This window comes from Mustelus asterias, chromosome 9 (assembly GCF_964213995.1).
Source record: "Mustelus asterias chromosome 9, sMusAst1.hap1.1, whole genome shotgun sequence".
Lineage (NCBI taxonomy): Eukaryota > Metazoa > Chordata > Chondrichthyes > Carcharhiniformes > Triakidae > Mustelus > Mustelus asterias.
The window spans coordinates 4,718,307-4,790,395 of NC_135809.1; the positions used below are offsets into that span (position 1 = coordinate 4,718,307).

Sequence of the window (72,089 nt, forward strand, 5' to 3'; positions counted from 1 at the left end):
GTCAAAATTCACAGATGGCACTAAGATGAGTGGCAGAGCAAAGTGTGCAGAGAACGCTGAAAGCCTGCAAAGGGATATAGATAGTCTAAGTGAGTGGGCGAGGGTCTGGCAGATGGAGTACAATGTTGGTAAATGTGAGGTCATCCATTCTGGTAGGAATAACAGCAAAATGGACTATTATTTAAATGGAAAAAAATTGCAGCATGCTGCTGTGCAGAGGGACCTGGGAGTCCTTGAATCACAAGGAGTTGGTTATGCAGGTGCAGCAGGTAATTAAGGCGGCAAATGGAATTTTGTCCTTCATTGCTAGAGGGATGGAGTTTTAAAAACAGCGAGAATATGTTGCAGCTGTATAAGGTGCTGGTGAGGCCACACTTGGAGTACCGTGTGCAGTTTTGGTCTCCTTACTTGAGAAAGGATATACTGGCACTGGAGGGGGTGGGCAGGAGTTTCACTAGGTTGATTCCGGAGTTGAGAGGGTTGGCTTATGAGGAGAGACTGAGTAGACTGGGGCTATACTCATTGGAATTCAGAAGAATGAGGGGAGATCTTATAGAAACACATAAGATAATGGAGGGAGTAGATAAGGTAGAAGCAGGGAAGTTGTTTCCACTGGCGGGTGAAACTAGAACTAGGGGGCATGGCCTCAAAATAAGGGGAAGCAGATTTAGGACTGAGTTGAGGAGGAACTTCTTCACACAAAGGGTTGTGAATCTGTGGAATTCCCTGCCCAGTGAAGCAGTTGAGGCTACCTCATTGAATGTTTTTAAGGCAAGGATAGATACATTTTTGAACAGTAAAGGAATTAAGGGTTATGGTGAGCGGGCGGGTAAGTGGAGCTGAGTCCATGAAAAGATCAGCCATTACTGAATGGCAGAGCAGGCTCGAGGAGCCAGATGGCCTACTCCTGCTCTGAGTTTTTATGTTCTTTTGTACTGGAGTCTGACTCAGAAAGGAGTGCGCTGCCCACTTAGTCACAGCTGGTACCTATTTGATTTATTGTTGTCACATGTATTAGTTTACAATGAAAAGTATTGTTTCTTGTGCGCTATACAGACAAAGTATACCATTCATAGAGAAGGAAAGGAGAGAGTGCAGAATGTAGCGTTACAGTCATAGCTAGGGTGTAGAGAAAGATTAACTTAATGCAAGGTAGGTCCATTCAAAAGTCTGACAGCAGCAGGGAAGAAGCTGTTCTTGAGTCGGTTGGTATGTGATCACAGACTTTTGTATCTTTTTCCTGGCGGAAGAAGGTGAAAGAATGTCCGGGGTGTGTGGGGCCCTTAATTATGCTGGCTGCTTTGCCGAGGCAGCGGGAAGTGTAGACAGAGTCAATGGAGGGGAGGCTGATATGTGTGATGGATTGGGCTACGTTCACAACCCTTGATCTTGGGCAGAGCAGGAGCCATACCAAGCTGTGATACAACCAGAAAGAATGCTTTCTATGGTGCATCTGTAAAAGTTGGTGTGAGTCGTAGCGGACATGCCAAATTTCCTTAGTCTTCTGAGAAAGTAGAGGTGTTGGTGGGCTTTCTTAACTATAGTGTCAGCATGGGGGGACCAGGACAGGTTGTTGGTGATCTGGACACCTAAAAACCTGAAGCCCTCGACCCTTTCTACTTCACCCCCGTTTATGTAGACAAGGGCATGTTCTCTTTTACGCTTCCTGAAGTCGATGACAATCTCTTTCATTTTGTTGGCACTGAGGGAGAGATTTTTGTTGCTGCACCAGTTCACCAGATTCTCTCTCTCTTTCCCTGTACTTAAACATTCACTTTGTTCTGATTTTATATTTTGTGCGTTTCACATCTTTCTCCTCCACAACCAGCAAGTAAATTAGTTTTGTTTTTGAAAGAGGAACTTAAACATTCCACTAGTTGCAGTTATTCATAGCAGGAATGAGTCACGTTTAGTGATGACTAGAATTTGCCTGTAATCCAACCACTCGCAAGCTACTCTGTGAAGAACAACCCAGTTTGGGGCACGAGCAAAAATAACAGCACACTTGTAATTATTGTCAAGGTGGCAGCCCTGTGACTCAGTGGGTAGATATTCCTCCCTCCCTCCCTCCCTCTCTCTCTCTCTGTCGCTCAAGTCATAGAATCCTACAGTGCAGAAGGAGGCCATTCAGCCCATCGAGTCTGCATTGACAACAATCCCACTCAGGCCCTATCCTTGTAACCCCACGTAATCCCCTGACACTCCCACTCATACCTGTTCCCTGTAACCCCAAGTATTTACCCTGCCAATCCTCCTAACCTACACATTTTGGGACACTAAGGGACTATTTAGCACAGCCAATGCACCAAACCCACACATCTTTGGAGTCAGAACGCTGTGGGAGTCCAGTCTTGCGTTCCCAATCCAGACCGGCGCTGCACTGGGATTGCTGCACTGTTGGAGGGACTGTCTTACTGAGAAGAGTGCATGTAAGAGATCCCATGGCACTGTTTCGAAGAAGAGTAGGGGAGTTCTCCTTGGCTCCTGGCTAATAGTTATCCTTCAATCAGTTTCTGTTACCTGGCCATTGTCCTGTTCTGTTTGGGAGACTTTGCTATGCAAGACTTTGCCTTCGATATTTTCTGTATTGCAGCAAGTGACTGGAGAAGTACTCCATTGGCTGTGGAATACTTTGGGACAACTCCCAGTACAATGTACACTGCTCTAGCAGCTGACAAATCAAAATGTCTTTCTGGGTGATTTCAGGATGAAATAGTTGATACCGTTATGGAAAGGCGCAGTCACAGAGATTTTGGCGTTGTTTTATTAAAGACAGAGCATGGCGGGATCGCTGCAATACTTTCTTCTGAATCTCTTTGAATCCTGAAATCTTATAATTTAAATCTATAGCCCGGTCGCATTCCAATCCTCCAGATGGCTTTTGTTGCCACCACAGTGATCTGCCTCTTGCTATTTGTGTCTATCTTTACTCTTGTTTTGATAGCCTGGTGTTCTTCTTTTAAAATATTCATTTTTGCTTTTTCGTCCCTGAAGGTAGCTTTCGTAGAATCCCTGCAGTGCCGAAGGAGGCCATTCAGCCCATCATATCTGCACCGACCACAATCCCACCCAGGCCCTATTCCCGTAACCCCACATATTTACCCTGCTACTCCCCCTGACACTAAGGTCAATTTAGCCTGGCCAAACAAACTAACCCGCACGTCTTTGGACTGTGGGAGGAAGCCGGAGCACCCGGAGGAAGCCCACACAGTTACCCGAGGCCGGAATTGAGCCTGGATCCCTGGCGCTGTGAGGCAGCAGTGCTAACCACTGTGCCACCGTGCTGCCTCCGAGTCTTTTGCACTTTTTGTTGAACAGTTTTGTTTGTAGGTGTGTGATGAGATATTCTGGGCTGCTATCAGTGACGCAGGGTTGTATCTGGGTTGTGTGCCACAGCTCAGTGGGTAGAACTCACACCTCTGACTCAGAAGATTGTGGGGTCAAGTCTCACTCCAGAGACTTGAACGCAGCGCAGGCTGACACTTCAGTGGGGCGCACCGAGGGAGTGGGGCGCGCCGAGGGAGTGGGGCGCGCCGAGGGAGTGGGGCGCTTTCAGATGAGGCCTTACTGAAACCACATCTGCCATAATGGCCAGCTTTTAAAGTGAGTGTTATAAAGATGAATCCATGGAATCTGTCCAATCGCACAATTATATTCAACTCCTGGTTTTAGATTAACGAAAAGTTAGCATTATTTATTGTTATATATATGAATTGAGATCACATTATCTTAAGTAGAAGGAAAAGACTATTTGGTCCATCAAGCCTGTTCCTACATTTGATAAGGCAACGGCTGTTCTGATTGTGGCTTCAGCTCCACTTTCCTGTTCGCCCTCCCTGCCACCCCCACCCCCCCCCCCCCCCCCCCCCCCGCCTCCCCCACTCATCTGTTCTTGTGTGGACACAGTTGCAAGACAACAGCTTATTTGTACACAGCAAGATCCCACAAACAGCAATGAGATAAAAGCAGATAGTAACCTAGAATGTACTGGGGAAATGATGGGGATTTGGTGGCATTCGCTATCATTCATGTAACTTGTGATGAGGAAGAGATTCCCTGTAAATTATGAGTTGCTGCAATTTGCTGATGATTTTGCTGTTGGCCTCCTGAAAATAGCAGCTCCCCCTGGACCACCATCAACTTAATGAAATTGCTACGTCATTACATTAATTACCCATTAAATTTGCTGCTATAATTTAAAGATGGTATGTCATAGAATCCCTACAGTGCAGAAGGAGGCCATTCAGCCCATTGGGTCTGCACTGACTCTTGTCAGAGGATCTTACCCAGGCCCTCTTCCCCCACCCTATCCCTACACATTTCCCCGGGCTAATCCCCCTAACCTACACAACTTTGGACACCAAGGGGCAATTTATCATGGCCAATCCACCTAGCCCATCTTTGGACTGTGGGAGGAAACCGGAGCACCCGGAGGAAACCCACGCAGACACGGGGAGAACGTGCAAACCCCAAGGTTGGAATTGAACCCGGGTCAATGAGGCAGCAGTGCTAACCACTGTGCCACCATGCCGTATCAGGAACCTTTTAATGGAAAGTTTCTTGTTCCTGCAATGCCACTCAACCTCCCCAGCTCGGGAAGGAAATGAGTGAAACTGTGGACTTTCATTCCTGCAGCTAGTGAAATTGTTTTTCAAGATGTTTCAACATTTTACGTTTTTCTATAACTTGCGCCAATGGGGAAAGTAAAATTGGTCGTCGACCCCATTGTTTGCTGAGTCCCCAGATGCCCCGTTGCCCTCACTGCTCTGTCATCACCTTGTAACTCCCAGCGAGTTAACATTTCAAACGGAAATGTGGATGAAGTAAATCTAACTGAAGGGGACGGCTGCGAGATGCTGAGAAAATCTAGGCCGATATCTCTGGTGTTTGTACAGAAAGTGCATATTAATGAGAAGCATCCTTCAAATTAATGAAATACGCCGGGCTATTGTTGCTGTTACTTTTTTTAAAATACTTTAAAAAATGTTATGATGATACATTGGAAACAGTTTGTATCACGTGTGAAACTTTCCCTGAATCTTGTTTTGTTACCCCGATGGCTATTTATTGCTACTTGTTGCTACAGATGCAGAACATGTTTGTGATGTCTGAACTTGGCATTTTATATCCGTGTATGAATAGCGCACTCTCAGCGATCAGTGTTGTCTTTGTCCCACTCTTGGCAATGGCTCCCCCCTTCAATTCTAGTGAGACTTTTGTTCGGTCGAGTGCGATGCCTGCTGTCCGTCTCACCCCCCCCCCCCCAACCCCAATTACTCTCCCAAACTGCGATTGCACGGATTCGTTCCCCTAGCGTGTGACACAAAGGCTTCACTTGTGCTTATTGAAGTAGCAAGGGGAGGTTTACTCCAGCGTCTGCTGTCCAGTAAGGAGACACCTCCAAGTCGGTGTGAGACCAAGCCCTTTGCTCCAGTTCACTCTTTCCAAAAGAGCAGTCTCCACTTCCTCTGCTCCCAGCCTGGAGACCAGTGGCATTCATACTCCTGCCCTGTTGATTTTGCATATTCAAATATATAGAGCAATATTGGGAGCAAGATTATCACGAGGGTGTGGACTGGCTGAAAATATTTCCTTCAGTGTGCCAGTGCAGGTGACGGTGTTTGGTTTAGCAAGTAGTTACAGAATCTGAAGCAACTTTATGTTGGTAAGTTCAGTGGTTGTTCTGTGTGTCTGTCTCTGTGATTAGTTGAACAGGGCTCTCCATTTGGGTGAAAACCCTAAAGATTAACACAGCTGCGTATCGCATTGTTTTCAACTTATTCTTTAAAGTTTAGCATTTTACAGCAAGGGAACATAAGAACTAGGAGCAGGAGTAGGCCATCCGGCCCCTCGAGCCTGCTCCGCCATTCAATAAGATCATGGCTGATCTTTTTGTGGACTCAGCTCCACTTACCCGCCCGCTCACCATAACCCTTAATTCCTTTACTGTTCAAAAATTTATCTATTCTTGCCTTTAAAAATTCAATGAGGTAGCCTCAACTGCTTCACTGGGCAGGGAATTCCACAGATTCACAACCCTTTGTGTGAAGAAGTTCCTCCTCAACTCAGTCCTAAATCTGCTTCCCCTTATTTTGAGGCCATGCCCCCTAGTTCTAGTTTCACCCGCCAGTGGAAACAACTTTCCTGCTTCTATCTTATCTATTCCCTTCAGAATCTTATATGTTTCTATAAGATCTCCCCTCATTCTTCTGAATTCCAATGAGTATAGCCCCAGTCTACTCTTTCTCTCCTCATAAGCCAACCCTCTCAACTCCGGAATCAACCTAGTGAATCTCCTCCGCACCCCCTCCAATGCCAGTATATCCTTTCTCAAGTAAGGAGACGAAAACTATACACAGTACTCCAGGTGTGGCCTCATCGGCACCTTATACAGCTGCAACATAATCTCGCTGTTTTTAAACTCCATCCCTCTAGCAATGAAGGACAAAATTCCATTTGCCTTCGTAATTACCTGCTGCACTTGCAAACCAACTCCTTGAGATTCCTGCACAAGGACACCCAGGTCCCTCTGCACAGCAGCATGTTGCAATTTTTTACCATTTAAATAATAGTCCATTTTGCTGCTATTCCTACCAAAATGGATGACCTCACATTTACCAACATTGTACTCCATCTGCCAGACCCTCGCCCACTCACTTAGATTATCTATATCCCTTTGCAGGCTTTCAGCATCCTCTGCACACTTGCCCTGCCACTCATCTTAGTGTCATCTGTGAATTTTGACACACTACACTTGGTCCCCAACTCCAAATCATCTATGTAAATCGTAAACAATTGCAGTCCCAACACTGATCCCTGAGACACACCACTAGTCACTGATCGCCAACCAGAAAAACACCCATTTACCCCCACTCTTTGCTTTCTGTTAGTTAACCAATCCTCTATCCATGCTAATACATTACCCGTAACACTGTGCGCCTTTATCTTATGTAGCAGTCTTTGATGCGGCACCTTGTCAAATGCCTTCTGGAAATCCAGATACACCACATCCACAGGTTCCCCATTGTCCACTGCACATGTAATGTTCTCAAGCATGACCTGCCCTTCATGAACCCATGCTGCGTCTTACCAATGGGACAATTTATATCCAGATGTCTCGCTATTTCTTCCTTGATCGATTCAAGCATTTTCCCTACTACAGAAGTTAAGCTAATCGGCCTATAGTTACCTGCCTTTTGTCTCCCTCCTTTTTTAAACAGTGGCGTCACATTTGCTGTTTTCCAATCTGCGGGAACCACCCCAGAGTCCAGTGAATTTTGGTAAATTACCATTAGTGCATTTGCTATTTCTCCCGCCATCTCTTTTAGTACCCTGGGATGCATTCCATCAGGACCAGGAGACTTGTCTACCTTTAGCCCCATTAACTTGCCCAACACTACCTCTTTCATGATAATAGTTTCTAGGTCCTCACCTGCCATAGCCTTCCTGTCATCAATTTTTAGCATGTTATTTGTCTTCCACTGTGAAGACCGACACAAAATACCTGTTCAATGCCTCAGCCATTTTCCCATTTCCAGTTATTACATCCCCCTTCTCATCCTCTAAAGGACCAATGTTTACTTTAGCCACTCTTTTTTGTTTTATATATTTGTAGAAACTTTTGCGATCTGTTTTTATATTCTGAGCTAGTTTACTCTCATAATCCATCTTATCTTTCTTTATAACTTTTTTCGTGGCTTTCTGCTGACCTTTAAAGATTTCCCAATCCTCTCGGTTCCCACTAATCTTTGCTACTTTGTATGCATTTTCTTTCAATTTGATACCCTCTATTTCCTTAGATATCCATGGCTGATTATCTCTCTCTCTCGAGGTGGATTGAAATCTAGCTGAATGTGGGCAGTTAAGGTAAAATCATCAAATCATTCAGTGCAGGGGAGGCCATTAGGCCCATTGTGCCTGTGCCAGCCCTTCGAAAGAACTATCCAATTGGACACGCGGTTTTTCTGAGTAGCTATGCAACTATTTCTCCATTACACATTAATCCCGTTCTGTTCCTGAAAGCTCCCAATAAATCCGGTTCAATTCTGGGCACCAGGATTCCAATCGTAACCTTGCTGCTTTTGTAGCAAAAACAACCCCCCTCCCATAAATCTGTGTCCCCTGGTTAGTCTGTGCTGGGGGGGGGGGGGGGGGTGGTGTATATTTTGGAGAAAGGAAATGTGCAATTTTACCTATCTTGTCGATGGAGGATAGCTGATCTGAATTAAATTGTTAATGTGCGTGCAGCATACATGTGGAATACCCTGAAATTAAAATCGATGGGAAGGATTGTCCGTGTTCTGTGGCACAGTGGTTAGCACCACTGCCTCAGCGCCAGGGACCTGGGTTCGATTCCCGGCTTGGGCCTCTGGTGTGGGGTTTGCACATTCTCCCCGTGTCTGCGTGGGTTTCCTTCGGGTGCTCTGATTTCCTCCCACAATTCAAATATTTGCAGGTTAGGCGGATTGGCCATGATAAATTGCCCCTTAGTGTCCAAAGATGTGTAGGTTAGGGGGATTAGTGCGGTAAGTGCATGGGGTTCTGGGGATAGGGTCTAACTGTGATGCTCTGTTGGAGAATCGTAGAATCCTTACAGTGCAGAAGGAGGCCATTCGGTCCATCAAGTCTGCACCAGCAACAGTCCAACCCAGACCCTATCCCCGTCACCTCACACATTTACCCCACTAATCCTCCTTAGCTACACATCCTGAGACACCAAAGGGCAATTTAGCATGGCCAATGAACCTAACCCGCGCATCTTTGTACTATGGGAGGGAAACTGGAGCACCCGGAGGAAACCCACGCAGACATGGGGAGAACATGGAGACTCCACACAGACAGTGACCCAAGCTGGGAATCGAACCCAGGTCCCTGGAGCTGTGAAGCAGCAGTGCTGACTGCAGTACCGCCCGTCAGTGCAGGCTTGATGGACCCAATGGCTTCCTTCTGCACTGTAGGGAGTCTGTGATTCTATAAATGAGAGGATTTTACAAGTTGATGAGAACATTAATTCTGTCAGTCATGCTTCCATGTGTTTAATTGGTGTGTCCTGTTTCAGGAGGAAATTTGGGATTCACTAAAGGTGAAGGATAAATGATGGCTTTGCAGAAAGGTCTTCAGGTAAAGTTATAATTTCAGTAGAATTGAATTCACTTCTGTTTTTTTTTTAACGAATTACATGCAAGATGTTCTGAGTGGAACCATTAATTTTTATTTTGATAAACCGAAAGCTTCAAGTTTCAAAGGGTTTTCGGGTGTAATTGTTGGACCCACATTTCACACTTTTAGACTGTGCCACGTCTGGTAAATTATCCTACACCGTCAATGTTAAACAGACAGCAGCTCAGCCACTTCCTATAAAGAGACGGGCTATGATATTTTTGATGGTAAGCTCTTTATTTCAACAGGTGAGTGGCTCACACCTGAAACAGAGCGGTCCAAAGGGGCACTTTGTTTCACACAGAGGGTGGTGAGTGTCTGGAACGAGCTGCCAGAGCAAGTAGTAGAGGCTGTACAATTTCATCTTTTAAAAAGCATTTAGATAGTTACATGGGTGAGGTAGGTATAGAGGGATATGGGCCAAATGCAGGCAATTGGGACTAACTTAGTGGCTAAAAAAAAAGGGTGGCATGGACAAGTTGGGCTGAAGGGCCTGTTTCCATGCTGTAAACTCTGACTATGATAGGATTCTTAGTTTCTCTGGTGAAACGCTGATGAGCTTTATATTTCTTGACGAGCTTGCATATTTCCAGCAACCTATCAGTTTTCAATCCTCGGGTTTAATTACCGTTCTCTTTCAGCCACCACACTCCAGGGAACACACTCACCTCTTCAATCAGAAGTTTTGAGTCCCAGGTCCCAGTCCATGGACCCAAACCCAATGGTTAGGCAGACCGTTCTGGAGCAGTGCTGTTGGCCATCCTTGAGGTTGGGTGGTGGGGGGGGGGGGGGGGGGGGAGAGTGGTTGAGGCATTAAACTGTGGACCTGTCTCCCCCTCAAGTGGATGCAAAAGATCTCCCGGCATCGTCAGGAGAACAGGGATGTCCATCCTGGTTTCCTGGGCAATAGTTATTCCCCAAACAGGTTACATGGGATATTTGGCACAGTAACAGGTCATCGGTCCAATTAGACCATGTTCTCCAAACCCCACCCCCCCCCCCTTGCCCAAAATGCCTCTCTGCCACTGGCTTCAACTCCCACATTCTCATCACTCTCTGGGGAAAGACGCTTCATCTGATTTCTATTCGGGTGAACTGTTAAACCGAGGCCTTTCTTTAGGCAGAAATTAAAGATTCCGTGGCACTTGTTACAATGCCTGTAGGGTCTGAAATTTAACAAAAATATTGATTTACCAATGACTGACATAAGGAAATCACATGACAAGAGTTCGTGTTTTGAGACTTTTATTGTAACAAACAAGCTAAAATCAACATCAACTAAACGTTACTTGGGGAGCTACTGCTCTAAACGACAGAACAGGTCGTCTTTATTAGTTACTGAATCCTGTGCCACACTTGCACATTATGCTCTGCTCTCCACAGCACTGTAGTCTTTATAAGAACCAGAATAAAGTTGCATCCAGTTTCCAGCAGCTTGCTTGTTTCACTGAGTCCCAAGTCGAACGTTGTCTCCCTTAGTCTTCTGAGAACATCCAAATCAGCAAATCCCACTCCATTGACTTCTCCTCTGACCTCTCCAGGGTGAATCTTCTGGTGTTCTTAAATGACCATTGGGTTCTGGCTCTCCAACCAGAGAACATGCTCCCAATTGCATTCTGCCTGGTAGTCCAGTTCTGGTCCAGTTCTGGTCGCCGCACTACCAGAAGGACGTGGAGGCGTTAGAGAGAGCGCAGAGAAGGTTTACCAGGATGTTGCCTGGTATGGAGGGTCTTAGCTATGAGGAGAGATTGGGTAGACTGGGGTTGTTCTCCTTGGAAAGACGGAGAATGAGGGGAGATCTGATAGAGGTATACAAGATTATGAAAGGGATAGATAGGGTGAACAGTGGGAAGCTTTTTCCCAGGTCGGAGGTGACGATCACGAGGGGTCACGGGCTCAAGCTGAGAGGGGCGAAGTATAACTCGGATATCAGAGGGACGTTTTTTACACAGAGGGTGGTGGGGGCCTGGAATGCGCTGCCAAGTAGGGTGGTGGAGGCAGGCACGCTGACATCGTTTAAGACTTACCTGGATAGTCACATGAGCAGCCTGGGAATGGAGGGATACAAACGATTGGTCTAGTTGGACCAAGGAGCGGCACAGACTTGGAGGGCCGAAGGGCCTGTTTCCTGTGCTGTACTGTTCTTTGTTCTTTGTTCTGGTAGCTAACAAAGAACAACCTTTTCCCCATGCTTCTCATTGCAGCTTTCTTGTCTTTCTCTGTTCTTGTCTAGGACTGAAGATCTTACGGCAAAGCCCGCTGCCCTGTCCATTGTGTTCAGGTGCTGGACATGCGGTGTGGATTTCAATAGCAGAATTAGGGCCCTGTCTCCATGGCAACCAGGCCACTCAGGGTCATTGTCAGGCAGGACTAGTAGCAGCTCACCTGTCCCTTTTTAATTGCTCCATTTTACTTTGAATTAAAGAGACAGTTTAAGACATAACCATCTAATATTTAGCAGTCCTAACACAGTGCTTTGCTGGGGAGCTATCACCGGTGCCCTAGCCAATGTAAAAACAGGTTGGCTGCCATGTTTCCTAAATTACCATAGTGACTAGACATCACCAGGGATCGTCTCCGATAAAAGAATTGGCTGCAAAGAATTTGAACTATCTTGAGATCCCAAAAGGCGCTATATAAATGCAAGTTTATTTGTTTCTGTAGATGTGGTTTGGTGATGCGCCTTCGTGCTCGAGGAGTCCGCTGCTTCCCAGACATGGACCGGGCCTTGCGGATGTTGGCCAGTACGATCAGTGGCTGGCAGTGCGACACGAGGCCAGCTTGGTGCCAATGCAGGAGGACCTGTCCATCTGGCTAAGCGGGATGCTTGGTGAGCAGGATACTGAACATAAGAAATAGGACCAGCAGTGGACACAGCTCCACAGAATCCCTACTGTGCAGAAGGAGGCCATTCAGCCCATTGAGCCTGCACCGACTCTCTGAAAGAGTATTTTACCCAAAACGTTAGGTGGATCGGCCATGGTAAATTCCCCCTCCTTGTACCCGAACAGGAGCCGGAGTGTGGCAACTCGGGGATTTTCACAGTAACTTAATTGCAGTGTTAATGTAAGCCTACTTGTGACGCTAATAAATAAATTATCCACTCCTGATGGGCCCCACGTATTAATCCTGCTAATCTACATAAACTGCATATCTTGGGACACTGAAGGAGCAATTTAATATCTCCAACCCACCTAACCCGCACATCTTTGGAGTGTGGGAGGAAACCGGAGCACCCGGAGGAAACCCACGCAGACACGGGGAGAACGTGCAAACTCCACGCAGACAGTGATCCAAACCGGGAATCGAACCCGGGTCCCTGGCGCTGTGAGGCAGCAATGCTAACCACTGTGTCGCCCTTCTAATCTGCTCCGCCATTCATGGCTGCTGCCACTTCCCTGCCTTATCCCCAGATCCTTTGGCTGCCACAGTGTCCAAGTGCCCCTCGATCTCAGTCTGGAGTTTACTGCTCTTTGGGTTAGAATTCCAAAGCTTCATTTCCCTTTGCGTGAGGATATTCCTTCTCCTCTCTGTCCTAAATAGCTGATCCCTTTATCCTGAGTCTATCTCACTTATTTCTAGACTCTCCAGCCAGTGGCAGTATCTCCTCAGTGTTGGCCTTTAGAGAAGGGAACGCTGACCCCAGGGCACTGAATGTGCACTCTCTCCCCCGCCCCCCCCTCCCCCCGTCACCTCAGATCTTGATCCCGCCTCTCCTATGCACTGCTCGTTCTCCACCCCTCCTCCCCATGCTGTTCTATTGATTGGTGTTAAATTTGGGGGAAATCCTCACTCTCGTAACGCAGACCTCCACAATGAGATTAGGAATTTCTGTTCTAGGGAAGGAGGTGCGAGCAGAGAACTTCATGACGGAGTTGGAGAATGGAGTCGTACTTTGTAAAGTGATCGCTATTCTTCAGCAGAAAGTGAAAGGGTGCGGGAATCCAGAGTATCAGCAGGTGAGTCCGAGTATTCTCTTTAATCTTCAAGTTACTAAACTACAAAGCCTGGCGGAGATAGTGCTACTGGGACAAGAGGCAATAAATGTTTGGTATTTTGGTAATGAGCATTGACACATATGTAAATTCTTTTATCGGTGATAAATAGATTCAGAAAGAATGTTCCCGATGTTCAGATGGCACAGTGGTTCGCACTGCTGCCTCACAGCGCCAGGGACCCGGGTTCAATTCCAGCCTCGGGTCACTGTCTGTGTGGAGTTTGTACATTCTCCCCGTGTCTGCGTGGGTTTCCTCCGGGTGCTCCGGTTTCCTCCTACAGTCCAAAGATGTGCAGGTTAGGTGGATTGGCCATGCTAAATTGCCCCTTAGTATCAGAGGGATTAACAGGGTAAATATGTGGGGTTATAGGGATGGGTGGGATTGTGGTCGGTGCAGACTCGATGGGCCGAATGGCTTCCTTCTGCACTGTAGGGATTCTATGATTGTATGGTGGGGGAGTCCAGGACTAAGGGTCATAGTCTGAGGATAAGGGGTAACTGAGGTGAGGAGAAATTTCTTCACCCAGAGGGTGGTGATTGTGTGGCATTCACTACCACAATATAGTTGAGGTCAAAACGTTGGGTGATTTCAAGAAGAAATTAGATATAGCTCTTGGGGCTAAAGAGCTGAAGGGATATGGAGAGAAGTGGGATCAGGATATTGAATTTGATGTTCAGCCATGATCATAATGAATGCCAGAGCAGACTCAAAGGGCAGAATGGCCTCTTCCTGCTTCTAGTTTCTATCCGGTTATGTCCAGGTGAGAAGCTTTAGGTCATCTGTCCAAGAATCTCCTGTGTGGCTTGGTGTCAGATTTTTGCGAGATAATTGCTCTTGCCAATAACCTTGACATGTTTGACTATCCTAAAAGGTGCTATATAAATGCTGGCTGTTGTTGTTATGTTGAAGCCACTGCGAGTGTCTCGCACAATGTCCAGGTTAGTGTGTTATCGCAGGTGGTGACTTTCCGCTGAGTTGGGCAAAGAACTTTCTATCCTGTTGGTGGTTCCACACCCACATGACTGACTCCCAGTAGCCAGCTGGTGCCATACTGTGCCAGCTTACAAAGAAGGGCCCACTGTCACTTTCTCTAGGGCAACAAGGTGTGAGACATAAAGATGAGAGAGAGAGAGCAAAGGGGGGGCGGAGAGGGACAGAGAGGCATTCTCTAACTCTGCTGGGAATACAGAACTCGCTCCCACAGGGAGTGGTTGAGGTGAATATTTGATTTATTATTGTCACTTATTGGCATACAGTGAAAAGTATTGTTTCTTGCGCGCTATACAGACAAAGCATACCGTTCATAGAGAAGGAAAGGAGAGAGTGCAGAATGTAGTGTTACTGTCATAGCTAGGGTGTAGAGAAAGATCAACTTAATGCGAGGTAAGTCCATTCAAAAGTCTGACAGCAGCAGGGAAGAAGCTGTTCTTGAGTCGGTTGGTACGTGACCTCAGACTTTTGTATCTTTTTCCCGATGGAAGAAGGTGGAAGAGAGAATGTCCGGGGTGCGTGGGGTCCTTAATTACGCTGGCTACTTTGCCGAGGCAGCGGGAAGCGTAGACAGAGTCAGTGGATGAGAGGCTGGTTTGCGTGATGGATTGGAATAGTATCGATGCGTTCAAGGGGAGGCTAGGTAAATCCAGGAGGAAGAAAGGAAGGGAGATTTACACTCTGAGTTCACCGAGGAAGGAGGCTCAATTGGAGCATAAACCCCTCTCAGTGCTGTAGGTTTTATTTTTAAAAATCCATGGCAATAATTTTAATTTGGCTTAAGTGGAGTTTAATAGAGAGTTAGAACAAACCATGGCTCGGGTAGTACAGTGGTTCGCACTGCTGCTTCACAGCTCCAGGGACTCAGCTTCGATTCCCGGCTTGGGTCACTGTCTGTGTGGAGTTTGCACGTTCTCACCGTGTCTGCGTGGGTTTCCTCCGGGTGCTCCGGTTTCCTCCTCCAGTCTAAAAGACGTGCTGGTTAGGGTGCATTAACCCGAACAGGTGCTGGAGTGTGGCGACTAGGGGATTTTCACAGTAACTTCATTGCAGTGTTAGTGTAAACCTACTTGTGACTAATAACTTTACTTGAATGTCCCTTCCAAATACACTGGACAGGTCTCCTTGGATGAGAATTCAGGTGAGGAAGTGAAATCATCCAGGGAAGAGAAAAATAAAATATTTTGTTAATGGTGACAGTCTAGGAGCTGTCGGGGCGCAGAGACCAGCTTGGGGTCCAGGTACATAAAACACTAAAAAGCACGGGTATGGGGTGTGACCAAAAAGGCTACTGGAATGTGACTCATTTCTTAAGGGGGCTGGAGTATAAAGGGGTGGGAGTGATCATTCAGAATCTTGGCCAGATCCCACCTGGAGGAGCTGTGTCCCGTTCTGGGAACCGCACCTCGGGAAGGATGTGTTAACCTTGGAGGGGGGAATGGTGCAGTTTCAGCTGGGTGATACCGGGGCTGAAAGGGTTAAATTCTGATGACTAAGGTTGCGATGACCAGGCTTGTGTTCCAATAGAGGATTGAGAGTGATTGCAGTGCGATGTTTTAGGTGATTAAGGGATTTGATGGGGCAAAGAGTGAGAACCCATTTCCTCTGGTGGGGAGTCCAGAACAAAGAGCCAAAGCCTTAAAATGATTTGGAAGGATTTCTTCACACAAAGGAAATCTGGAACACTCTCCTTCCATCTCACCATCTCTCCTTCCACCTCACCATGGAGCGGATGCTTCCGTTGTTGAGGCATTCTAGGACGAGAGGTCATACTCTTAGGATAAGGGATAGCAAATTTAAAACAGAGTTGAGGAGAAATTATTTCTCCCAAAGGGTTGTGAATCTGTGGAATTCACTACCCCAGAGTGCGGTGGATGTGAGACAGTGAGTAAATTTAAGGAGGAGTTAGACAGATTTTTAATTGGTAATGGGTTGAAGGGTTATGGGGAGAAGGCAGGAAAATGGGGATGAGGAGCATATCAGCCATGATCGAATGGCAGAGCGCACTCGATGGGCCGAATGGACTAATTCTGCTCCTATATCTTATGAACTTATAAGGCTACAAAGAACTCAGGCTTGGGATCTATAAATTTATGGAGATGTGATTGAAGGCAGGTAAATGGGAGCTGAAGTACAGCTCAGCTAATTGAATGGTAGAACATACTTGAGGGGCTGAATGGCCTTCTATTCCTATGTTCCCAATACCCTGCTCTCCCCTTTGACATGTTCAGGTTTCTTTTCTGCCCCTTTTAAGTTGGATTGTTATGAATCTTCCAGGGATTGGCAGAGAGGTGTGCCGAGCTCCCAATGCTGAGCAGTGAAGTCATAGTTTAATGTCCTCTTTGAAAAGCTGATGCTGCCACTCGCCCTTTCACTGAAACATCGGTTTATTAGCAAGGAGAGGAACATTAAACCCTCTTCACTGTAGGCTGGCTTTCCACAGAGAAGTCACTGTCAGGAATATAATGAGGCTTGATTGAAGGATGGGAGTAATTAGGATGTTGTGGCACTTGCCAGTGGAGTTTAATGAGTATTTTACATGGATATCACTAATGAAACTGTGCAACAGATGGTGATCAGGATCAGTCCCAGACTTGGCAAAAGCTGAGCTTTGCAGAGGGTGATAGAGAACATTGGGGTGATGGCGAATGGGGGTGAACAGGCGCACAGACCGGTAACTCCAGCAGACAGACCGGTAACTCCAGCAGACTGACCATCTGGGATCTCTATTGCGGGTGGGTGGAGTTGGAAATGAATTGGCTGCTGCAGAAATGAGACCTGGGCTAGTTTAACTGTTTCAAATTCTTTGCTTGGTTTTCTGCTCTTTTCCTCTTTCTGCCCACCCCATCCCTCCCTCCCTCCCGCCATCCTACCTGACCCAAATTAAAATTGGAACTTGAGTGAAAATTCACTCGATGCTATTGCTAACGTCCAGGTAGAAATGGTTGGGGAAAAAAGTGCAGTGACTGCTTTAGACCCAAGAGTAATACTGCACTTTAAGAAGAATTGGGAATGTGCTGGCAAGGCCCATCCCTAATTACCCTTCAGAAGGTGATGAGCCGCCTTCCTGAACCAAAGATGTGCAGGTTAGGTTGATTGGCCATGTTAAATTGACTGTTAGTGTCCCGGGATGTACGTGTTAGAGGGATTGGCAAGGTAAAAATGTGGGGTTTCGGGGATAGGGCCTGGGCGGGATTGTTGTTGGTGCAGACTCGATGGACCGAATGGCCGCCTTCTGCACTGTAGGGTTTCTATGAACTGCTGCACTCCTATGAGTTGTAGGTACACCCACAGTGCGGTTAGGGAGGGAGTTCCAGGATTTAGACCCAGCGACAGTGAAGGAACGGCCGATATATTTCCAAGTCAGGACGGTGAGTCCAAAGATGTGCGGGTTAGGTTGATTGGCCATGCTAAAATTGCCCTTAGTGTCCTGAGATGCTTAGGTTAGAGGGATTAGTGGAAAATATGTAGGGGTATGGGGGTAGGGCCTGGGTGGGATTGTGGTCGGTGCAGACTTGCTGGGCCGAATGGCCTCTTTCTGTACTGTAGGGATTCTATGGTTCTATGATTCTGTGAGTAACTTGGAGGGGAACCTCCAGGTGGTGCAGCTCTTGTCCTTCTAGATGGTTGAGATCGAAATGTATCGTCCGTTCCCAAGTATCTGCTGCTCTCGATGGTAACAGTCATGGGTTTGGAAGGTGCCATTGACGGAATCATGGTGAGATACTGCAGGGCATTGTGTAGATGGTACATGCTGTTGCCACTGTGCGTGGTGGTGGAGGGAGTGAATGTTTAGCCTTTGCTTTACAGCCCGGGGTCCATAAAGTGTAATCTGGTGTATTTTTGTGTTAATTTTGTGTGTGCTCATTTTTTCAGCATTTTACAATGAGGAAAGTTCCATGTAAATCTGATGCTCCAGCTGGTTCATTCTTCGCACGGGACAATACTGCCAACTTCCTGTCGTGGTGCAGAGCGGTGGGCGTCGATGAGACTTACCTGTTTGAGTCCGAGGGTTTAGGTAGGTTATCAGCTTTTCCTGCGTTCAGCCATGATGACCACACCTTTCCATAAATCCATCCGAGGCTCCAGTTACACGGTCTGGATCTTGATATTTTAATTAAAGTTCCAGTTCAATCCCTGTTCCTGAAGTTTTGGAAATGACATCCATTCCTAACCTGAGAGTCACTCGATTCAAACCTGGGAGAGCTTTGTAAAGGATTCGGCTGAGTATTTGTGGGACTGTGGGAAAGGGCAGGGCGGAGTGGGACTAATTGGATCTTTCAAAGAGCCCCCACAGGAACGATGGGCCAAATGGCCACCTCCTAGGCTAGTTTGAAGTTACATTACATAGTTTCAACACAGGCCATTCAGCCCAACCTCCTGTCTCGCCCCCTCGCCCTATCCAGAACAAAGAAAATTACAGCACAGGAACAGGCCCTTCGGCCCTCCAAGCCTGCACCAACCATGCTGCCCAACTGAACTAAAACCCCCTACCCTTCTGGGGACCATATCCCTCTATTCCCATCCTATTGGTGTATTTGTCAAGATGCCCCTTAAAAGTCATTATCATATCTGCTTCCACTACCTCCCCCGGCAGCGAGTTCCAGGCATCCACCACCCTCTGTTTAAAAAAAAAAAACTTGCCTCGTACATCTCCTTTAAACCTTGCCCCTCACACCTTAAACCTGTGCCCCCTAGTAATTGACTCTTCCACCATGAGAAAAATCTCTTGACTATCCAACATATCCAACTATATCTACATATCCTTCTGATCCTATTCCTCTCGTGTATTTACCTAGTTCCCTCTTAAATGCATCCAAATTATTGGATAATTACTTTTTTTTCGGGAATGGTGTCAGGATGCACTTCACACAGCAGGTTAGCGGAAAACTGGAACCTTCCCTTCCCCACCCACCCACGCGCCCATCCATCCCCACACCCACAAAGCTGTTAGGACTGGGGGGTGGGGGTTTCTAGTGGGGGCTCTTTCAAAGTTACTATTGATGTACATTTGTTCAGTGAGGGTGTTAAGGGTTAGGGAAAGTGTGGCTGATCAGTGGAATTGAGAAGTGGGTCAGTCACAATCTGACTGGCAAAATAAGCTCAAGGGGCTGAATGGCCTTCTCCTGTCCCTCTAATCCTCAGTTCACTCCATTGAAACAGATTCAATGATCTCATTGCAGTTTGTGGGATCTTGCTGTGTGCAGTTATATGGAATTGATGACATAGATCAGCATCCCAGGCTGCTTTGAGGAAAACTGCTCAGACAAACCGACGGTGGTCACCTAGGGAGAGGTGGGAGTATGTTAAATGGCTGAACTTTTGGCCCCATCCCTCCAGGCTTTGGAGAGGCGGTGGCTGTGGTGTAGTGGTAACGTCACTCAGGCTAATGCTCTGGGGGAACGGGTTCAAATCCCACCACGGCAGCTGATGGAATTTAAATTCAATTAATAAAATCTGGGATTGAAAAAACTAAGTCTCCGTATTGGTGACCATAAAACCATCATTAGTTGTTTAAAAAACCCATCTCATTCACTATTGCCCTTTTTAGGGAAGTAGAAACATAGAAACTAGAAGCAGGAGGAGGCCATTCAGCCCTTCGAACCTGCTCCACCATTCATTTTGATCATGGCTCATCATCGAATTCAATATCCTGATCCCTCCTTCCCCCCCATATCCTTTAATTCCCTTCACGCCAAGTGCTATATCTAACTGCTTCTTGAAAACATTCAATGTTTTGGCCTCAACTACTTCCTGTGATAGTGAATTCCACAGGCTCACCACTCTCTGGGTGAAGAAATTTCTCCTCATCTCTGTCCTCAAGGATCTACCCTGAATCTCAAACTGTGACCCCCTGGTTCTGGACTCTTTCCCCCCCCCCCCCCCCCCCCCCCCCCTCCCCAAACATCACCATCGGGAACATCCTCCTTGCATCTACCGTGTCTAATCCTGTCAAAATTTTATAGGTTTCTATGAGATCCCCCCATATTCTGAACTCCAGCGAATATAATCCTAACCGACTCAATCTCTCCTCAAAAGCCATTCCTGCCATCCCAGAAATCAGTCTGGAAATCTGCCGTCTTTTCCTGGTCTGGCCTACATGTGACTCCAGACCCACAGCAATGTTTGACTGTTAACTCGCTCTGAAATGGCCGAGCGAGACACTCAGTTCGAGGGCAATTAGAGATGGGCAACAAATACTGATCTTGTTGGTGATGTCCACGTTCCATGAATGTTCTGGTCGCCGCACTACCAGAAGGATGTGGAGGCTTTGGAGAGAGTGCAGAAAAGGTTTACCAGGATGTTGCCTGGTATGGAGGGTATTAGCCACGAGGAGAGATTGAGTAAACTAGGGTTGTTCTCCCTGGAAAGACGGAGGTTGAGGGGCGACCTAATAGAAGTTTATAAAATTATGAAGGGCATAGATAGGGTGAACAGTTGGAAGCTTTTTCCCAGGGCAGACACAAGGGGTCACGAGTTCAAGGTAAGGGGGAGCAAGGTTCAATACAGATATGCGGGGGACGTATTTTACACAGAGGGTGGTGGGGGCCTGGAATGCACTGCCAAGCAAGGTGGTTGAGGCGGACACGCTAGGATCATTTAAGACTTATCTAGATAGCCACATGAACAGACTGGGAATAGAGGGATACAAACGGATGGTCTAGTTAGGAACACATGATCGGTGCAGGCTTGGAGGGACGAAGGGCCTGTTCCTGTGCTGTACTGTTCTTTGTTCTTTGAATGAATTTTTAAAAAAAGACATCTCCTAATATCCATTTTCATCTGATCGCATCCCTGGGAAATGCCTTGGGATGTTGCTTGACTTTAAAGGTGCTATATAAATGCAAGTTGTTGCTTTATCCTTTGTGCGAAGAGAGAGCCCTTGTGTACCAAGCTGTTGATTGGTTCCTCATTACCCATCGGATCAGGGGGGTTCGCTGAATAATTCTATTCACATGCAGCTTATTCCGTGACCCGCAATTTCAGATAAAATTCTTTCCCAGGTCAATCCTCTGTTTTGTGATCTGAATGAAAGGCCTCGGATGCCGCAGTGGCAATGATGGATTTGCGGCCACCACAATGCCGCAATGTTCGTCGATTGTGGGGGCGGATCTCTGTCAATCTCTGAAAACAGTGGGGGGGGTCAGAGGGTTACACTTTGAAAGGGCAAAGTGAAACTGTCCTTTAGAGAAAGTGGAAGGTCAGCCTTTGCACCAGAGTCTTTATCAATGGAGCAGTGTGTCCCCTTTATTCAGAGCAACTTCTGCACTGCCTGAAATGCAGAACAAAGAACATCACTGAAATTCTGACCAGTGGGCGATTGTCAAAAATTTTAAATTAATAAAATATGCTTTTGGTGTGTTTGAGAGTAGCTGCTATGCTCCTGTGTGTGTGGGGGGGGAAAAGAAAAGGAATGTTAAACCATCCAGCCCCTCAAATCTGTTCCCTAACCCCAAATCTCTGAACCGATCAGTCTTGAAGATTCCTATTAAACTCTCACCTTTTAGGTCTGAGGAGAGGTTGGATAAATTCAGATTGTTTTCACTGGAAAGATGGAGGCTGAGGGGAGACCCGATAGAGGTCTACAAAATGATGAGGGGCACAGACAGGGTGGATAGTCGGAGGCTTTTTCCCAGCGTGGGAGGGTCGACTATAAGAGGGCATAGGTTTAAAGTCTATTAGTTTCGCAAGTAGGCTTACATTAACACTGCAATGAAGTTACTGTGAAAATCCCCTAGTCGCCACACTCCGGTGCCTGTTTGGGTACACTGAGGGAGAATTTAACATGGCCAATGCACCCTAACCAGCACGTCTTTCAGACTGTGGGAGGAAACGGGGGCACCCGGAGGAAACCCAGGTAGACACGGGGAGAATGTGCAGACTCCACACACAGTGACCCAAGCCGGGAATTGAACCTGGGTTCCTGGCGCTGAGAGGCAGCAGTGCTAACCACTGCGCCACCGTGCCGCCCCGGGTCCCTGGCGCTGTGAGGCAGCAGTGCTAACCACTGTGCCACCCCAGGTCCCTGGCGCTGAGAGGCAGCAGTGCTAACCACTGTGCCACCGTGCCGCCCCAGGTCCCTGGCACTGTGAGGCAGCAGTGCTAACCACTGCGCCACCGTGCCACCCGGACTAAGGATGCGACTTTCGAAAATAATTTGTTTCGAAAGCAAGAGGCTCGGAGGCTCCGGGCTTGGTGTTCTGTCGAAGAGTCGTACAGACTCCAATTGTTAACTCTGTTTCTCGCTCCACCAATGCTGCCAGACCTGCTGAGTTTATCCAACATTTTCTGTGTTTACTTCGGACTTGCAGCATCTGCAGCATTTTCTTTTGTTTCTGATGTTAGTGATTCCAGGCTGCACACCCCTTCCATCGGTCTTGAGATGCACAATCCCAGACTGAGCGTAGTTGCTCCGGATGCGGCCCAACCAAAGGCTTTTTAACAACAGAAAACATTACTTGCTCCACTTTGTAATCCGTTCCTTCTCTGATTAAGGCCAGCATTTCATTCTCTCTCTCTCTCTCTCTGGTTGCTCTCTGTAGCTGATGTGAATTCCCAACTGTTTAACAAGCTTGTGAAGGGATAGATATGTGGGGGTGGGGCTTTGTCTCCAGTTCCTGGTATTATCTTGCAAACAATAAATGGTGAAAAATACTTCCCCACATGAGAGAGATTATGCTGAGAGATTTCACTGTCGCTAGAACAGGCAAATTAGTCATTTCCATAATTTGTTGGGAGCAATTTTGAAAACCAAAGTATCCACTGAAGCGACAGGGGTGTGACTTATTTTTAGTGTATTCATGCTCGGAGTGTGGGCCAGCATTTATTGCCCCTCTACATTTGGGGAGACGAAATGCAGACTAGGTGACCACAGCACCTTCACGCGGTTCACAAGTGTGACCCCAACCTCCCTGTCATTTGCTATTTCAGTTCGCCATCTTGTTGTCGTGCTGGTATTTCCATCCTTGGCAAACAACACCTCATCTGCACTTTGCAGCCTTCTAGACTTAACATCGAGTTCCACAATTTCAGACCATGAACACTCTCCTCCATTTTGATGTAGTTTTTCCCATTTACTCCTCCCATCCATCACATTCTGGCCTCTCCTCGGGGCGGCACGGTGGTTAGCGCTGCTGCCTCACAGCGCCAGAGACCTGGGTTCGATTCCCGGCTTGGGTCACTGTCTGTGTGGAGTTTGCACATTTTCCCCGTGTCTGCAGTGGGTTTCCTCCAGGTGCTCCGGTTTCCTCCCACAGTCTGAAAGACGTGCTGGTTAGGGTGCATTGACCCGAACAGGTGCCGGACTGTGGTGACTAGGGGAATTTCGCAGTAACTTCATTGCAATGTTAATGTAAGCCTTTCTTGTGACTAATAAATAAACTTTAAATTTTAACTCCTCCGATCTGTAGAATTATAGAATCCCTACAGGCAGCTGGAATGCTGTGTGCAGTATTGGTCCCCTTATTTGCGGAAGGATATATTGGCCTTGGAGGGAGTGCAGAGAAGGTTAACCAGGTTAATACCAGAGATGAGGGGTGTTGATTATGAGGAGAGACTGAGCAGATTGGGTTTGTACTCGTTGGAATTTAGAAGGCTGAGGGGAGATCTTATAGAGACCTATAAGATAATGAAGGGGCTGGATAGGGTAGAGGTGGAGAGATTCTTTCCACTTAGAAAGGAAGCTAGAACTATAGGGCACAGCCTCAAAACAAAGGGGGGTCAGTTTAGGACAGAGTTGAGGAGGAACTTCTTCTCTGAGGGTGGTGAATCTCTGGAATTCTCTGCCCATTGAAGTGGTGGAGGCTACCTCGTTGAATATGTTTAAATCACGGATAGATGGATTCCTGATCGGTAAGGGAATTAGGGGTTATAGGGATCAGGCGGGTAAGTGGAACTGATCCACTTCAGATCAGCCATGATCTTATTGAATGGCGGGGCAGGCTCGAGGGACTAGATGGCCTATTCCTGCTCCTATTTCTTATGTTCTTATGTTCTTAGAAGAGGCCACTCGGCCCATCAAGTCTGCATCGGCTCTCTGACAGAGCATCTTACCCAGGCCCCCTGCCCTATCCCTGTTACCCCGCACACTTACCATGGCTAATCCCCCTAACCTATGCATCTTTGGACTCTTAGGGACAATTTAGCATGGCCAATCCACCTAACATACACATCTTTGGACTGTGGGAGGAAACCGGAGCACCCGGAGGAAACCCACGCAGACACGGGGAGAAATGCAAACTCCACACAGACAGTGACCCAAACCGGGAATTGAACCTGGGTCCCTGGCGCTGTGAGGCAACAGTGCTAACCACTGCGCCACCGTGCTGCCCATGTGGACTCGCAACACTAATCCCATTTCTCTCCCCAACAATGCTGCCAGACCTGCCGAGTTTTTCCAGCATTTTCTTTTTTATGGCACAGTAAGAAGTCTCACAACATCAGGTTAAAGTCCAACAGGTTTATTTGGTAGCACGAGCTTTCGGAGCACCGCTCCTTCATCAGGGTGGGTGCATGGGTCCTGCACTCACCTGATGAAGGAGCAGCACCCCGAAAGCTCGTGCTACCAAATAAACCTGTTGGACTTTAACCTGGTGTTGTGAGACTTCGTACTGTGCCCACCCCAGTCCAACGTCGACATTCCCACATCATTTCTTTTTTATCTTTTTAAATGCTGTTGCAGTTTCTAACTTGCCCAATCAGAATCAGTTCGCAAGGAGGCCGTATTCAGCACTTTTATACCCATGCCCAAATCCTTTAACAAATCAATGAATCTCACTCTGCTCTTTCCCCTTAGCCCTGTAAATGTTTTTCCCATTAAGTAGTTATCTCATTCCCTTCTGAAAGTTCCGATTGAGTCTGATTCCATCTCCCCTCGGGCACTGGATTCTGGATCACAAGAACTGACTGCGTCAAAACAAAGTTTCCTCGTGCGACCTCGGGTTATTTTGCTCTTTGCTGGTTGCTGAATTGAACCAGTTTGTGTGTGGATACTCTTGGAGTGAATCTTTACAAATGGACACGCATTCACTCACCTGTCAGCACACTCAGCTTCTGTTTGGTATAGTTAGATGTGTGTGGCACGGTGGCACGGTGGTTAGCACTGCTGCCTCGCAGCGCCAGGGACCCAGGTTCGATTCCCAGCTCGGGTCACTGTCTGTGTGGAGTTTGTCCGTTCTCCCCGTGTCTGCATGGGTTTCCTCCGGGTGCTCCGGTTTTCTCCCACAGTCCAAAGATGTGCGGGTTAGGTGGATTGGCCACGCTAAATTGCCCCTTAGTATCAGAGGGATTAGCAGAGTAGATATGAGGGGTTGCAGGAATAGGGCCTGGGTGGGATTGTGGTCAGTGCAGGCTCGATGGGCCAAATGGCCTCCTGCACTGTAGGGATTCTATGTAACAGACTCATTGCTCCCTCTTCAACCCCCCTCCCCCACTCCACCCATTCCCCGACCCCTTTCCCCACACTCCCACTTTTCTGGCTGGGTATGTTTCAGCCTATTTTTTTGTACTGTGTGGTGGACCCCTCCATCATCGAGGATGGGGATGTGTTTGACGTCTGCTCCTTACTGTTAGTTGTTTGATTGTCCACCACCGTTCCTGACTGGATCTGGCAATGCTTTGATTGGGGGTCCATTAGGTATGGACACAGCCCTGTCTGTAGCATGCAAACAAACTTAGCTTCACCCAATTGGCACCTCATTTTGCATCAAGATAATAATCTTGCCCCTTTGAATCTCAGCCTCCCCCCTGTGATGTTGGAGTGGAATTGCTCGTGGCTGTTTGCGTAGTCAGTCAAACCCATTTTACACATGATATTTTTAACAGTTCCTCTTTTTCCTTTTCGTTTCTCTCTTGCCAGTTTTCTGCTCAACTCCTACAACATTTCACCAAAAGTACAATCTACGTGTGGATTAATCTTGGCTTTACCTCATGCTCTCTCAATAAAATCTCTCGAATCACCAGTTTGATTCCGAACTCGGAACAATGCCAGTTTGCCAAAACTGCACAATCTGGGCACATGAGCCTCGAGTTATTGGGGTGCATCTTGTAGATGATAAATCTCCTCTGCAGCCTCTCAAAGACCTGCATGTGCTTGTATCATTGCTCCTTGCTGCACGGCCGTCCCAGTCAGGTGAACCCGAGACTTATTGATATATTTGGATGACCTGTTATGGGCGGCACAGTGGGTTAGCACTGCTGCCTCACGGTGCCAGGAACCTGGGTTCGATTCCCGGCTCGGGTCACTGTCTGTGTGGAGTTTGCACATTCTCCCCGTGTCTGCGTGGGTTTCGTCCGGGTGCTCCGGTTTCCTCCCTCAGTCCAAAGATGTGCGGGTTGGGTTGATTGGCCATGCTAAATTGACCCTAGTCTCGGGGGATTAGGGTAAATAGGTGGGGTTATGGGGATAGAGCCTGGGTGGGATTGTGGTCGGTGCAGACTCGATGGGCCGAATGGCCTCCTTCTGCCCTGGAGGGATTCTGTGATTTTTATGGATATCCATTTCTGCTTTTTCTTTTCTCTGCCAGTTTTGCATAAACAGCCCCGGCAGGTGTGTCTGTGTCTGCTTGAAATCGGTCGTATTGTGTCTCGGTAAGTGTAATCTGCTCACTTATTTATTAGCACAGATGTCTTTGGAACACAGGGAGTAGGAGAAACATCTTCCGCTGTTCGGTCATATCATGGCTGTATTTTACCTCCTGTTGTGATCCCTATAGAAACTGATAACTTGAAGTTCAAATTTATTTTTAAAAGTTGACAACTGAAAGAATGATGCATCAAAATGTCACGTTTTGAAACTTTTACCATAACAACTGACTAAAAGCACTGCTAACTAAACACTTTGTAGGCAATCTATAAATCTTTAAAATATGGAGCGCAATGTTCCCCTTTATACTTATCACTCACTGCGTACTCTGCAGAATTACCGTCTTTTATCAAACAGTCTACAGTTGCTTTCAGCTTCCAACAAGTTCCTGTATTTGAAAGTTTTTTAATTAAAGTTTATTTATTAGTGTCACAAGTAGGCTTACATTAACACTGCAATGAAGTTACTGTGAAATTCCCCTAGTCGCCACACTCCGGCGCCTGTTCAGGTGCACTGAGGGAAAGTTTAGCATGGCTGATGCGCTTAATCAGCATGTCTGTGGGAGGAAACTGGAGCACCCGGAGGAAACCCACGCAGACACGGGGAGAACGTGCAGACTCCACACAGACAGTGACACAAGTCGGGAAGCGAACCCAGGTCCCTGGCGCTGTGAGGCTGCAGTGCCGACATGCCGTCCCAACTTGCTTCATACAAACCAGGAGCAGGCATTGAGCCATTCAGCGTATTCTGGCATCTAATAAGGTCGTGGCTGATCTGAGAGTAACCTCAAATCCACATCCAGCCTGCCCCCGATGACCTATCACCCCCTTGTCTTCCAAGAATCTATCCACCTTCGCCTTAAAAATTTTTAAAGGCTCTGCTCCCCCCCCCCATCTTTTTCTGAGGGAGGTGATGGCCTAGTGGTATTATTGCTCGACTATTAATCCAGCAACTCAGCGAACGTCCTGGGGACCCAGGTTCAAATCCCACCACGGCAGATGGTGGAATTTGAATTCAATAAAAATATCTGGAATTAAGAATCTACTGATGACCATCAAACCATTGTCGATTGTGGGAAAAACCCATCTGGTTCACTAATGTCCTTTTAGGGAAAGAAATCTGCCGTCCTTACCTGGTCTGGACTACATGTGACTCCAGAGCGACAGCAATGTGGTTGACTCTCAACTGCCCTCGGGCATCTAGGGATGGGCAATAAATGCTGGCCAGCCAGCAATGCCCATGTCCCACGAATGAGTTTTTAAAAAAAAAATTTCAGCCATTTTATGGAGCGGTTACAATCCTTTAGCTGACGTTTAATATTCAGGAGAGCTGCTTTATATTGTCTTTACATTTACAGGTATGGTGTGGAGCCTCCAGTACTGATAAAACTGGAGAAGGAGATTGAACTGGAGGAGACTCTGTTAACCGCCTCTGAACAGCTGGTTCCTGTAGAAAGCACAAAACCATGTTCACACAACAAAGAACTGCACCAAGCTGTAAGTTGGTCTCAATCTCTACCTGCTGTTTATTTTCAGTGAAATCCGAATATTAAATGTGCCTGAAATCTGCGCACCACAATTGTTTATTTATTAGTGTCACAAGTAGGCTTACATTAACACTGCAGTGAAGTTACTGTGAAAATCCCCTCGTCGCCACACTCCGGTGCCTGTTCGGGTACACTGAGGGAGAATTTAGCACGGTCAACACACCTGACCAGCACGTCTTTGGACTGTGGGAGGAAACCGGAGCACCCGGAGGAAACCCACGCAGACACGGGGACAATGTGCAGACTCCACACAGACAGTGACCCAAGCCGGGAATTGAACCCGGGTCCCTGGCGCTGTGAGGCGGCAGTGCTAACCACTGTGCCACCCCAAGGAAGATGTGAAGGCATTAGCAAGAGAGTGCTGAATAGATTCATGAGGGTGTTTCCAGGAATGGGGAATTTGGCAGATCAAAAGAGTTAGGACCGTTCTCCTTGGGGAAGAGAAGGTTGGGAGGAGATTTGATTGAGATGTTCAAGATCATGATGGGACTGGACAGAGTAAACGAGAGGAAACCACTCCCCTTGGTGGACGGATTGAAAAAGAGAGGATACAGATTGAAGGTGATTGTCAAAAAAAGCATCTTTTTCACCCAGCGAGTGGTGAGGCACGGTGGCACAGTGGTTAGCGCTGCTGCCTCACAGCGCCAGGAACCTGGGTTCAATTCCCGGTTTGGGTCACTGTCTGTGTGGAGTTTGCACATTCTCCCCGTGTCTGTGTGGGTTTCCTCCGGGTGTTCTGGTTTTCTCCCAGTGTCTGAAAGACGTGCTGGTTAGGTGCATTGACCATGTTAAATTCTGGCTCACTGAATCTGAACAGGCGCCCAAGTGTGGGGATTTTCACAGTAACTTCATTGCAGTGTTAATGTAAGCCTACTTGTGATACTAATAAATAAACTTTAGGATCTAGAACGCACTAACTGAACTCCCATTTCCAGATCATTAACCTTAGCCCCAGTGACATAGAAACATAGGAGATAGGAGCAAGAGGAGGCCATTCGAGCCTGCTCCACCATTCATCACAATCATGGCTGATCGTCCAACTCAGTAGCCTAATCCTGCTTTCTCCCCATAACCTTTGATCCCATTCGCCCCAAGTGCTATATCCAGGCATTAACTACTTCCTGTGGTAATGAATTCCACAGGCTCACCACTCTTTGGGTGAAGAAATGTCTCCTCATCTCTGTCCTAAATGGTCTACCCTGTATCCTCAGACTGTAACCCCTGGTTCTGGACACCCCCACCATCGGGGGAACATCCTTCCTGCATCTACCCTGTCCAGTCCTGACACAATCACTATGATGCATACTCTATGCTGCAAACCTCTCGGCCCCCCTGTCATGTCCATTTCCTCAGCAGATTGTAGTAAATGTTTTGTTCACCACTCTTGAGCTCATTATTTTCTTTTTCCCAGGTGAAGACTATTGCTGATGACCCCCCTTGTAAATGTTCTCATCGATTCTCCATTGAGTTTTTATCGGAAGGCCGTTATCGACTGGGGGAGAAGATTCTTTTCATCAGGGTGAGGTTTTGATCCTGATTTGATTTGATTTATTATTGTCACATGTATTAACATACAGTGAAAAGTATTGTTTCTTGCGCACTATACAGACAAAACATACCGTTCATAGAGAAGGAAATGTGAGAGTGCAGAATGTAATGTTACAGTCATAGCTAGGGTGTGGAGAAAGATCAACTTAATGTGAGGTCGGTCCAATCAAATGTCTGACAGCAACAGGGAAAAAGCTGTTCTTGAGTCGGTTGGTACGTGACCTCAGACTTTTGTATCTTTTTCCTGACGGAAGAAGGTGGAAGAGAGAATGTCCGGGGTGCGTGGGGTCCTTAATTATGCTGGCTGCTTTTCCGAGGCAGCGGGAAGTGTAGACAGAGTCAATGGATGGGAGGCTGGTTTGTGTGATTGACTGGGTTACATTCACGACCTTTTGTAGCTGCTTGCGGTTCTGAGGAAATACGGAACTATCGAACCAAAATAAATGTGAATTAAATACCTCCGATCGTGGTGAAATGTAGGGTGAGGTATTCACACAATTCGAGACATTAGCCTTTGGTATGTTGGGATGGTGATGGGTACACTGGATGCCGGTTGAAAGACTTTTCATTTATATAGCACCTCACCGATCCTTCAGGATGCCTCCAAGCAGATTAAATGTTAATTGTACAATACTTTTATTCATTTTTTTCTTTATTCATGGGACATGGGCATTGATGGCTGGGCCAGAATTTATTGCCCATCCCTAGTTGCCCGAGTGCAGTTGAGAGTCAACCACATTGCTGTGGCTCTGGAGTCACATGTAGGCCAGACCGGGTAAGGACGGCAGATTTCCTTCCCTCAAGGACATTAGTGAACCAGATGGGTTTTTCCGACAATCGGCAATGGTTTCATGGTCATCAGTAGATTCTTAATTCCAGATATTTTTATTGAATTCAAATTCCACCACCTGCTGTGGCGGGATTCGAACCCGGGTCCCCAGAAGATTAGCTGAGTTTCTGGGTTGATTGTCTAGCAATAATACCACTAGGCCTACCCTATTTAGAATCATAGAATCCCTACAATACAGAAGGAGGCCATTTGGCCCATCGAGCCTGTACCGACTACAATCCCACCCAGGCCCTCCTTCCATTACTCTTATTTACCCTAGCTAATCCCTCTAAGAGGCAATTTAGCATGGCCAATCAACCTGACCCGTACATCTTTGGAGTGTGGAAGGAAACCAGAGCACCCAGAGGAAACCCACGCAGATACGGGGAGAATGTGCACTCCACACAGACAGTGACCTGAGGCCGGAATTGAACCCGTGTCCCTGGCGCTGTGAGGCAGCAGTGCTAGCAACTGTGCCACCGTGCCGCCCGGTTGTGATCAAGCAGTTTGCAATAACTAATTTCACCTGAACCCATGTAAAGAGACACTTGGTGAAACTGTGGTGCTGTTGTGTTAGGAGGTAGATGCTCGTAATGTTTCACTGGTCGATGGTAACCCCCCAGAGTGTTGATCGTGGGGGATTCAGCGATAGTAATGCCATTGAATGTCAAAGGTAGATGGTGAGATTCTCTTGTTGGAGATGGTCATTGCCTGGCACCTGTGTGGCACAGATATTACTGTTAGTTCCAATGCTGTCTGAGTAAATTCAATTTGCATGGATTTAATGAATGTCAGTTTCCCCTGCGTGTTGCTGGTAGCTGGAGTGATGGAATATCCGTACCCTGATCTCCTCAGACATTGGCTGTGTGCAATCTTTAATTAAAGCACCAACATCCCAGTCACATTTCCTGCATTTTTGTTTTCGTCCACAATTGCTTTTTTATGTCTGTTTTCCAACTGTCTACTGGGCAGCCCAGCAACAGCAGAGGACAATCCTACTCGGAGGCACCTAAGAGTAACGGGATGCTAGGAATGTACACACTATGCCACTAGCATTCGAGAGGGTGAATGTGGGCTAATGAGATCAGAACAGGGGAAGGCCATTCAGCCCATCAAAAGCTCTTCCACCATCAGTTTAGATCAAGGCTAACCGGGGTATGATCTTAAGATTAACACGAGATGCTCAGGTCTGGAATTGTGTTTCCCACGGCAATGGGAATCCGGAACACACTCTATAGGCTGGCGGGGGGGGCGGTTACAGATCAGCCATGATCTAACTGAACAGAGGTTTGATGGGCTGAATGGCCTCTTCTGATGCATATCTTGAATAGGGATCTTGTCCTTGGTTCCACCACTGTAAATCATTCCCTGTGTTCTACAAAGCAAGTGGACTTACCCTGAAGTCAACAACTGAATTTAAACCTTGTGCCTTGGGCCCAGATTTATACTTCCGCCTGGTACTCATGAGAGGATGAGAAAGTGATCGACTGTCCATATGATAGCTCGTTCCTTACCTATCTGCTCTTTCCTATCCCAATTTCCCATATCCCCTTTTATATTCTTCCTCCTTGAAATGCTTCACTGATTTCCTTTGGGCTGATGTTGCAGTCTCTGCCTCAGTGACCTGTAGAACATTCCATGTTCGAATTGTCCTCTTGTGTTTAAAAGCAGCCTGAGTTCCTCTTTGTTCCCTGTGTGGAACTGCCCCCTCATTACCAACTGACCAGTGAATGAAAACAGTCCCTCATTGTTCCACCTCTCAAAGACCTTGCACAGCATGAAACCCTTCTTGATTTGCTAAGATTCTTGGTTTTAAGAACCTCTCCTTTTTTTTCAGGCCTCCATTGATACCCAGTAACTCTCTCTGGAGGTGTTCAATGCAAGAATGCACTGCAGACTTTTGATATCTCTCCTAAAATGGAGTTCCCATTGCCAAATGTGTAAAATTAGATGTCTAATTTGGAAATATTATCTCTTTAAATGCAGATTATATTTGGAAGGATGAACAGAAATGACCATTGCTGAGTATTAACTTTGCTCTTGCCAATATTTACTTGCAGATGTTGCATGGTAAACACGTGATGGTGCGTGTGGGAGGCGGTTGGGACACGCTCCAGGGCTTTCTCCTGAAACACGACCCTTGTCGAGTGCTGCACTTCACCATGTTGGAGGAGAAGATCATGGCTTTCGAGAAGGGAGTGTCTCAGGATTGCACCGAGGCCTCTAACTTCCCGGCAAAACCTCCCAAACCTCTGACTGTGAACCTACCATCCTCTATCAAGACGGTACAACCGCTGGCGACATGCCATGGATCTCCTCACATGCCGCCGTGGTCTGCGCCCAGGATGACCCATGTCCACTGCAAGTGTCCCTCCTCTTCTGGGCAGCCATCGAAATCAGAGCCCCGCCCAGCAACCGCTGAGGGGAGGCATTTACCTCGCGTGGCACCAAGCTCTCCTTCCCGGGCACCAAAGTGTCCTGCCCCAAGATCGCAGCCAACCTCCAAACATCCACCATCCCCAGCAAAACAATCCTGCCTCCCTAAACGAGTGGCACAGCTCAGGACCGGGCAGGGGCAACCCTCTCCCAGACAGCACCCAACGCCTTCAAAGTCTCCATGCGGACTCCTTCAGCGACCTCCAGGAAAATGCCCGCCAAATGTGGACACCACATCCTCATTGACCCCTCAGTGCCCATCCGAGGCCATTCCCTTTTCTGCTACCCCGCTAGCGTCTGGCTCAACGCAGTCCCCAGGGAAACGCCTGCAGCTCTCAAGTCTGACATCTCCATCGGCACCCAAGAGACCCCTCACACCAGCCAGAGGTCTCCAGACCCCCCTCCCGAGCTCCACACTGGTGTCCCGCCGACTGATCTCCGCTCCAAAGAGCGTGCCTGCCACGGCCAAGAACTCGCCTCGTGCTGAGAAGGTCCCGAAAACATCCGCGAAGACTCCTTCATCGGGCAGTAAGAAGCCACCTCGGGGCCCCACGTCTGCGCCCAGGACTCCGTTAGCCGTGGTCAAACTGCCACAAACCGAGGCGACAACCCCGCAGTCTCCACGGATACAGCCCCCCGCGGTCAAATCCACTCCCAAGGCGAAAGGCCAGTCGCTACTGGTGAAACAGTCCCAGTCCAATAAGAAGAGTCCGTCTGTGGCCTCACCTTCTCCCTTGAGAAACCTGGCTGCAAAATGCTGAGTGAAGATGCTGACTTTATTATGAGTGAAATAGCAATAACAAAGCTGTTATCTGGGGTAGGGCGATGGGGCTGGTGCTGGGTTTGTAAGTATGGTTCTTTTTGTTGGACTGAGTGTAAAGAGGTTGTTGTGGCTCTTCTCCAACATTGTCCGCTCTGGAACATTAATCTATTGGTTTCTCAACTCTGGGATTACCCCCAATTATAGCCCCATTTATTTTAATTTCAGAATTTTCTCGTTCCGTTTTTGTGTTTCTGGAACAAAACCCAGTTTCAATTTTGTGTCGTTCTGGATTGGCATGTTTCCCCGGGGAGTGGATAGCTTTTCGCTTGGAGTCAGGATTCCAGTCTCTCCGTCCAATCCACCGCCCATTATACCGATTGTCCAATCTTGCTCATCACTGACTCCTGTGCCAGGATGTGTAACAGGCGGTCGATCCAGTACTGGCAGCTTTCTACCCCTTTCCATCTCTCCCCTCTCCATCGCCTCCCTTCCCTCCATCCCTACTGCTACCCCCTCCTCCAACCCCTCCATCCCCCTCATTCACCCTCATCCCCCTCCATCGCTCCCCCCACAACCTCTCCTATCCTCTCCACCCACCCGCTCTCCCATTTCCCCCTCAATCGTCTAAAGTCAATGAATTAACCATTTTGTCCTGGTTTGTTTTGAAGAGCTAAGCTTCCAGCCGGAATTCCGGAGCCGAGGGGAATGGCCCCCGTGCTAGCTCTTCACCTGGTGCCTTCCACCTCCATCCGTTTCCCAGCCCCTCCCCCCCCCACATTCCTCCTTTATTCAACTCCTCACCAATTCCCTTTCAAACAATGTTGTGGACTGACCTGTCACTGTCATTCATGGCGGGACAATCCTTGATGGAACTAACCTGCAGGACCTGACGGACTGAACAGTGATTCACGGCCAGTCCCATTGCACAATCGCCTTGTCCATGTTTAGCTGTGCAGAATATCTCGCAGCTCTAAATACATTTGTCAATCCCAGAATTGCTTACGAGCAAAGAGGACCTGGTTAGCGCAATCTTGGTTGACAATTCCGGTAATGTCCATTGGCTTTAGTCCACATTCCCTGGGTGGTTCGATATATTTTTCCTCTTTTGCTGGATTACACTTGAATTTTAAATGCAGCATTTGCCGCATCTCCAAGAAAACATACTCAATGTCTGAACTCGGGAGGTATTGGGGTGGGTGGATCCATTGTCTAGGGGTTCCTGCCCGCAATTTGTCTTCAATGCCCCACCCCAGTGGACACCCCCATGAGCAGATGTTGGGTTTATGGGCAGGATGCTTGCCACGCACGAGATGCCTACCAGGGCTCCACGCCCGAGTTAATGTGTGAGGAAGGGTCACCTGAACAAGATGGCAGAGGGCAGCGGAGATGCCAATCTCTCGGGAGTCGATGGCTTCAAGAGAGGAAGAGAGCGAGACGAATGAGAGGATAAAGCATGCTTCATAAATGTACGACGCTCGCTCATCATTCCCCTCCCAGCTTCTCTGGCGAGGGTTATTTTTATGTCACAGGCATGACGAGCAGTGGTGGTGAAATTGATACTAATTGTCAGATGCATTTCTGGGTGTGGCTATAATCGGACTCGATCCAAACGATTTCTTTCTGCTCCTGATTGTTGTCATTCCTTATCTTCCAGATCCTCGCAATCCCGGCAAACGTATAATTTAATTCCGTCTTATTTGCATACGTTCCCCTGACTGGTGCTCAATTATCTCCACTTTTGGGAAAACTGCGCTATTTTTATTATGTTTGATTTTGCAGATAGAGGAATTCTAATATTTTTAGCGAGCTTGGGCAGGTTAGTTTCTCTGAAGATGAGACATTCCTATTTAGTTTACAGTCAAACGTAAGTTGCAGATGGTCATGTAAGATTGCCAACTTGGTGTCATTGGGGGGGGGGGGGTGGGGGTTAGTTGTTTCAGTCCAGTGAGCGATGCCCTTTGCTCTTGGTCAGGGAGGAGGGTAAAGTCTCCCCTGGTGCCACTCTCCTTTAGGGTGCAGTCAAATTAATCTTTTCCTTCTCGCCTTGTGATTAATAATCTCGATCACCATCATTGGCACCAACTGCGAGCTTAGTTTTCTCGACTGTATTTCCCCAAATTGACTTTCCGCTTTGAGCCGCGTTTTGTGGGTCTGATGCCAGTGAAACTGTCCGTTTGTCATCATTACAGCTGCAAAAGTGACAGCAGCTCCCAGACTCCACATGTACACAAATTGTACACAAATGTACACAATTGAATGCTGAAATCCGGAAGTCGCTATCAGTAATTCCCTGAAGTCCCCGCAGACGGCAATCCTTAAACATAACTGAGCGGACAAAAAACTTCTCTTTTTAATACTGTAATATCACTGTTAACCCATTCCCCTCCCTCTCCTGAGAAAGTTATTCTCTGTTAATGAGGTGTAAATGGGTATTTTACTGACATGCTAAATCATTACTACTGAATAATCCCTCTGACCCAGAAAAAAAACTAATATATTTATATAATAAGTGTTTCCATTATAATTCTATAATTTTTAATCTTGAGTTTGCGATATTTCAGTTATTGCGTGTCCCAATTTTTATTTTGTTCCCTTTATCCTTAATTTTTTAATATTATAATCAGTGCATTTTACTTCCTGGTTTGCTGTCTATGCGAATACTTTAATGTCATTGGCTGCTTACCTTACTTGATAAAATCTCTGTTACCGGATGCCTGGAGGTCCCCTTGACTTGGCGCTAGATTCAAGTTAATGTTCGGAAAGGGGAGTTCCACACTACAGGGAGCCACTAGATTTTTGGGGGCATCAGCAAGCTTGGTGCTTCACTAACTGCAAAATCCAAGCCTTATCTTGGCAAAGAAAAAAGCAATGTTTTATCTGGAAACCTTTGCTCTTTAGTTTAAAAACAGAAAAGGGTGGAAAGTAATAAAGATTAATTGAAGATCGCGATTGGTATTTCTCAGACGCTGCCTTGCTTTCTGCCCACCAGCTAAAAATTAGTGCAAAACTGAGGCATCAATGTATCAAAAAAAAAGATTTACTGTTAAATTTACACTGTGCCAAGGAACCTGGGGATGTTGACCATCTATAGTGCAATATTTTCATCACCATTTTCATTGGTACTATTATTTAGTTTGGGTGGTGTAATCTCTGTTCAAATAACAATGACTTACCTGACAATCCTAAGGAATACTGCGTTCAAAATTCTCACGGTTAATTAACGGTCCTATTGCAGGTTTAATTATTCCAAAACTGTCAACGTTCTGATGTATTTACTGTTGACTTTTTCTTTGTTAAGTACCTGACACTACAACGAGTATTGGCATCCAGAATGCTCCATTCGGTGAAGCATCTATTCATACTGTTTGTTTTTTCAGCAATTTGCTTTATTGGATCTCGATGGATTGGGGAAACAAAATGGAGGAAGGCACTTTATAATCTGACGCTTGTATTTATATTATATATATGTGTGTATTTAAGTTTGTGATTAAAGTAGAATTCTATGGAAGATGTTATGATCCAATGATAGAGTTGGCTTAAGTGTCAAAGTGGTGGTGACCCTTGGTTGGTCTTATCGGAGAGTAGTTTGGGACGTAAGGAGTGGTCCAAGCTTTCTGCAGGGGGGGGCAGAATTTATTTAACAAAAGGGTTTCTAAGTAAAAGCACTAACTCCTGTAGTTTGTAAAGATGGCGGGGGGTGGGGGGGATTCACCTTGGGGCAGTAGCACAGGGCAAGAGGCAATTGGCTTGTTTTGTTTTGGATGCCAGTAGTGCAGTGCCAAGCTGCCCCGCCTTCAGCAATTTCTTGTGAAATCTACAAAATAGATTATCACCCCAGAACAATTTTAAACATTTACACAATAGGCAAGTGCTTAGAGTTCTAGCAGAATGGTTCTTGTTACTTGTTGGTGAACTGGAATATATAGATTATTTTACCAACCAGTTTGCTGATTTAGTGACACTTTGGTTTATTTTTTGGGGGTGTCAGGGTCGGGGGGGGGCAGGTTGACATCTCTCAGCATCCCCCCCCCAGCCCTCTGGTGGAGAAGATTCCAGATCTCTGCTGCCCCTTCCGTGAAGAAGTCCTTCCTGGTTTCTTTCCTGAATGGCCTAGCTGGAATTTTACCATTACGCCAGTGTTCTGGATTCCCTGAGTCCGATCGAAAGAGTTTCTCTGTATTAATCCATTCCCTTTTATTCTTTTAAAGGCCTCGATCACATCACCTCCTCGGCTTTCTAAACTCTTGAGTACGAGCCAAGTTCATGCAACCTACATTCATAGTTTTAGATTTCATTTCCTTAGTATCTGCTCGCTGCCTAGATTTTCCAAGTGGCTTTATAGCTAATTAATATTATAATTTAGCATGTGAAGAGCAGCCATTGCTATGTAGGAAAATGTACATTTTAAACTTGAATACCTAGGTACTCCCAACGCTGGAACCCAAGCGTTCGAGATCATTGTATCTCTTAGTGGTTGACCTTTAAATATTGTTGATTTATGTTATAGGTTTTGAGGGTGGGGGGTGGGGGTGGGGGGCGGGGCGGATGGGTAGTTGCTTTCTTTGTCAGTCATTTGCTGTGTGCAGCAAGTGTTTGATTTTCATCCCAGTTGAGAGATCCATTGATGTTTGGGAGGCCAATGGCGGTTTGAGTCGCTGCTTTCCTGGGGAGTAGTAACTGGAACTGAAAGGTCAGGGCCCTCGGGGCTACTGACCTTCCCCTTTATGGGTCAAAGCTACTCTAGAGAGCTAGCTACCTTGAAATACAAAGTAGGTCACGGAGATGAGTAATGGTACTGCTGTTAAAAGCTGGAGTTCCTTCATGCTTCTCATGTGGGGTGCGTAGCGCCAACTTCCTATTCTAATAACCTTTAAAACTGGAAAAGTGACTTTATGAAATGTACCTCAGTGTAAAGATATTTGATATCAAACTGATAAAAGCATCTTAAAGATGGTGAATGGACAATGTTAATGAAACAGATGTTCCTGATATTTGTACCTGTTATAAAACACACCTTTCGACCTTGTTTGTAAATCAGTTGCCTGGATACAGGTTGGGTTCAGTATCTTGCACTTAATCTCTGCTCGATACAATTCCTTTGAGTTTCTTGAGCAGCTCAAATGATATTTGGTATTAAATAGGAATTTGCTGCGTTGGTTTTCACCAGAGTGTGAGTTTAGCACACCTGGTCGGAAGAGAAAGGTTATGCCAGATGTCACCGTTTGCTTCGATTGCACTTTTCAGATGTTACACACTGTCCTGTGCCCGTTTTAATAAAACATACTGTGCTCTGAATCGTGGTCGCTTCAGTGATGTTCTTGGATTGTTCACTGTGTGGAGGTCATAGAGTCATAGAGGTTTACAGCATGGAAACAGGCCCTTCGGCCCAACTTGTCTATGCCGCCCTTTTTTTTTAAACCACTAAGCTAGTCCCAATTGCCCACATTTGGCTCATATCCCTCTATACCCATCGTACCCATGTAATTGATACCACTGCAGCAAACTTGTAACCAGGTGTCATCCTGGTAAAGCGTGCAGCGAAAGGAAGCTTAATGGGACAAAAATGTTTACAAAAAATACATGGTGGAGAAGAATGTCCCACTAAAACAACTCGTTTACAATGCTGTTAAGGTTCACCAACAATCAAATATAAAAAGTACCTGCTGAAGGGAAGTCCAAACTCCTGACTGTAGTCTTACTGACCTGACTCCCTATTGCCCCTTCTCCCAACTGCAGAGGGAGCCATCATTCCTGGGCACAGTTTATATCAGGCGTCACAGTGCAACTCTCTGATTTGAACTGGTCAATAGACAGTCAGTCCTGGGCGGCTCCCAGTTGAGCGACCATGTGCTAAAGGGATGGAGATTATGGAAAGAGTGGGGAGGGGGTGTGGGGTGATGTGGTTGATGTCAAAAGATTGGGGGTTGGTTCAGACAGAGAGGGGTTGGTGCCATTAGATAAAGTTTAAAGTTTATTTATTAGTCACAAGTAAGGCTTACATTAACACGGCAGTGAAGTCACTGTGAAATTCCCCTAGTCGCCACACTCCGGCACCTGTTCGAGTCAATGCACCCTGACCAGCACATCTTCCAGACTGGGAGGAAACTGGAGCACCCGGAGGAAACCCATGCAGACACGGGGAGAATGTGCAAACTCCACACAGACAGTGAATCAAGCTGGGAATCAAACCTGTGTCCCTGACGCTGAGAGGCAACAGTGCTAACCACTGTGCCACCCCGCGATTCGTTCATAGAAACTAGAAGCAGGAGGAGGCCATTCGGCCCTTTGAACCTGCTCCGCCATTCATTTTGACCATGGCTGATCATCAAATTCAATATCCTGATCTCCCCACCCGCCCCCCCCTTCCCCCATATCCCTTGATCCCTTTCGCCCCAAGAGCTATATCTAATTTCTTCTTGAAATCACACAATGTTTTGGCCTCAACTACTTTCCGTGGTAGTGAATTCCACACATTCACCATCCTCTGGGTGAAGAAATTTCTCCTCACCTCAGTTCTAAAAGGTTTACCCCTTATCCTCACTATGACCCCTAGTTCTGCATTCCCCCACCATCAGGAACATTCTTTCTGAATCTATCCTGTCTAACCCTGGTAGAATTTTATAAGTTTCTATGAGATCCCCTCTCACTCTTCTAAACTCCAGTGAATATAATCCTAACTGACAGTCTCTCCTCATAAAACAGACCTGCCACTCCATGAATCAGCCTGGTAAACCAACGCTGTGCTCCTTCTACAGCTAGGATATCCTTCGTCGGATAAACTGCGCACAGCCAGGAAGGGGATGGTGCTAATAGATTGCAATTGGTTCAGACAGGGAGAAGATGGTGCCAAGAATTGGGATTGGTTCAATTCCTGTTTGAGACGGAACTGATGACCCAAAGATTATTTTACCGAAGATTTGACTGCCTGTCTCGTGGTGAAAACGGGCGGCACGGTAGCACAGTGGTTAGCACAGCTGCTTCACAGCTCCAATGACCTGGGTTCGATTCCTGGCTTGGGTCACTGTCTGTGTGGAGTTTGCACATTCTCCTCGTGTCTGTGTGGGTTTCCTCCGGGTGCTCTGGTTTCTTCCCACAGTCCAAAGATGTGCGGGCTAGGTTGATTGGCCATGCTAAAAATTTCCCCTTAGTGTCCTGAGATGCGTAGGTTAGAGGGATTAGCAGGTAAATATGTAGGGATACGGGGGTAGGGCCTGGGTGGGATTGTGGTTGGTGCAGACTCGATGGGCCAAATGGCCTCTTTCTGCACTGTAGTGTTTCTATGGTTTTATGAAAAGGAGAGGATTCAGACCAGCGCATTGCCATTGCCAGATCTTCAAGTGTTTGGAAGGAATCTTCTTCCCAAAGATCTGTCTAACTCAGCCTTTAACATATTCAATGACTCCACCTTCACTAGTCACTGGGGAAGAGAACCTCAAAATCTATCAATCCTCTGAGCTAAGAAATTCCCCCTTATCTGTCTTAAACGATCACACTCGATGGCACAGTGGTTAGCATTGCTACCTCACAGCGCCAGGGACCCAGGTTCAATTCCTGCCTTGGGTCACTGTCTGTGCATGTTCTCCCCGTGTCTGCGTGGGTTTCCTCCGGGTGCTCCGGTTTCCTCCCACAGTCCGAAAGACGTGCTGGTTAGGGTGCATTGGCCGTGCTAAATTCTCCCTCAGTGTACCCGAACAGGTGCCGGAGTGTGGCGACTAGGAGATTTTCACAGTAACTTCATTGCACTGTTAATGTGACGCTTGTGACGCTAATAAAAATCTTTTGCTCTTAAATGGGAGAAACCTTGTTTGGAAACTGTGCCTCTTAGTTCTCGACTCCCCGTGAGGGGAAATATTCTCTCATTATCCACCCTCAGAATCTTGCATATTTTAATGAGGTCACCTCTCAATTTTTCTGAACTCTAATCAGTATAGCCGTACCTGCTCAACCTTTCCTCACAAGACAAGCCCCTCATTGCAGCAATCAGCTTCGCCAATCTTCTCTGGATTGCCTCCAATGCAACTATGTCCCTCCTTAAATAAGAACAGTGCACAGTCCTCTGGATGGAGTCTCACCAATGTTGCACACAGTTTTAGCAACACTTTCCACTGTTCACTTTCCATCCACCTTGTGATAAAAGCTACCATTCCATTTACCTTCCCAATTGCTTGCTCTACCTGTTTGCTAACTTTTCCTGATTCATGTACTAGGACACCCAGATCCCTCTGCACCTCCGAGTTCTGCAAACTCTCCATTGAAATAATTTGCTGTTTTTCTGATCTTCCTGCCCAAGTGGACAAGCTCACGTTTTCCCACATTCTACTGCAACTGGAAAACTTTTGCCTGCTCACTTATCCTGTCTGCAATCCCTTTGTAAACCTCCTCCCTATCTTCATCCGAAAGTAAAGTTTATTTATTAATGTCACAAGTAGGCTTACATTAACACTGCAATGAAGTTACTGTGAAAATCCCCTAGTGGCCACACTCCGGCGCCTGTTCGGGTACATTGAGGGAGAATTTAGCACGGCCAATGCACCCTAACCAGCACGTCTTTCAGACTGTGGGAGGAAACTGGAACACCAGGCGGAAACCCATGCAGACATGGGGTGAACGTGCAAACTCCGTGCAGACAGTGACACAAGCTGACCTGGGTCCCTGACATTGTGAGGTCACAGTGCCACCGTGCTGCCTCCTGCCACCCAGAGTGGAGAGGATATGTGACTGATTAAGCTGGCTCAAGCAATTCTCTTTACTTTTCATGGGGTGTGGGTGTCGGTGGCTGGAACAGCATTTGTTTCCCATCCCTAATTAACCCTTGATCTGAGGGACTTGCTCGGGCATTTCAGGATGACCGCTCCAGTGACATTATCCCTATGCCACTGCCTCCTTAATCCAAAGTGCTCGGAATAATGTTTACTTCCTCACTAGATTCCTGGGAAAGGCTGACCTCGCCGTGAGCACAGATACAATCTCAATCTCCACCTTCCAGCTCAGCGGCCTGCTTCTTCAATAGTGTGAGGGGCCTTAACTCAGAAATCCCCCTCCCGTCTGCTCTCTCTCACCAACCCCCCCCTCCCCCCCACCTCCTAGTGTGGGCCACCTTCTCGTGCATAAAGACAGATAGATGGATTGTCAGCATGTTTGATGAAAGTAGGTCGTAGGCGACAAATGACTGACCTCCTGACTCCCCAAAGCTTGCCCACCATCTATCTACAAGGCACAAGTCAGGAGTGTGATGGAATATTCCCCACTTGCCTGGATGGGTGCGGCTCCAACAACACTCAAGAAGCTCGACACCATCCAGGACAAAGCAGCCCACTTGATTGGTACCCCATTCACAAACATTCACGCCCTCCTCCACCGACGCTCAGTAGCAGCAGTGTGTACCATCTACAAGATGCACTGCAGCAACTCACCAAGGCTCCTTGGACAGCAACTTGTGTCATCAACACTGCGCCTGCAATCTCATCCTCATTGAACACTGATAGCTGTATTATTCAGCTTGTCAAGGTGTAACATCCAGGCTGCAACTTAAATCAGGGGTACTTTCAATTGCTATTTTTGTCCAGATTCTTTAACCTCCTCATCCAACAGGTTTTAACACCACTGCTTTATCTCTCTGTCCTACAAGGAGGGATTGGTTCGACAGGCCTGTATTCACTAGAATTTAGAAGGATGAGAGAAGATCTGATTAAACCGTATAAAATTCTAACAGGCCTGGACAGACTAGATGCATAGTGGACAGTGAAGAAGGTTATCTAGGATTGCAAAGGGATCTTGATCAATTGGGCCAGTGGGCTGACGAATGGCAGATGGAGTTTAATTTAGATAAATACGAGGTGATGCATTTTGGTAGATTGAACCAGGGCAGGACTTACTCAGTTAATGGTAGGGCGTTGGGGAGCATTACAGAACAAAGAGATCTACGGGTACAGGTTCATAGCTCCTCAAAAGTGGAGTCACAGGTGGACAGAGTGGTGAAGAAGGCATTCGGCATGCTTGGTTTCATCGGTCAGAACATTGAATACAGGAGTTGGGACGTCTTGTTGAAGTTGTACAAGACATTGGTAAGGGCACACTTGAGAATACTGTGTACAGTTCTGGTCACTCTATTACAGTAAGAAGTCTCACAACACCAAGTTAAACTCCAACAGGTTTATTTTTTGCAGAAGCCACAAGCTTTCAGAGCGCTGCTCCTTCATCAGGGGAGTGGGAGTTGTGTTCACAAACAGGGCATATAAAGAAGTGTCTTTATATGCCCTGTTTGTGAACACAACTCCCACTCCCCTGATGAAGGAGCAGCGCTCCGAAAGCTTGTGGCTTGTGCTACCGAATAAACCTGTTGGACTTTAACCTGGTGTTGTGAGACTTCTTGCTATGCTTGCCCCAGTCCAACACTGGCATCTCCACATCACCCTATTATAGAAAGGATATTATTAAACTAGAGAGAATGCAGAAAAGATTTACTAGGATGCTGCCGGGACTTGATGGTTTGAATTATGAGGAGAGGCTGGATAGACTGGGACTTTTTTCCCTGGAGCGTAGGAGGCTGAGAGGTGATCTTTTAGAGGTTTATAAAATAATGAGGGGCATAGATCAGCTAGATAGTCAACATCTTTTCCCAAAGGTAGGGGAGTCTAAAACTAGAGGGCATAGGTTTAAGGTGAGAGGGGAGAGATATAAAAGGGTCCAGAGGGGCAATTTTTTCTCACAGAGGGTGGTGAGTGTCTGGAACAAGCTGCCAGTGGCAGTAGTAGAGGCGGGTACAATTTTGTCTTTTAAAAAGCATTTAGATAGTGACATGGGTAAGATGGGTATAGAGGGATATGGGCCAAATGCGGGCAATTGGGACTAGCTTAATGGTAAAAACTGGGTGGCATGGACAAGTTGGGCCAAAGGGCCTGTTTCCATGCTGTAAACCTCTATGACTCTATGCTGGGCGGTTGTTTTGCCTGGTTGGGGAATCTAGAACCAGGGGCCACAGTCTCAGGATACGGGGTAGACTATTTAAGACTGAGATGAGGAGAAATGTCTTCACTCCGAGGGCAATGAACCTGTGGAATTCTTTACCACAGAAGACAGTGGAGGCCATTTCACAATGTATTCAAGAGGGTGGGATTTTATGGCCTCACTCGACCCGAGACCGGAAAATCCCGCCCGAGGTCAACAGACCTTCCCATTGCCCGCCCTCCCCCACTCTGATTCCCATGGCGGACATGGCGGTAGAATTGCGCAGCAGGGTGGCACAGTGGCTAGCACTGCTGCCTCACAGCGCCAGGGACCCGGGTTCAATTCCCGGCTTGGGTCACTGTCAGTGCGGAGTTTGCACGTTCTCCCCGTGTCTGCGTGGGTTTCCTCCGGGTGCTCCGGTTTCCTCCCACAGTCTGAAAGACATGCTGGTTAGGGTGCATTGGCCGTGCTAAATTCTCCCTCAGTGTGACCCGGTGACTGGGGGATTTTCACAGTAACTTCATTGCGGTGTTAATGTAAGCCTACTTGTGACACTAATAAATAAACTTTAACTTTACTTAATTCCAATGAGGGAATTTTTATATTTTGATGGCACTAAATTGTATGGGGAGAAAGCAGGAAAGTGGCATTGAGATAGAGGAGCAGCCATGATCATATTGCAGGGTGGAACAGGCTCGAAGGGCCGAGTGGCCTCCTCCTGCTGCTATGTTTCTCCATTTCTCTAAACTAGTCATTTGTGACTGGGATTATGTTGGCAACACGGCACACTGCCTTTGAGCGCCATCTCCTGGTTACACTGGTAAGCACAGTAGGAAGTCTCACAACACCAGGTTAAAGTCCAACAGGTTTATTTGGGAGCAAATACCATAAGCTTTCGGAGCACATCTCCTTCGTCAGATGGAGTGGTCTCTGTTCTCAAACAGTGCAAACAGACACAGAAATCAAATTACAGAATACTGATTAGAATGCAAATCTCTACAGCCAGCCAGGTCTTAAATGTACAGGCAATGTGGGTGGAGGGAGCATTCAACACTGGTAAGCACAGTAAGAAGTCTAACAACACCAGGTTAAAGTCCAACAGGTTTATTTGGTAGCAAATACCATAAGCTTTCGGAGTGCTGCCGCTTCATCAGATGGAGTGAAAATCTGTTCTCCAACAGTGCAAACAGAGACACAGAAATCAAGTTACAGAATACTAATTAGAATGCAAATCTCTACAGCCAGCCAGGTCTTAAAGGTACAGACAATGTGGGTGGAGGGAGCATTAAACACAGGTTAAAGAGATGTATATTGTCTCCAGACAGAACAGCTAGTAAGATTCTGCAAGATCAGGGGGAAAGCTGTGGGGGGTTACTGATAATGTGACATAAATCCAACATCCCGGTTTAGGCCGTCCTCATGTGTGCGGAACTTGGCTATCAGTTTCTGCTCAGCGACTCTGCGCTGTCGTGTGTCGTGAAGGCCGCCTTGGAGAACGCTTACCTGAAGATCCAAGGCTGAATGCCCGTGACCGCTGAAGTGCTCCCCCACAGGAAGAGAACAGTCTTGCCTGGTGATTGTCGAGCGGTGTTCATTCATCCGTTGTCGTAGCGTCTGCATGGTTTCCCCAATGTACCATGCCTCGGGACATCCTTTCCTGCAGCGTATCAGGTAGACAACGTTGGCCGAGTTGCAAGAGTATGTACCGTGTACCTGGTAGATGGCGTTCTCACGTGAGATGATGGCATCCGTGTCGATGATCCAGCACCTCTTGCAGAGGTTGCTGTGGCAGGGTTGTGTGGTGTCATGGTCACTGTTCTCCTGAAGGCTGGGTAGTTTGCTGCGGACAATGGTCTGTTTGAGGTTGTGCGGTTGTTTGAAGGCAAGAAGTGGGGGTGTGGGGATGGCCTTGGCGAGATGTTCGTCTTCATCAATGACATGTTGAAGGCTCCGGAGGAGATGCCGTAGCTTCTCCGCTCCGGGGAAGTACTGGACGACGAAGGGTACTCTGTCCACCGTGTCCCGTGTTTGTCTTCTGAGGAGGTCGGTGCGGTTACTAGCTGTTCTGTCTGGAGACAATACACATTTCTTTAACCTGTGTTTAATGTTCCCTCCACCCACATTATCTGTACCTTTAAGACCTGGCTGGCTGTAGAGATTTGCATTCTAATTAGCATTCTGTAACTTGATTTCTGTGTCTCTGTGCACTGTTGGAGAACAGATTTTCACTCCATCTGACGAAGGAGCATTGCTCCGAAAGCTTATGGTATTTGCTACCAAATAAACCTGTTGGACTTTAACCTGGTGTTGTGAGACTTCTTACTGTGTTTACCCCAGTCCAACGCCGGCATCTCCACAGCATGTCTACACTGGTAAGGGCAGCACAGCATTGAACATTCGCAATGGCTCAGGTTTACAAAACTCCAGGGGGGTAAATCGGAGAACCGATCCTAACATATTCCCATTGGTGCCACACCTGGCAGGCAAGGTAAACTTTGCAGACACTGGTCCAGCTCTCACATCACTGCATGCTTCTTTTGGTCAAAGAAAGATCTTGTTTCTACAGCACCTCAGCTTTGCGTTGTTCAGTGAAGTTTAAAGTTTATTTATTAGTATCGCAAGTAGGCTCACATTCACGCTGGGAGTGAGGTGGAGAGTTAACGACGGCTCTCAGAGGTTTGGGCCCTGCTTTGCAGAGTTAGTGGAGATATTCTACCAAGCGGTACTCTATAAAGCAGTACTCTAGGAAGCGGTATTCTACAAAGCGGTATTCTACAAAGCGGTATTCTGCAAAGCGGTATTCTACAAAGCGGTATTCTGCAAAGCGATATTCTACAAAGCGGTATTCTACAAAGCGGTATTCTACAAAGCAGTATTCTGCAAAGCGGTATTCTACAAAGCGGTATTCTGCAAAGCGGTATTCTGCAAAGCGGTATTCTGCAAAGCGATATTCTACAAAGCGGTATTCTGCAAAGCGGTATTCTACAAAGCGATATTCTACAAAGCGGTATTCTGCAAAGCGGTATTCTACAAAGCGGTATTCTGCAAAGCGGTATTCTGCAAAGCAGTATTCTACAAAGCGGTATTCTACAAAGCGGTATTCTACAAAGCAGTATTCTACAAAGCAGTCATTCCAGCTGCATTTGGCCTCCCCTGTGCTGAGAAGACCCATCGTATGATGGACTTTGTGGTAAATTACGATGTCAGGTTGAGCAAAGCCAGATTTCCCGAATCTTCCCCCATGAGCCTGGTGGAGTTCTTCGAAAATGTGGCTAAAAACATTGACGAAGGGAAGGCGGTAGATGTGGTTTATATGGATTTTAGCAAGGCGTTCAATAAGGTCCCCCATGCAAGGCTTCTAGAAAAAGTGAGAGGGCATGGGATCCAAGGGGCCGCTGCCCGGTGGATCCAGAACTGGCTTGCCCAAAGGAGGCAGAGAGTGTGTATAGATGGGTCTTTTTCTAAATGGAGGTCGGTCACCAGTGGTGTGCCCCAGGGATCTGTTCTGGGACCCTTGCTGTTTGTCATTTTCATAAATGACCTGGATGAGGAAGCGGAGGGATGGGTTGGTGAGTTTGCCAACGACACGAAGGTTGGTGGGGTTGTGGATAGTCTGGAGGGATGTCAGAAGTTACAGAGGGACATAGATAGGATGCAAGACTGGGCGGACAAGTGGCAGATGGACTTCAACCCAGATAAATGCGTAGTGGTCCATTTTGGCAGGTCAAATGGGATGAAGGAGTACAATATAAAGGGAAAGACTCTTAGTACTGTAGAGGATCAGAAGGACCTTGGGGTCTGGGTCCATAGGACTCTGAAATCGGCCCCGCAGGTGGAGGAGGTGGTTAAGAAGGCGTATGGTGTGCTGGCCTTTATCAATCGAGAGATTGAGTTTAGGAGTCCGGGGTTAATGATGCAGCTATATAAGACCCTCGTCCGACCCCACTTGGAGTACTGTGCTCAGTTCTGGTCGCCTCACTATAGGAAGGATGTGGAAAAGATTGAAAGGGTGCAGAGGAGATTCACAAGGATGTTGCCTGGATTGAGTGGCATGCCTTATGAGGATAGGCTGAGGGAGCTCGGTCTTTTCTCCTTGGAGAGACGAAGGATGAGAAGAGACCTAATAGAGGTGTATAAGATGTTGAGAGGCATAGATCGGGTGGACTCTCAGAGGCTTTTTCCCAGGGTGGAAATGTCTGCTACGAGAGGACACAGGTTTAGGGTGCTGGGGAGTAGGTACAGGGGAGATGTTAGGAGTAAGTTTTTCACACAGAGGGTGGTGGGCGAGTGGAATCGGCTGCCGTCAGTGGTGGTGGAGGCGAACTCAATAGGGTCTTTTAAGAGACTCCTGGATGAGTACATGGGACTTAATAGGATGGAGGGTTATAGATAGGTCTAGAAGGTAGGGATGTGTTCGGCACAACTTGTGGGCCGAAGGGCCTGTTTGTGCTGTAGTTTTTCTATGTTTCTATGATTAAATATTTCATCCATCACGAGTGCGAATGAGACAATTTCCCAGCGGAGCGGGGGATTTTGCTCAGTGAAGTTAGAGATATGTGACGGAATTGGATATATTCTCGGATACAGTGACCTGTGCTGATTCTAGTGAGCTACAGATCAGCTTACACAGGCGGAACATTACCCGTCTCACTGTCAGCAACTCTTCCTCCTCTTCCCACCTGCGAGGTCACACTGTCATACCCTCGAGTCACAGAAACAGGCCATTTGGCCCCTCTGTGCTATGCTGGTGTTTATGCTCTCCACGAGTCTCCGCCCTGCGTGTAACATTTCAAATATTAAAATGTAAATAATCTTTAAGTGTAGCAATCTTTTATTAACCCAACAAACCCTGGTGTTAGGGTTATTCATGTACAGTTGAGAATTGTTCCAATATCAAACAATTGATTGAATATTTAGAATCATAGAATCCCTAAAGTGCAGAAGGAGGCCACTCGGCCCATTGAGTCTGCACCAACCACAATCCCACCCAGGCCCTATCCCCACAACCTCACGTATTTCCCCTGCTACTCCTCCTGACACCGAGGGACAATTTAACGTGGCCAATCTACCTAACCCGCACATCTTTGAACACGGACATTTGGAATGACATGGTGGCACAGTGGTTAGCACTGCTGCCTCACAGCACCAGGGACCCGGGCTCGATTCCCGGCTTGGGTCACTGTCTGTGTGGAGTTTGCACGTTCCCCCTGTGTCTGCGTGGGTTTCCTCCGGGTGCTCCGGTTTCCTCCCACACTCCAAAGGTGTGCGGGTTAGGTGGATTGGCCATGCTAAATTGCCCCTTAGTGCCAGGGGGACCAGCTAGGGTAAATGCATAGGGTTATGGGGATAGGGCCTGGTTGGGATTGTGGTCAGTGCAGACTCGATGGGCTGAGTGGTCTCCTTCTGCACTGAGCATGAATAGGTCATCTGGCCCCTCAAGCCTGCTCCGCCATTCATAGAGTCATAGAGGTTTATACTGGTATTCACAAATCATGAAATTCAAATCGAAAACAATTATTGTGAAATATTTAAAATGAAACCGTTTTGGGGCTAACGAAGAATCACAGAATCCCTACAGTGCAGAAGGAGGCCATTAGGCCCATCGAGTCTGTACCGACCACAATTCCACCCAGGTCCTATCCCCATAACCCCATGCATTTATCCTAGCTTGTCTCCCTGACACTAAGGGTCAGTTTAGCATGGTCAATTCACCAAACCTGCACATCTTTGGACTGTGGGAGGAAACCAGAACACTCGGAGAAAATCCACGCAGACACGGGGAGACTCCACACAGACAGTGACCCCAGCCGGGAATCGAACCTGGGTCCCTGGCGCTGTGAGGCAGCAGTGCTAACCACTGTGCCACCATGCTGCTATACTGAGGTAACTTCAGTGACTAAGGAGGGTGTAGTTTAGTTGCTGCGGTGTCTCCTGCTGAATGTGACTCCACGCTCAATAACATGCTCTTGTGTTACAAATAACACGGCAGCCATTGTTTAACGTGCATGGTCGTTTGCAACCAATCTTCAGACATTTCAGAAGCACCACTGGAAGGAGGCTATTCAGCCCATTGTGCCTGTGTCAGTACTAGCCCCTCAACTTTAAACTGTTAACGTCCCCTTTTTCCTCAAATTCTTCCTTTTCAAATACTAGAGCTGATTCCTTTTGAATTATGTTCTGGTTTCTTCCTCAATAGATTCTTGTGGTAAAATGTTCTATGTTCAATAATATCTAATAGACAGGGTTGTCTATTTGTCCTCCAGAATAAACCAGTCCTGAGTGTTAGGAGCCACGTGTTCTTACAAGTGTAGTTATTGATACTAACTGTCCTTTGGTGCAGTGACTGATCCGTCATTGAAAGTGAATAGCCAGCAGCGAAACGCAAACTCAGACTGGGCCTGAGCTTTGAGGGGAAGAGGAGTGAGGGGAGGGAGAGGTAAAGGGTAAAATACAAGAGCAGGGATGGACTTCTGAGGCTGTATAAAGCTCTGGCCAGACCCCATTTGGAATATTGTGAGCAGTTTTGGGCCCCGTATCTAAGGAAGGATGTGCTGGCCTTGGAAAGGATCCAGAGGAGGTTCACAAGAATGATCCCTGGAATGAAGAGCTTGTCGTGTGAGGAACGGTTGAGGACTCCAGGTCTGTATTCATTGGAGTTTAGAAGGATGAGGGGGGATCTTATTGAAACTTACAGGATACTGCGAGGCATGGATAGAGTAAATGTGGAGAGGATGTTTCCAGTGGTAGGAAAAACTAGAACCAGAGGCACAACCTCAGGCTAAAGGGATGATCCTTTAAAACAGAGATGAGGAGGAATTTCTTCAGCCAGAGAGTGGTGAATCTGTGGAACTCCTGGCCGCAGAAGGCTGTGGAGGCCATGTCATTGAATGTCTTTAAGACAGAGATAGATAGGTTCTTAATTAATAAGGGGATCAGGGGTTATGGGGAAAAGGCAGGAGAATGGGGATGAGAAAAATATCAGCCATGATTGAATGGCAGAGCAGACTCGATGGGCCGAGTGGCCTAATTCTGCTCCTATATCTTATGGTCTTACGGTGAGGGGGACTGGAGCAGAGAGAGAAGGGAAAGGGAAGGGAGAGGGAAAGGAAGTGAGGATGTGAGGGAAGAGAGGGACGAGGAAAGGATGAGCAGAGAGGGGTTTGTCCGCCTGACAAACTGCAGTTTGGACATCCCCAAAACAAGAAGCTTGATAATCAGATCTCAGAGATTCCACTCAATGCAGGTAAACAGGCCTCTCAGAGTTAAACCTATTCTCTGATGTGCGCACACTGACTCGTGCCGTTTCCAATGACCTACAGATCTGCTTATGTCGATGGAAAGCTTCTGGTCTTGTCGTCAGCAACTCTTTCTTTCTGTGTGTCAATCGCTATCTTCTACCAGAAGGTCACTTTTCTTCATACATCTGTTCAATGCGTGGGTGTATCTGGACAAGACCTCCAAGTTTTTGCGACAATTCGGTTAGGGACCAGTAACTTTTTGTTTAAGGTAGACAAGGTTTGAGACTCAAGACACTCAGAGAATAAAGCTGCAAGATTCAATGGGTTTTGAACAAACAAGAGTAACCGTTACTAAATTGTAATGATTGTGGTGCCTGTCCCTTTAAGACAGCACAGCAGAAGTGGGTCACCTGGCTTGAGGGAGCAATGGGAACTGAGAGTGAGTGATCACCCCAAAGGGTGGAGGCCTCTCTTGGGCAGTATACACCTTAGAAAATTACAGCTCAGAAACAGGCCTTTTGGCCCTTCTTGTCTGTGCCGAACCATTTTATGCCTAGTCCCACTGACCTGCACTTGGACCATATCCCTCCACACCCCTCTCATCCATGAACCCGTCCAAGTTTTTCTTAAATGTTAAAAGCATTTACCACTTTATCCGGCAGTCCATTCCACACTCCCACCACTCTCTGCGTGAAGAAGCGCCCCCTAATATTCCCTTTAAACTTTTCTCCTTTCACCCTTAACCCATGCCCTCTGGTTTTTTTCTCCCCTAGCCTCAGCGGAAAAAGCCTGCTTGCATTCACTCTATCTATACCCATCAAAATCTTATACACCTCTATCAAATCTCCCCTCAATCTTCTACGCTCCAGGGAATAAAGTCCCAACCTATTCAATCTCTCCCTGTAACTCAGCTTCTCAAGTCCCGGCAACATCCTTGTGAACCTTCTCTGCACTCTTTCAATCTTATTTACATCCTTCCTGTAACTAGGTGACCAAAACTGTACACAATACTCCAAATTCGGCCTCACCAATGCCTTATATAACCTTACCATAACACTCCAACTTTTATACTCGATACTCCGATTTATAAAGGCCAATGTACCAAAGGCACTCTTTACGACCCTATCCACCTGTGACGTCACTTTTAGGGAATTCTGTACCTTGAAGCCATGTAGTAAGCATACAAGGACTGGAGCAGCTTGAAGTGTCTTGGTGTCGCCATAGGGGTGCGCTGCTATTACATATTGGCAATGAGGATAGGATAAATACGGGTGGCACAGTGGTTAGCACTGCTGCCTCACAGCGCCAGGGACCCGGGTTCAATTCCCAGCTTGGGTCACTGTCTGTGTGGAGTCTGCACATTCTCCCCATGTCTGTGTGGGTTCCCTCCGGGTGCTCCGGTTTCCTCCCACAGTCCAAAGAAAGACGTGCTGGTTAGGGTGCATTGGCCGTGCTAAATTCTCCCTCAGTGTACCCGAATAGGTGCCGGAGTGTGGCAACTAGGGGATTTTCACAGTAACTTCATTGCAGTGTTAATCTAAACCTACTTGTGGCTAATAAATAAACTTAAACTTAAATTTCGATGGTACAGCGTACCGTGTGTGTATCCGATTCGGTAGAAGTTTGGGGAGGAGGGATATTCACCCGAAATGCTGTTCTAGGGTGAATAGACTCAGAGAGTTGTCAAGATCATGCCAGACCCTAAAGAGTAGACAAAGTAACAAACCTGGTTTGGCCAGCGAGTCAAGAGGTTCGTAAAGACACAGAAAATTAAACTGAAGAGAGATTAGCTTTCAGGAGCAAGAAAAGTAAAACTGGAGAAAAAGAGAAAAGGTCAGGAGTGCATTGAACCCCTACAGTGCAGGAGGCCATTTGGCCCATCGAGTCTGCACCAACCACAATCCCACCCAGGCCTGATTCCCATAGCCCCACATCCTTGCTAATGCCCCTGACACTAGGGTCAATTTATCATAGCCAATCAACCTACCTCACACATCTTCGGACTGTGGGAGGAAACCGGAGCACCCAGAGGAAACCCACGCAGACACGGGGAGAATGTGCAAACTCCACGCAGACAGCGGCCCAAGCCGGGAATTGAACCCGGGTCCCTGGCGCTGTGAGGCAGCAGTGATAACCACTGTGCCACCCCAGAATGCGCTGATTATTTGTTCTGGAGGGGACGGAAACCAAATGACAGAACTGTGTTTCAGGTTTAAAAAGAAGGAATCAGGATAGAAGCTAGAGAATTGCTTCAGTTAAATAAGTTCAGAAGTTACAACGGGGAAGAAAGGCCATGGGGAGCTGCAGGATTTGACCCAGAGGCACGGGGGAGTGAGAAGCCGGGATTTGCAGGTCTCCCGATCTGGACAAGGCCTGCAGGGGGTCTGCGGAGCGACCCCTGCACTGAGGGACTGCGGGTGGTCAGGATTTGAAGTTGTGGAACTGAAGAGGTCTTGTGTCCGCCCCCCCCCCCCCCCCCCGCCCCAGGAACAGAGAAGAAAACAGGAAGTTTTTGGAGGAGGAGATTGATCCCAACTGGACAGCACGGCGGGGGCCACTCGCGAAATTGACAAAAAGATCGATATTGGAACGAGGAGAGAGAAATGGACTCTGCAGCCAACAAAAAAACCAATGGAAAACTGGAAATCTTCCACCAGCTAAAAAAAGTTAAACAGTTTAAAAAGGGTCCATGAAGGAGGAGCTGTAGCTCCCGCAAAAACTGCAAAGCACAGGAAAAGCACATAGAGAAACAGCAGCTGTGGCAGTTGACAGTCTTAAAGCGGTAATGCATTTAAAATTGTACAACAATTAATGCAACAACCATAAGAAGGAACAAAGGACAAGGGATAGAGAAATCAGAGAAGACCCCAGAAAAAGGGCAGCCCCAAAAAGAGGGTCTCCATAAGCAACGCAAAGCTTCAGCGGAGAAAGTAAAGTCCTCAAAGAAGAGGCAATGCTGGAGCTCAGAGTGGGCAGCAAAAGACCTTGGAGATGGTGGGGGGTGGGGGGGGGGGGGGCGCGGCTGCTGAGAAACCCTGGAGTGAGTGGAGCACTGGAAAACCCCGGAGAGAAGGGTTTGCACTGGAAGACTCTGGCGAAGGTGGCACAGAGGGAACTCAGCGTAAGGGCAGCAGAAGATCCTAAAGGGCTAAATGAAGATCTGAAGCAGCAAGAGTTAGTTGTGCCCCATCCTATTGTGCTGTAAGATCCTTGGAGGTTTTAGCAATAGACTGCAAACAAGTGATAAAACTGTTGTCAGTCAGAAAGTTCCTCCATGCTAAGACTATAGTTAAGAAATCCCACCAACGCCTCTACTTTCTCAGGAGACTCAGGAAATTTGGCATGTCAGCTACTACTCTCACCAACTTTTACAGATGCACCATAGAAAGCATCCTTTCTGGTTTTATCACAGCTTGGTATGGCTCCTGCTCTGTCCAAGACCGCAAGAAACTACAAAAGGTTGTGAATGTAGCCCAATCCATCACGCAAACCAGCCTCCCATCCATTGACTCTGTCTACACTTCCCGCTGCCTCGGCAAAGCAGCCAGCATAATTAAGGACCCCACGCACCCCGTACATTCTCTCTTCCACCTTCTTCCTTCGGGAAAAAGATACAAAAGTCTGAGGTCACGTACCAACTGACTCAAGAACAGCTTCTTCGCTGCTGCTGTCAGACTTTTGAATGGACTTAACTTGCATTAAGTTGATCTTTCTCTACACCCTAGCTATGACTGTAACACTACATTCTGCACTCTCTAATTTCCTTCTCTATGAATGGTATGCTTTGTCTGTATAGTGCGCAAGAAACAATACTTTTCACTGTATGTTAATACATGTGACAATAATAAATCAAATCAAATCAAATCAAATCACAGCAGAGGATGAAGTAGGAGTGAAGAGGAAAGAGTTGGATGAACTTCACCAAGAACTACAGTGAATAGAAAAGGAGGTAAAGGTTTGTGACCAGCAATCTAAAGGAAAAACCAACTGCGGGAGATGGAGCTGAACTGACTCAGACCAAATTTCAACAGGCTGAGGCTGAGTGCAAAAGTACAGGTGGGGGAGAAGATAGAGAAAGAGATTGGAAAATAAAGTCACCCAGTTGTAGAAGCTGTGCCAGAGAGAACCAGACAAAGCAGCAATTCAGGCAGAGAAGGAAACTGAGATGATGTGCCAGGACAAAATTGCTGAAACCCCAACTGTTCCAATATCAAGGGGAGACGGTTAGATTCCTTCTTGTTACTTGCTATTTATCAGCCCAACCCTGAATGTTGTCCAGGTCTTTCTGCATTTGGACATGGACTGCTTCAGTAACTGAAGAGTTGCATATGGAACTTGGCATTGCAATTACCATCGAACATCCCCATGCAGGGGAGGTCATTAATGAGGCAGCTGAAGATAGTTGGGCCTGGGACACGAACCACAGGAACCCCTGCAGTGATGTCCTGGAGCTGAGATGGTTGACCTTCAACCACCACAACCATCTCCCTTTGTGCCAGGAATGACTCCAACCAATACGGCTGCAGGAGTCTATATGTTACCATCATTGACTGCATTGCACAGTGGCACAGTGGTTAGCACTGCTGCCTCACAGTGCCAGGGACCCGGGTTCGATTCCCGGCTTGGGTCACTGTCTGTGCAAAACAGCCAGCATAATTAAGGACCACACACACCCCGGACATTCTCTCTTCCAATTTCTTCCGTCAGGATAAAGATACAAAAGTCTGAGGCCATGTACCAACTGACTCAAGAACAGCTTCCCTGCTGCCATCAGACTTTTGAATGGACCTACCTTGCATTAAGTTGATCTTTCTCTACACCCTAGCTATGACTGTAACACTACATTCTGCACTCTCTCCTTTCCTTCTCTATGAAGGGTATGCTTTATCTCCCCGTGTCTGCATGGGTTTCCTCCGGGTGCTCCGGTTTCCTCCCACAGTCTGAAAGACGTGCTGGTTAGGGTGCATTGACCATGCTAAATTCTCCCTCAGTGTATCCGAACAGGCGGGTGTGGCGACTAGGGGATTTTCACAGTAACTTCATTGCAGTGTTAATGTAAGCCAATGTAACACTAATAAATAAACTAAAATGTTCTTCCTGCATCTGCCACACACTCAGTGAATCTGTGAATGGGAAGCTCAGCCTGACACTCAATATGGCTCCATGCTCCTTTACATATTTTAATAGCTAAGTTCTGATTTTAGCCTAACCTGCTCTGTGCTGCGAGTTGAGACGGAACCAATTCAATGCCCACATGAGTTGGGTTAAAATTGGGGCCCAGATGTTTCTGAAACATGAAGTTCAAATCGAGACGACCTATTGCCAATATTTAAAATGAAAACTTTACTGTGCTAGCTTTTGATTTGATTTGATTTGATTTATTATTGTCACATGTATTAGTATACAGTGAAAAGTATTGTTTCTTGCGCGCTATAAAGATAAAGCATACCCTTCATAGAGAAGGAAAGGAGAGAGTGCAGAATGTAGTGTTACAGTCATAGCTAGGGTGTAGAGAAAAATCAACTTAATGCAAGGTAGGTCCATTCAAAAGTCTGATGGCAGCAGGGAAGCTGTTCTTGAGTCAGTTGGTACGTGACCTCAGACTTTTGTATCTTTATCCTGACGGAAGAAGTTGGAAGAGAGAATGTCCGGGGTGTGTGTAGTCCTTAATTATGCTGGCTGTTTTTCCGAGGCAGTAGGAAGTGTAGACAGAGTCAATGGATGGGAGGCTGGTTTGCGTGATGGATTGGGCTACCTTCATGATGTTTTGTAGTTCCTTGCAGTCTTGGGCAGAGCAGGAGCCATACCAAGCTGTGAGACAACCAGAAAGAATGCTTTCTATGGTGCATCTTTAAAAGTTGGTGAAAGTCGTAGCTGACATGCCAAATTTCCTTAGTCTTCTGAGAAAGTTCAGTAAAGGCAAAGCTTCAATAACTGACTAGAAAGAAATGAAAGTAGAAAGAAACTTAAGCAAGGAGTGAGGAGGGCTAAAAGGGGTCGCAAAAAATCATTGGCCAGCAGGATTAAGAAAATTCCCAAGGCTTTTTATACATATGCAAAGAGCAAGAGGGTAGCCAGGGAGAGGGTTGGCCCACTCAAGGACAAGGGAGGAATCTATGCGTGGAGCCAGAGGAAGTGGGTGAGGTATTAAATGAGTACTTTGCGTCAGTATTCACCAAAGTGACGAAATTGGTGGATGATGAGTCTGGGAAAGTGTGTGAAGATAGTTTGAGTCATGTTGAGTCAAAAAGGAGGAGGTATTGGGGTTCTTGAGAAACATTAAGGTAGACAAGTCCCCAGAACCTGGTGCGATATACCCCAGAATGCTGAGAGAGACAAGGGAGGAAATTGCTGGGACTTTGAGAGAAATCTTTGTATCCTCACTGGCTACAGGGGAGGTATGGTGTGGAGATGTCGGCGTTGGACTGGAGTAAGCACAGTAAGAAGTTTAACAACACCAGGTTAAAGTCCAACAGGTTTATTTGGTAGCAAAAACCACACAAGCTTTCAGAGCACTGCTCCTTCATCAGGTGAGTGGGAGTTGTGTTCCCAAACAGGGCATATAAAGACACAAACTCAATTTACAAAATAATGGTTGAAATGTGAGTCTTTACAGGTAATCAAGTTTTAAAGATATAGACAATGTGAGTGGAGAGAGGGTTAAGCACAGGTTAAAGAGATGTGTATTGTCTCCAGCCAGGACAGTTCCTGTCTCCTGTCTGGAGACAATACACATCTCTTTAACCTGTGCTTAACCCTCTCTCCACTCACATTGTCTGTACTTTTAAAACTTGATTAACTGTAAAGACTCGCATTTCAACCATTATTTTGTAAATTGAGTTTGTGTCTTTATATGCCCTGTTTGGGAACAGAACTCCCACTCACCTGATGAAGGAGCAGCGCTCTGAAAGCTTGTGTGGCTTTTGCTACCAAATAAACCTGTTGGACTTTAACCTGGTGTTGTGAGACTTCTTACAGGGGAGGTCCCAGAGGACTGGAGAATAGCCAATGTTGTTCCTTTGTTTAAGAAGGGTAGCAAGGGTGATCCAGGTAATTACAGGCCGGTGAGCCTTACGTCAGTGGTAGGGAAATTATTAGAGCGGATTCATCGAGACAGGATTTACTCCCACTTGGAAATAAGTGGACGTATTAGCGAAAGGCAACATGGTTTTGTGAAGGGGAGGTCATAGTCTCACTAACTTGATTGATTTTTTTCGAGGAAGTGACGAAGATGATTGATGAGGGTAGGGCAGTGGATGTTGTCTGCATGGACTTCAGTAAGCCCTTTGACAAAGTCCCTCATGGCAGACTGGTGCAGAAGGTGAAGTCACATGGGATCAGAGGTGAGCTGGCAAGGTGGATACAAAACTAACTCGGTCAAAGAAGACAGAGGGAAGCAGTGGAAAGGTGCATTTTTGAATGGAGGGCTGTGACAAGTGGCGTTCTTCTAGGATCAGTGCTGGGACCTTTGCTGTTTGTAATATATATAAATGATTTGGAGGAAAATGTAACTGGTTTGATTAGTAAGTTTGTGGATGACACAAAGGTTGGTGGATTTGCAGATAGCAATGAGGACCATCAGAGGATACAGCAGGATATAGATCGGTTGGACACTTGGGCAGAGAGACGGCTGATGGAGTTTAATCCAGGCAACTGTGACGTGATGCATTTTGGAAGGTCTAATACAGATAGGAAATATACAGTAAATGGCAGAACCCTTAAGAGTGTTGATAGGCAGAGGGATCTGGGTGTACAGGTACACAGGTCACTGAAAGTGGCAACGCAGGTGGAGAAGGTAGTCAAGAAGGCACACAGCATGCTTGCCTTCATCGGCTGGGGCATTGAGTTTCAAAATTGGCAAGTCATGTTGCAACTTTATAGAACCTTAGTTAGGCCGCACTTGGAATATAATGTTCAATTCTGGTCGCCACACTACCAGAAGGATGTAGCGGCTTCGGAAAGGGTACAGAAAAGATTTACCAGGATATTGCGTGGTATGGAGGGCATTAGCTATGAGGAGAGGTTGGAGAAACTTGGTTTGTTCTCACTGAAGCGACGGAGGTTGAGGGGAGACCTGATAGAAGTCTACAAGATTATGAGAGGCATGGACAGAGCGGATAGTCAGAAGCTTTTTCCCAGGATGGAAGAGTCAATTACTAGGGGGCATAGGTTTAAGGTGCGAGGGGCAAGGTTTAAAGGAGATGTACGAGGCAAATGTTTTACACAGAGGGTGGTGGGTGCCTGGAACTCACTGCCGGGGGAGGTAGTGGAAGCGGATACAATAGTGAGTTTTAAGGGGCGTCTGGACAAATACATGAATAGGATGGGAATAGAGGGATATGGTCCCCAGCAGGGTAGGGGGTTTTAGTTCAGTTGGGCAGCATGGTCGGTGCAGGCTTGGAGGGCCGAAGGGCCTGTTCCTGTGCTGTAATTTTCTTTGTTCTTTGCTCTTTGTTCTTGAGGAGTTTTAAGTTAGATTGTGTCTGCTCAGCTGAATGTGAATCAATAAAAACTCCACAATCAACAATATTCTTTGATTTTACAAATAAAATAGCAGTCACGGAGAGAGTGTTTGTAATTGTTTAATGTACAAAGTCAATTGCAATCAATCTTCAAATCACAGAAGTTCTAGAAACAGCACATAGGAGGCCATTCAGCCCACTGTGCCTTTGTCAGTACTGAACCGATCCACTTTAATCCCGTTATCATCCCCTGTTCCCCATCATCTTATTTATTTTCTATTCATTCAAGACCATGAAATCCAAACCAGGCAAACCAAGAGACCAGGCCTGAGCTTTGAGGGTCAAATCAATGGGGCTTTAGGAGGGAGAGGGTGGGAGGGAGAATGGTTGAGGGGAGAGGAAGGGGAGTCAGGGGAGTGTTGAGAGGAGAGAGGTGAGGCACCAGATAGAGGGAGGATGGTAAAAGGGTGCAGAGGTGAGTGCAGAGGAGGGGGAGGAGTGAGGTATGAGCGGGGTAGGGAGGAGGGAGGGATATTGAGGGCATAGAGGAAACATAGCCAAGATTATGAGAAGGGGGAGGGAGAGTGGAAGGGGGAGGTGGTGAGCAGTAGGGGTTCGGAGATAAGGGGGCAGTGGGGTAGTGGGAGCACACACGTGGGTCGATGAGCTGTTGTTTGGAAAGCCCCGCTTTGAAAACAAGAAAAAAAAATGACCTAATAGTTGCTGCACTAAAAAATGAATAGCCTTACTTCTACAGGAATTCACAGATCTATATTTGGCACATTGATTTCAAAAGGTAAATGCAGTGTTTGTAAGCCTGTGGGACAGGTTTCCATTTGTTTCCTCATCTAGTCTGTATCGATGAGTGAGATGATTGAGGTTCTCACACTGGCTCCGATACTGGCTCAGAATGATCCACATTCTAATTCTCAGTGTCTCCATGCACCATTAGTTTGTATTGATATAACATTGGTTCCATTTACCATTAGACCATTGCTGTAATCACAATAAAACAATATTAAAGTTACATATATTGGAATCCAGTTTTGTATTGTTCTTATTGAGTTAAGGTGTCAGTTCTGGCTCAGTCCTACCTTATATTAAGTTGATCTTTCTCTACACTCTAGCTATGACTGTAACACTACATTCTGCACCCTCTCCTTTCCTTCTCTATGTACGGTATGCTTTGTCCGTATAGCGTGCAAGAAACAATACTTTTCACTGTATGCTAATACATGTGACAATAATAAATCAAATCAAATCAGTGAGGATGTGGAAATTAAATTATGACAAACAACTCTGTTAAGTAATGGAAAATGATTATTAGCCTACGAGGCTTTCGGTGAGGCTAACGCTTACATACTCAGGATAAGAGACTAATCTAACCTTGCATCAGTTTCAGAAACACTGCATTCCAGTCTGGGACACAGGATGAAAACAAAGAACAAGTTACCATGACAATGACCAAATAACAAGACATGTTGACATAATTACGCTAATGAAGGAGACGGTTTTCTATTGGATAAGAAAGGGCAAAAATCTATGCTATGATTGGTGGACTATGTATGCAAATGAAGGATTAAAAGGTTGCTCATTTCTCATTTGCTGTAATTAACTATAACTGCTAATTATCTGTATGAATCGACAGAACACCAGAGTGAAATTCACTGTTCACTGCGTCTGTTCTCCTTGCTAGCAGGGAGATTTGAGGACTCACTATGCATTATTTGGGTTAATCCTCAGCAAGGAGACTCAAAGACTTCACAATTGTATTATCAGTCAGGATTTGAGACAAGGACAAATCGAGACAGATCACTGAGGAACATCTTCAAAACAGAGATGTGGATAGTTTTTCTCTCTCAGAGGACTGTGCGATCCTCTTCCTCAGAGAGTGCTGGAAGTTGGGTCGTTGGATATATTCACGGTTGAGTTGGGTGGATTTTTGATCGACAAGGGGGTCAAGGGTTATGGGGGAGGGCGGGGGAGGAGGGGGTGGACAGGAAAGTGGAGTTGAAACCACAACCCAGATCAGCCCTGAACTTATTGAATGGTAGATCAGGCTCAAAGGGCTGAATGGCCTCCTCCTGTTCCTAAGCCCTATGTGCCTATGATCAAAGAGGAAAGGGAGATGGAGAGGTTTAGGGAGGGAATTCCAGAGTTTGGGGCCCGGGCAGCTGAAGGCACAGCTGCCAATGGCGGAGTGATTAATATCTGGGATGTTCAAGAGGATGAGAGGCGTTAAGATGTCGCAGAGGGATTGAGGCTGGAGCTGATTGCAGAGACGGAGGGACAAGGCCATGAGGGTGTCGGAAAACAAGGATAAAGCCTTGTGCTCAACACCTCCCCTCCCTGGCTTCCTGTCCCTGTAAAGAGCACACTCACGCCCCTCCCACTCCCCCCCACCCCCCCTCCCCTCTGACAAACCCACAAGCTGCCTGTAACCAGCCGTGCTGTACCTCACTCACCCACTCCATGCTGACCCTGTCCAACCCAGCTACTGCCCACCTGCCATCTCAGCACCCCACATGGAGCACCCTTCCTGAGCAAGATCTTCCAGCGGACATCCTCTGGATCAAGAATGGGACACAGTAAGAAGTTTAACAACACCAGGTTAAAGTCCAACAGGTTTATTTGGTAGCAAAAGCCACACAAGCTTTCGAGGCTCTGAGCCCCTTCTTCAGGTGAGTGGGAATTCTGTTCACAAACAGAACTTATAAGACACAGACTCAATTTACATGAATAATGGTTGGAATGCGAATACTTACAACTAATCCAGTCTTTAAGAAACAAAACAATGGGAGTGGAGAGAGCATCAAGACAGGCTAAAAAGATGTGTATTGTCTCCAGACAAGACAGCCAGTGAAACTCTGCAGGTCCACGCAACTGTGGGAGTTACAAATAGTGTGACATAAATTCTGATTCTAGGATCGCATGATAAAGACTCAGGAGGAAAAAAGCAGAAATATTTATGTGAAATAGTGTGACATAAACCCAATATCCCGGTTGCAAACGCCGCAGCCTGGAAACCAAGATCGAATCCATATTCTCAACTTGCGCTCAGGACGCAGACCAGCTGCGAAACTCTGCCAAGCAGACGAGACAAAGGAACTACACCATCTACATGCACACCAAGACCACCTCATACACCAACTCTACAGCAAACGCCGCAGCCTGGAAACCAAGATCGAATCCATATTCTCAACTTGCGCTCAGGACGCAGACCAGCTGCGAAACTCTGCCAAGCAGACGAGACAAAGGAACTACACCATCTACATGCACACCAAGAACAGGAAACTTGAGAAACTCGGCATCACCACCAGCAGCAACCAAGCCTCCCCCGGTACCACAGTAGGAAACAGTACCACTGCAGGGAAGTCCATTGTCAACTTGTCCGACTACACACTTCAACCAGATGAAATCGAAGTTCTCAGCCGAGGGCTTAATTTTTGCCCCACCACCAAAATAGACCCCATCAGTCTCGCAGCAGACACAGAGGAATTCATCAGGCGAATGAGGCTGAGGGAGTTCTTCCACAAACCCCAAGAGGCCAACAACGAACACAATGAGACAGCCAATGAACTGGAACAGCCGACAGAGAGATCCGCAGTGCATCCGAAGAGGAAAGAGTCGAATTGGACTCCTCCGGAAGGCCGCTGCCCTCGACTTGACATGTATGCCCAAGCCGTCAGGAGGTGCGTCAACACCAAATTCATCAGCCGCACTCACAAGACAGCCCCGAACATCACCCAAGCACAACGTAACGCCATCCACGCTCTCAAGACCAACCGCAACATTGTCATCAAACCAGCAGACAAAGGAGGGGCCATCGTCATACTGAACAGAACGGATTACTGCAAAGAAGTGTACCGACAACTCAACAACGAGGAACACTACAGACAGTTACCTGCAGATCCGACCAAAGAACACACCCGTCAACTCAACACTCTGATCAAGACCTTTGATCCGGACCTTCAGAACACCCTCCGTGCTCTCATCCCACGTACTCCCCGCGTTGGAGATCTCTACTGCCTCCCGAAGATACACAAGGCAAACACACCCGGCCGTCCCATCGTATCGGGCAATGGGACCCTGTGCGATAACCTCTCCGGCTATGTCGAGGGCATCCTGAAACCCATTGTACAAAGAACCCCCAGCTTTTGTCGCGACACGACGGACTTCCTACAGAAACTCGGCACACATGGAGCAGTTGAACCAGGAGCGCTCCTCGTCACAATGGATGTCTCAGCACTCTACACCAGCATCCCCCATGACGATGGCATTGCTGCAACGGCCTCAGTGCTCAGCGCCAACAACTGCCAGTTTCCAGATGCAATTTTACATCTCATCCGCTTCATCCTGGACCACAATATCTTCACCTTCAACAACCAGTTCTTCATCCAGACACACGGAACAGCCATGGGGACCAAATTTGCACCTCAATATGCCAACATCTTCATGCACAGGTTCGAACAAGACTTCTTCACCGCACGGGACCTTCAACCGGTGCTATACACTAGATACATCGATGACATTTTCTTCCTTTGGACTCATGGTGAACAATCACTGAAACAACTCTATGATGACATCAACAAGTTCCATCCCACCATCAGGCTCACCATAGACTACTCTCCGGAATCGGTTGCATTCTTGGACACGCGCATCTCCATTAAGGACGGTCACCTCAGCACCTCACTGTACCGCAAGCCCACGGATAACCTCACGATGCTCCACTTCTCCAGCTTCCACCCTAAACACGTTAAAGAAGCCATCCCCTACGGACAAGCCCTCCGTATACACAGGATCTGCTCGGATGAGGAGGATCGCAACAGACACCTCCAGACGCTGAAAGATGCCCTCATAAGAACAGGATATGGCGCTAGACTCATTGATCAACAGTTCCAACGCGCCACAGCGAAAAACCGCACCGACCTCCTCAGAAGACAAACACGGGACACAGTGGACAGAGTACCCTTCGTTGTCCAGTACTTCCCCGGAGCGGAGAAGCTACGGCATCTCCTCCGGAGCCTTCAACATGTCATTGATGAAGACGAACATCTCGCCAAGGCCATCCCCACACCCCCACTTCTTGCCTTCAAACAACCGCACAACCTCAAACAGACCATTGTCCGCAGCAAACTACCCAGCCTTCAGGAGAACAGTGACCAAGACACCACACAACCCTGCCACAGCAACCTCTGCAAGACGTGCCGGATCATCGACACAGATGCCATCATCTCACGTGAGAACACCATCCACCAGGTACACGGTACATACTCTTGCAACTCGGCCAACGTTGTCTACCTGATACGCTGCAAGAAAGGATGTCCCGAGGCATGGTACATTGGGGAAACTATGCAGACGCTGCGACAACGGATGAATGAACACCGCTCGACAATCACCAGGCAAGACTGTTCTCTTCCTGTTGGGGAGCACTTCAGCGGTCACGGGCATTCGGCCTCTGATATTCGGGTAAGCGTTCTCCAAGGCGGCCTTCGCGACACACGACAGCGCAGAGTCGCGGAGCAGAAACTGATAGCCAGGTTCCGCACACACAAGGACGGCCTCAACCGGGATATTGGGTTTATGTCACACTATTTCACATAAATATTTCTGCTTTTTTCCTCCTGAGTCTTTATCATGCGATCCTAGAATCAGAATTTATGTCACACTATTTGTAACTCCCACAGTTGCGTGGACCTGCAGAGTTTCACTGGCTGTCTTGTCTGGAGACAATACACATCTTTTTAGCCTGTCTTGATGCTCTCTCCACTCCCATTGTTTTGTTTCTTAAAGACTGGATTAGTTGTAAGTATTCGCATTCCAACCATTATTCATGTAAATTGAGTCTGTGTCTTATAAGTTCTGTTTGTGAACAGAATTCCCACTCACCTGAAGAAGGGGCTCAGAGCCTCGAAAGCTTGTGTGGCTTTTGCTACCAAATAAACCTGTTGGACTTTAACCTGGTGTTGTTAAACTTCTTACTGTGTTTACCCCAGTCCAACGCCGGCATCTCCACATCAAGAATGGGAAACATGGGAAGTCACAACAAGTTCCTTGTGACAAACCCCACCTGTCGAATGGCGGGCTTTGAGTTACCATGGCGACAGTGGATGTGGAAGGGGATTTCTAATCAGCTAATAAGATTTATAAGCAGAATGCAGTCTTTGAGAGGACAAGGGATCAGTAAATTGTTAAATGATTATTGTGCAAGCTAACACAGACAGCTTACTCATATGTGACTGCAGTAAGTGCATCAGAACAAGTAATTATGATTTTAAAACACATATGCTGATATTTTAAATGTATTTCAATGTAAATGAACGCTTTGGTCAAGTAACGTCGCCAAAAGGCATGGCGGTCGGAGTCAATAGTTTAAAACCAAAGGTCTGGGAACCAGTTAGTCAGAAAGTTTTATCGGGTGGCAATCCTAAGCGTGTACGCATTATGCAATATTAAGAATAGATGCAATCATTGCCCAGACACAAAATAGATATGAACCTGGATGCAGGAACACATGTCTATTCAACTTGGCAGTGAGCTGGTGGGAATGTCCATTTTGACCCTGCAGTAGCATCTGCCGTTTACTTAGCAACAGGGAGTTAGTTAGTGCCGAGAGAGGAGTCTACATCTGGAATCAGGTGGACAAATGAGATATTGCCGTGCTATTAAGTATCTTATAATTGGTCAAGGTACTTGACGGAGATTTGTATTGATGTATAATTGTTAAATGGAATTGATTCCAAGCTAATGGAAGGCGGAATTATTGATTATGAAAAAGTATAATTGATCTGTATTTGGCTCTGTAATTCAGTTCTTCCAGAGAGGTTCTGAAGCTCTGTCCATAGAGCTGTTTAACCCTCGATGACACTCAAGTCGGCTGTATGTTTGTATTGTATATATTTAATAAATTTGTTACGTTCTTTGCGCAGGGATATTTACCTTGTGAGTTCTGAATTGTCTTAGTTTAAGACAAAAATTGGCCACCTCTTGAAATTTCCCCACAACTGTGGCCTTTGCAAAACAGGTTCAGGACAGGCCAAGGCCTCTATGCTGCCAACCTCTACCACTGGGGCCTCTGTACAAACCCCTTAAGCACTGATAGAGAGACCATATCCGTGCTCCACATTACCAAAGAGTGTCCCCACTACAGACTAAAGATGCGGACTAATTTTCGCCTCTCCCTGGAGATCACATGGTCTGGAATGGGGGGGTGGGGGTGAGTTAATAGGTTGTAATGAACAAAGCATCGTAGCTGTGAGGGACAGCTCGGTGGATAGGATATTGGTATATAGATAGGCTGGAAAATTGGGCGGGGATCCTGGATTCAGGATTCAATCCTGGACCGGGGAGCGGCGCGGGCTTGGAGGGCCGAAGGGCCTGTTCCTGTGCTGTATTGTTCTTTGTTCTTTGTTCTTTGTTCTAATCACCTAAAACTTTGCAAACGAGGAGACTATGGGCAGGAATTTACAGACTCGCTCGTCCCGAAACCGTAAAATCCCACCCAAGGTCAACAGACCTTTCCATTGTCCGTCCCTCGCCTGCTCCGGTTCCCATGGCGGGAGGAGCGGTAAAATTCCAGCCGATCACTTGGTTTGCTAAATAAAAAACGGATGAAGTGGAGAGGTGAGAAGCGGGAAGTTATAACTATTTACCTTTCTCTTTCTTGGTGTAGGATTTCATGAACGGGATGTAATGAAACTCGGCGCTCTTATCCAGGTCGTAGGCTGCGCACAGTTTCTCCATCTCCGCAGGCAGCAGGTTCCACTTTAGACTCACACAAATTGCGTGAATGTCTCGGAACGGCACGGTCCCTGTACCATGTGGATCTCGGGCCTTCAGCACAGATTTCAGGTCATTCCAATGTTTCACAATGTCGCGTCGCAATTTATTCTGGATGTGGGCGACAGGGCTTTGCTGCAAGTCCTTGTCTACTTGAAAGATGTCAGAATAAAGGGTTAGACACAAAGGGTAGAGTTTTCCCGTCCTGTCCACCATGGGAATCATAGGGGGTGGGGGGGGGGGGGGGGGGTAGAGGCGGCACCATGTAAGTGTCCATTGATCTCGGGCTGGATTTTCCGGTCTTGCGGTGAGCGGGGCTGGAAAATCCTGCCCAAAGACACACAGCACACTTCCACGTTTGGTGGCTTGATACACATACCCAGAACACACAAAACTGAAACTAGAAGTGGCTTGGGACGGCAGAAGGAGACTTTATAAGCAAGGGGTTTTTTTTTGCTGCAGTACAATTCTTACTTTCTGAAATGCAGCAGGTATTCACGATACCTTCCGCTCCCGGCTGCAAGTTGCCAGTTGGAGCCCCAGCTTAGGGCTGGGATTTGCTGCACCCCCTACAGCATGGCCGAGTCAATCCAACATTGGCTGGCAGTGGGATCAGAGGATACTGCCACTATCCACGGGGTTTCCCACTCTGTACATCCCTCGCCGCCGGCGGGACTGGAAGATCCCGCTGGTGAGAATGGATGGAATTTTTTGACCTAACGTGTAACCCAGTGCAGTGCTGAGAGATGGGGGATTGCAGGGTCAGACATGACATCTTTCAGCTGAGGCGCCATCTTGAAAACCTTGCAGCATTAAAACTGGGGCCCAAATTCCCTTCACTCCAATATTAACCAACTCAAAACAAATGGATTAATTAAAATTGCAATGTGGGTGACTCTAAACTGCCCTCTGAAATGGACCAGTAGACATTCAGTTCAAGGGCAATTAGGAATGGGCAACAAATGCTGGCCCAGCCAGCGACACCTCATCCCATGAAAGAATTTTTAAAATAATAGCAAATCAAAGAGTTCTGAATAAACACATTAATGTTATTAAACTAATAGTACACTCACCGAATCATGGAATGTACAGTGGAGAGGCCATTTGGCCCATCGAGCCTGTGCACTGACAATAATCCCACCCAGCTATCCCTGTAACCCCACATATTTACCCTCCTGACATTAAGGGTCAATTTAGCACGGCCAATCAACATGACTCACCCATCTTTGGACTGTGGGAGGAAACCGGAGCACCCGGAGGGAACCCATGCAGACACGGGGAGAACGTGCAAACTCCACACAGGCAGTGACCCGAGGCCGGAATCGAACCCGGGTCCCTGGCGTTGTGAGGCAGTAGTGCTAACCACTGTGCCACCGTGCTGAATGGGACTGTGGCACCGTGCCGCCCCTCAGCTTTGGAAGCTTTGGAATAGTGGAATATAGTACTGCCTCAACTCCATTTAATTGATTGGCAAAAACACCTGGGGGGGGAGATGAGGAGCATTTTTTTTTGTCCTGATGCAGAGAGTGTGCTAGAAGGGTGGCGGAGATGGATTGAATAGAAATTTTCAAACAGGAATTGGAGAAATCTTTAAAGAAGGAAATTTTAAAGGGTGGCACAATGGTTAGCACTGCTGCCTCACAGCGCCAGGGACCCGGGTTCAATTCCAGCCTCGGGTGACTGTCTGTGCGGAGTTTGCACATTCTCCCCGTATCTGCATGGGTTCCCTCCGGGTGCTCTGGTTTATCCCACACTCCAAAGATGTGTGTGTTAGGTGGATTGGCCATGCTAAATTGCCTCTTAGTGTCAGGGGGATTAGCAGGGTAAATATGTGGGGTTACAGGGCCTGGGTGGGATTGTGGTCGGTGCAGGCTTGATGGGCTGAATGGCCTCCTTCTGCACTAAAGGGATTCTATGATAAACATTTCCAGAACTATTGGTAAATTATCCTTTAGTGTACAAAGATGTGCAGGTTATGGATTAGCGGGGTAAATACATGGGGTTACTGGGATAGGACCTGGGTGGGATGAGTTGTCATGATGTGGAGATGCCGGCGTTGGACTGGGGTAAACACAGTAAGAAGTTTAACAACACCAGAATTCCCACTCACCTGAAGAAGGGGCTTGCAGCTCCGAAAGCTTGTGTGGCTTTTGCTACCAAATAAACCTGTTGGACTTTAACCTGGTGTTGTTAAACTTCTTACTGGGATGAGTTGGTACAGACTCAATCGACCGAGAGGCCTTCTTCTGCACTATAGGGGTCCTATGATTCTTTAGAATCGACAAAGCTCTGTGAGGACGGGACAGGGTAGATGCTGAGAGGCTGTTTCCCCTGGTTGGGGAGTTTACGACTTGAGGTCTCCAGATAAGGATTCAGCCGTTTAGGATTGAGACAAGGAGAAATATCTTTACTGAGACCTTTGGGATTCTAGATCGCAGGGAGCTCCTCCCTCATCGAGTGTGTTCAAGACAGAGATCGATAGATTTGTGGACACTGGGAGAATCATGAGTTGCTGGGGATACGATGGGAAAATGGAACTGAGATAGACATTCAGCGATGATCTTATCAGGCAGAGCGGGTTCAGAGGGGCCGAACGGCCTCCTCCTGAAAACAAAATCTTATTTTTATTCCAAATCTCGAGAAAGACACAAATGTTTCACTGACCTGAATCTTTCACCTTCTTCAATCTGCTGAAATATCGAAGGAACTTTCTCAATGAAATGGCTTCGACTGGGTAGCTGATTGGCAAACTGTACCACAGCTTCTCCAGTTCCATCGGGAGAAGAATTACGTTCATTCTAGAGAGAGGGTGCCGATTAACAACAGCAATGCAAGGACTTACACTCATCTCAAATACAACTCAAGACAATTCAGTATGGGAATGGTATGGAATTTCCCTCTTAAACCTTTCTGTCTTTCTCTCTCCCTCTCTCCCCTCACTCCTTCTATCTCCCTCTCTCTCTCTCTCCTTCTCTCTGCTATTTCCTTCTCTCTCTCTCTCCATCTCCCTCCATCTCCCTCTATTTCTCTTCTCATTCCTTCTCTCTCCCTCTATCTCCCTCGCCCTATGTTGAAGGCTGAGCTGTAGTCAATAAATAGGAGTCTGACACAGGTGTCCTTGTTATCTAGGTGTTCCAGGATTGAGTGCAGGGCCAGAGAATTTGAACTCAGTTTAAAGATAAACAAATCTGAAGGTAAAAGGTTGGTTCTCGATGGAAGTTATTATGAAGTGGAAGGATCTTTGTAAAAATCCAGCTGGTTCACTCATGTCCTTTAGAGAGGGAAAGCAGGACACATATGTCAGACTCCTATTTATCGACTACAGCTCAGCTTTCAACACTATTATTCCTACGAACCTCATCTCCAAACTCCGTGGCCTGGGCCTCGGCACCTCCCTCTGCGACTGGATCCTGAACTTTCTAACTCACAGACCACAATCAGTAAGGATAGGCAACAACACCTCCTCCACGATCATCCTCAACACCGGTGCCCCACAAGGCTGTGTTCTCAGCCCCCTACTATACTCCTTACACACCGATGACTGTGCGACCAAATTCCCCTCCAATTCGATTTTCCAGTTTGCTGACGACACCACAGTAGTGGGTTGCATCTCAAACAATGACGAGACAGAGTACAGGAATGAGATAGAGAATCTGGTGAACTGGTGCGGCAACAATAATCTCTCCCTCAATGTCAACAAAATGAAGGAGATTGTCATCGACTTCAGGAAGCGTAAAGGAGAACATGCCCCTTTCTACATCAACGGGGGCGAAGTAGAAAGGTTCGAGAGCTTCAAGTTTTTAGGTGTCCA

General features: G+C 47.0%; 1 protein-coding gene across 1 annotated transcript; it reads left to right on the top strand.

Annotated features, from left to right (window-relative positions):
• Positions 1 to 7,809: 7,809 nt before the first annotated feature.
• gas2l3 (growth arrest-specific 2 like 3) lies at positions 7,810 to 35,742 on the top strand. The gene is made up of 9 exons (XM_078221127.1): positions 7,810 to 7,866; positions 9,059 to 9,120; positions 11,824 to 11,989; positions 13,000 to 13,118; positions 18,024 to 18,165; positions 26,672 to 26,735; positions 28,088 to 28,226; positions 29,688 to 29,795; positions 32,714 to 35,742. The coding sequence occupies exons 2-9, from the start codon at positions 9,094 to 9,096 to the stop codon at positions 33,848 to 33,850; spliced, it is 1,902 nt and encodes a 633-aa protein (XP_078077253.1). The 5' UTR covers positions 7,810 to 7,866; positions 9,059 to 9,093; the 3' UTR covers positions 33,851 to 35,742.
• Positions 35,743 to 72,089: the final 36,347 nt, after the last annotated feature.

Excerpts from the sequence above, each read along its gene's own strand:
- gas2l3 (XM_078221127.1), top strand. The coding sequence starts at position 9,094 with ATGATGGCTTTGCAGAAAGGTCTTCAG. Across the intron at positions 9,121-11,823 it reads CTTTGCAGAAAGGTCTTCAG|ATGTGGTTTGGTGATGCGCC; the intron begins GTAAAGTTATAA and ends TTGTTTCTGTAG. Across the intron at positions 29,796-32,713 it reads AGAAGATTCTTTTCATCAGG|ATGTTGCATGGTAAACACGT; the intron begins GTGAGGTTTTGA and ends ATTTACTTGCAG.